Genomic DNA, 72,089 nt, shown 5'->3' with positions numbered 1-72,089 from the left:
TACGGTGAAATCCTTAGAGATTTTTTTATACCGCTTGAAAGAAAAATAGAAAGAGGGTCTACTATGAAATAAGTTGGGGAAGTAAGGTTCTATACGAAATTTTCCCTTATTTTTTGCACGGAGACATAAAATTTCGAGAAGGTTTGTATAAGGTGCCCACCTTATATTGTACAAGCATGACGAATATCTAAATGGGATTGTATACAGTGAAACCATTTTTTTTTTATACAAAGAGGTCACAATTACTTTTCATCATTGCATGTGAAATTCAATAGATTGGAATTATACCACAACATTCAATAAATTTGTTTTGGACTTTGTGCTTAGACCACACACCCTCAACCATCTGATCTCAAATCTAACCGTCGATGATAATTGTGACTTTCTTGAATCAAAAGTAAATTGTCTCATACATTTCCCCTCTAAATTGTGCTATAAGATGGAGCCTAGGTGTCGAAAAAGTGTAGCTCAAGTAGATCTATAAATAGTTGAAAATCTTGAAAATAGACAATCTAAATAACATATTATAAAGTACATTATTTTTAAGATCTAAAATTCTTTTTTCTTAATATCTATACATCTGAAAGTTGAGATGAGCAATTGACAAGTTTTCTCACTTCATAACAATCTTTTCTATAGAAAAAGACGTAAACCGCATCTCTAAAATTATATTTTTAAATAACCCTTTGGTCCTATAAATATCTCATGGATCCCCAAAGTTAAACAAAATGGGCGTTTAACCCCTTCCTTAACTTTTCCATTGTCTAAATTATAGAATTTACCTTCTTTTTTTTTTCTTTTTTTTTTAAATCACACTGCTATCTAAATCCTTGAAAATTACTAATTTTCTCTCTCTTTTTTTTTTGTGGACTTCTTCCTCCCCTTCTCTCTAGCAAATTTATTTGATTACCTCTCTCTCTCTTGAACCTAACAAGTTAAAAAGTGGCATCACAAACTCAATGTTTATGATGAGGTTATTAAAAAAAATGGTAAATTTTGTAATTTAGACAATGAAAAAAAAGATAAAAGAGAGGGTTAAACGTTTTTTTTTTTGTTTAACTGAATTTTGATGGAAGTTCACAAGGGAACCTAAGACCAGCAGGATTTGGTGGCGTTGTTAGAGATTGCAATGGGGTTGTTATTTTCTCCTATGCTAGGCTGTAAGGTTCGGTATCTGCAAATAAGGTGGAGTCCTATGCTATGCTTTAAGGCCTAAAATTGATTCATTAGATGCAATTAGCAAAATGCTTGTATTATTGAAGGAGACTCCAAAAATATGATCAACCATTGCACAAAGGGCCTCCACACCTCTGTGGCAGCTAAAATCCTTTTGGCTGAAGGCCATGGATCTCTATAATTTTTCCCACCTCCAAAATCATATATACCATGAAGCAAATGTCGTAGCTGACAATTTGGAGCATAAGAGAGTGGATTTGAACGATTTTATTGTTAGTGACAATTTAATTGTGTAATTCATTGGTATTACTCCATGATATTAATAAAAGCTCTGTGATATTGTCAAAAAAAAATATTGATGTGAAAATTCATTTAACTCCAAATAATTCAAACCGAACTCATTCTTTAGGAGATCATGTACATCAAGTTTGATATAGAAACAAAGTTCAAGAACTTGGCTTTGGGCTCAGGACTTGGGTCCTGCCCAAGCCAAGCAACTCAAGCCCTGCCTGAACCAAGTTTTAAAAAAAATAGAAATAAAAATTATTATAAACAATATATTTTTTAAAAAAAAAAAACAATATTAAAGAAAAATGATTTATAGGGCGAGACATTTCAGAAAAATGCATAAAAAAAAGGAAAATATAAAGCATGAAACACTCACAATCACCATCTAAAACATTAAAATTATGTAGAACATACTTATACATTTATTTTAAAATTTGACATACTTTTTGTATTTTTTTAATATAACCTTGTGTTTTTCCTGAGTATTTAGGTCCATTAGGGGCCAGGTCCAAGTAACTTGACAAGCTGCAAATAACTCGGTTGAGTCCGAATGTATAGTAATGAAAATCGTACTCAAAGCTTATCGGTAAACACAACCTTAACCATCTCTTTTTGTCATTTCTTAGGGACTTCATTTCATTGAAAATCCGACAACTGATTCTTGTTTTGGAAAGTATTAATTAAGGGACACGGTTTTGGTGAGTCAGCTGACTCAACTATTACCGTGTAGTCCCTTGCCTATCAACATCCATCTCTAAAATGGATGTCAAAAAATGTTACATCCACCAAAAGTCAAAATGAATGGTCAATAAAGGAATTCAATAACATTTATATTTTATGAAAAAAAAATCCAAATTTGGATAATTATCAAGGTTATCGAACCCTAAAATTTTGGATCAAAAATACATCTTTGAGATATATTTTATAGGGATTTTGCCCAAAAATAGTGTGTGTCCGCTGACTCACCATTATAGTTAGCAAGTCGGGGATTATCGATAAATCGGCTCACCATGAAATCGAAAACTAAACTTTTTTATTTTAAAAAGTCATATAAAAAATCGGGTAAAAAATATGGATCGGCAAATATACTTTATGTAAAGAGATCACGAATATATCGGACTAGGCTCAAAAAATTGAAGTAAAAAAATCAAATATATTTAAAATATTAGAAATTTTAAAAATCCATATATATATATCACTTAGTATAGAAAAATTTAATAGTAGTGAGGAGTAATGCTTTCACCCTATAAATATAAATTTCAAATATTCAATGTGATATGTCTCTAAATCATAAGATGATTATCTATTCTATTTGTCAAGATAAGTATTTGGTAGGTGAATTCAATTTTGAGAAGAATAAAAATAGAAATTTCATGAAACAAAAAAAAGACATTGAACTTTCCAAAAAAAAAATCAAAAATATATTAATAGGAAAGTTTTTTTGTTATGATAAGTTTTAAACTTCTTTTTGAAAAGATCACGTTTTTTACCAATCTATTGAGAAAGTCGAAGATTAAATCATTTTGAAAAAGTCGCAATTAATCGGCGACTTGCTAAGGGTGCTCACCATAAACTTTTCCTTGACTAAGAGTGATAATAAATGTACATTACCACATTACATATCACCGGCGGGGATAGCTCAGTTGGGAGAGCGTCAGACTGAAGATCTGAAGGTCGCGTGTTCGATCCACGCTCACCGCATTTTCTTTTTTATGTTTGATTTTCTTGAGAAATATTACAATTTATTGCAATTAAAACAGCAAATCTTATGAAAAATATTTCGATAATCTTATGAAAAATATTTCGAAATATTTCAATTTATTGCATTTAAAACAATTTTTTTCGATATTTGTTGAAATAAAAAGGTATTATTGCATTTTTGTTTTAAGCTTTTGAGAAGTATTTGACTTATTGCTAGTAAAGAGGCATGTTTTATATGGGTGCAATTGGCATACGGATGCATCCGTAGCTGTAGAGATAAAGTGTACCTTCAAATTTGATGATGGTATATAATTTTGATGTAAAATGTTCTTTAGGATTATTTCAAATTCTATTGTTATATCTAATTATAAAATTTAAATTTAACAAATAGTTAGAATCAAGTAGATCTATAAACTTATGAAAATCTTGAAAATGGACGGTGTAGATAATATATTGTAAAATACATTATTTCTGAGATTTAAAATATTTTTATTTTTTATGGTCATACATCTCAATGTCGAGATGATCAATCAAAAGGTTTTTCAACATTAAAACTACCTTTTCCGATGGATTTTTGAGGTGCATCCATAGTTCTACATAAACTTTTTCCTTTTAATATTGAGAAATAATTTGATCGAAAAAGGCACCTTTTTTTTGGGTCTTAATCTTCCTGAGAAATATTGCAATTTATTGCAAGTAAAAAAGCAAATCTATGAGAAGTATTTCGATTTAAAGAAGCCTATTGAAAAAAGAATTTTTTTTCTCTTTTTCTTTTTTGTGGTTTTAGTCCTCCTGAGAAAGATTGCAATTCATTACAAGTAAAAACGAATGTATTTACGAAAGAATTATGGTTTTTTTTTTTTGGCTTTAATCTTCCTGCAAAGTATTGCAATATATTTTAAGTAAAAAGCTAATCTACAAGAAATATATCGATTTAGAAAAAATAATTATGATTTAAAAAAATTTATTGAAAAAAGAACTATGGTTTTTTTTTTTTTTAATCTCCCTAAGAAGTATCAATTTTTTTTTTCTAGATCTCTTTAAGCAGTACTAAAACGGCATTTTTTGGCTTTAATCTTCCTGAGAAATATTTCAATTCATTGCAATTGAAACAACAAATCGTATGAGAAATATTTCAATATTGATTGAAATAAAGATGTATCACTGTGTCTTTTGTTTTTTGTTTTAATCGTGAGAAATATTTCAACATTTTTTAAAAAATAATGTTGAGAAATATTTCGACTGAAAAGGCACTTTCTTTTTTGAGTTAATCTTCCTGAGAAATATTGCAATTTCTTGCAAGTAAACACGTAAATTTATGAGAAATATTTTTATTTTTATTTGTAAGTAAACAAGTAAACACATAATGAAAAAAATTATGCTTTTTTTTTTTTTTTTTTTTGCTTTTTTTTGGCTTTTAGCCCTCGTGAGAAAGATTGCAATTTATTACAAGTAATATTGAAAATAGAATTACGAGTTTTTTTTTTTTTTTGTCGTAATCTTTTTTTGACAAATGTTATCAAATTTTATAACCAATTAAACTATGATTACAACTCTCAGTACTCAGATCACTCAGTATTTGCATCATTCAAAATCGAAAAGGAATCCATCGACACCCCTCTCTTAGCCAATCCATTAGCAATACCATTAGATTCTCTAAACACATGCTGGAAGGATAGCGATAATACGCCTTCTAAGTCCAAAACTTGGCCCCAAATCGATCGCAACATCCAAAAAACACGAAGTTCCTTGTTACACCACTGTATCACATTTAAAGAATCACCTTCCACAACAATAAAATGTTCCAAATTCAAGGCTCTAAGCAACGCTGTGAATTCTGCCATGTTAGCTGTTGCCCACCCAATAGGTCCAGCATAAGAGAGAATAATTGACCCAATCCAATCTCGCACTACACCTCCAACCCTGTATTCCTAGGATTACCTATAGAACTACCATCAAAGTTTAGCTTCAAACAGCCTAGTACAGGGGGTATCCATCTGCCATTCATTCTCGGCCTTGTCCTATCAGAAAAAGCAAGATTGGTTAAATTTAAACGCACATCGATCTCAGTAATCCTTCTCCTATCTTTGGTGACAGATAACCAACTCCATATAGTATGAAGTATATATTGTAGAAGACCATCAACAGAAAGCCATTGTCTTTCAAAAGTACGTCTATTCCGCTCTTTCCAAATTTTCCAACACCCAACACCTCTTGCAATTTGCCAAATCACATACCCCACTTTAGGTAGAGCTGGAAATATTAATTGTGATATGATACCTAAAGCACTTTGAGATAGAGTCATTCTAAAGCCCAGCAAACCAAAGAAATAGTTCCAAATACCTGTGGCAAGGCGACAGTAAAGAAATAGATGTGAAATCGACTCCCAATCCTCTTTACACATTAAGCATACATTGGGCAAGATCTTTTCTCTTTTAATGAGATTATCAATGGTAAGAATTTTATTTTACCCAGCCAACCATATAAAACAATGAACTTTGTGAGGAATAGACCATTTCTATATTTGAAAATTTTGGGGCAGCGATCATCTGTAGCGATCATGAAACAAGAAAGAATTGTAATCTTCTTGCGTGGTATTTTGTGGTTTTAGTCTTCTTGCGAAGTATTGCAAGATACTTCAAGTAAAAAAAGCTAATCTACGAGAAATACTTTGACTTAAATGTGTGCCGTGTAAAAAAAAGAATTATGATAGAAGCATATTGAAAAATGAATTGCAGAATCTTCTATTTTTTTTTTCTTTTTTTCTTTTTTCTGATTTTAATATCTTTGAGGTAATACAATTTATTCAAGTAAAAAAACAAAAGAAGCGTGTTGAAAAAAGGATAGTTTTTTTTTTTTTTTAATCTTCTTGAGAAGTATTGAAATTTATTGCAAATAAAAAACCTAATTCTACGAAAAATATTTCGATGTAAATAAGTGCATGTGAAATAAAAATTTGACGTGGGAAATCGGAGTATGTTGAACCCGACGTGAATCGAACACGCAACCTTCTGATCTGGAGTCAGACGCGCTACCATTGCGCCACGGATCCCCAATGTTCAGGGGATGGCATTTAATTTATTAAAATAAGGATTATTTTACTAAGTAATGGTCCTCTTCCTCTTACCTGAAAACGATTTCAGTTTTGGAGTTAATTTTTAAAGGGTGTGATGGCGATCTTAAACAATCCAATTAAGACGCACCTCCAAATTTTATCATAAGATGTAATTATGTTGTAAATTTTTTTTAAGATTCTTTTAAAATTTATTTTCATATCTAAATAGAAAATTTTAAACTCCTAAAATAGTTAAAACCAAGTAGATCTATAAACATATCAAAATCTTGAAAATGGACGGTCTAAATAATGTGTTGCGAGATGCACTATTTATAAGACTCAATTGTTTTTTTGGCAAAATTTTATATAGAACCCTAATTTCTCATATTATTTCATGGTGGACCCTCTTTCCGTTTTTTTCCAAGCCGCATGAAGAAACCCCTAAAGATTTTACCGCACCCCTCATCTCTTGTCTTTTTCTTTTATTGATTTTTTATCATAAAAATTAGCCCCAACAAATATTTTTATACCATTTCAACTCAAAAACTTTTTTAACCATCCTTTTCTCTTTTCCCCATCAAATTTTTTTTTTTTTTCTTTCTCTCAAGTTTCTGGGTTGAAATGGTATAAAAATATTTTTTGGAGTAAATTTTTATAATCAAAATTCAATAAAAAAAATGAGATAAGAGATGAGGGGGTATGGTGAAATCTTTAAGGGTTTCCTTATGCCGTTTCAAAGAAAAAAGAAAGGAGGGTCAACCAGAAAATAATATGATGAATTAGGGTCCTATACGAATTTTTTTTTTTTTTCATATTCATATGTCTCAATTTCTAGATGATCAATTAGAGGGTTTTCATACGTCTCAATGTCGAGATGATCAATTAAAGGGTTTTCATACATCTCAATGTCGAGATGATCAATTAGAGGGTTTTCATACATCTCAATGTCGATATGATCAATTGGAGGGTTTTTCAACATTCAACCTTTCTGATAGATACTTGAGGTGAATCTATAATTATATATTTTAAGGTTGCAACCTTATATAAACTTTTTCCTTTTTAAAATGTCTTCACAATCTCCTAAGGAAAATTACTTTAACGGGGTTGTAAAAAATATTCTACACCCGCCATAGTAGAATGTCTAGTTATTCCTTCAGGAGAAACCCCACCTAGAATCAATTTTACAACCGCTAATTTTTTGAATTCAGGTTATAGATTAACTTTAATAGAAAAAATTCCTAATTATACACTTTATGCACTTGAAAAAATAATATCTCCAAATTGAATATAGACCATCTAGTTTTTAGATGGTGAGATCTAAGTTTTAGAAAACTCAAATTTCAATTATTTTAATAATAATTATTTACAAATTTTTAAAATGTGTGGTTTCTACAAGGTTGCAACCTTAAATAATCCAATTAATGCGCACCTCGAAATTTTATCATAACATGTAATTTTGGTATAAAAATCATTAGGATTATCTTAAAATCTATTTTCATGTCTAATTCTAAAATTTTAAATTAAAACAATGATTAAAATCAAGTAGATCTATAAGCATATGAAAATCCTGAAAATGGATGGTCTAAATAATGTGTTGCAAGATGCACTATTTTTTGGACGAAAAATCTTTTTTTTTTTTGTTCTCATATTCATACATTTTGATGTCGAGATGGTCAATTAGAAGGTTTTTCAACAATAAAACAACCTTTTTCAATGAAGTTTTGAAGTGCATCTTTAATTCTACATTTTAAAGTTGCAACTTTATATAAACTTTTTCCATTTTTAGACGGTCCAAAAAATTCAGATCGAAAAAAATCTCCCAGATAGATCTTCTTGACAAAGGAGTATAAGTAAAACATGCTCCCAAAGGAGCATAATACATCCTCGAAATGAACTTTCTTCATTACCTTTTTTTGAGGATGAAATTGTTTTGTAAGGCATACACCCATTATTCAAACGTCATCTAGCTAAATATAGTTGTGATGGGTGTTTCAAATCCACATTAGTGTTGTGGCCCGTTCATGCACATATATGTGTTAACACTTTTGCTGTCACTATGTAAATCCCAATTATTTTCTTTTGCTACTATACCCGAGTTTAACCTATGTTTATGTCACCAGCTTTTCTATTTTGTCGTGCTGAACCGAAAAATAAGTCTGGTTTTGCACAAACAATGTGCCGCATCGAGTCAAGTCCGACATAAAAAATGTGCCAGTTTGGCACATTGATTTCACTAGTAATATGCATGTGTGTTGCATGTAATATTTAATATTAATCACTAAACTATATTTATCTTTGAAAAATATTTTGAATAAAATATGATCTTAGATATTGTTGAATTTATCCTCATAATTGAATAATTTGATTAAATATTTATGATTTCTTTAAAATTATGAAAAAGTAAATAATTCGGATATACTATTTGTGATAAAACAATATTACAACATTACAGGGATACTAAAAAATTTTACATGAAGGAATTTATCTTTAAAATTGAATATTGTATTAAATAATTATAAATTTGATGCATTATTTTGAAAATATTTAATTAATTAAATCCATGAATCGTGTCAATGGAATCAATATTTGAAAATAAAAATCCTAATCTCAATGTTAGACATGCAAATGTTATAAAAAAGAATGCAAATATTTAATATATAGTACTAACTAAGCGATATCTATTTTTATAATTATCTAAAACCGCAATTTATTCGAATAGTTTGAAAATATACAATAAAGGCAAAATACACATTTACAAAAAAATTTGTAAAAGCACCTTTATTATTTGAATTAATACAAATGTTATCCGTGTTAATGAAAATATTTAATGTATAGTAGTAACTCAATAATATAAATTTTTTTAATTACCTAATAAATAATACTATAATATTCTTTATTTGTTGAAATTTGATTCAATGATTTCTAAAAAATGGTGTCTTCACGTCCAATGATGAGAAAAAAAAAGATAGAGCTCCAATCAAGAAATACAGTTAAGGTTTCATTAGATCTTAGATTTATCTACAAAATGAGATACATCAAAAGAAATGATTGAGAATAGTTAAAAAATTCACCAATATTACAAATATTACTCAAATCATATCGAGCAACTTAATCTACAAAGCTTCAATCAATAAATCATATTAGGACTTATGGAGATCACTCAAAGATCTACACAAACAAACAAAAATAATTCAACTTCCCATAATATTCTAAAAAAAAACAATTCCACATAGAAACTAAGGATAACATAATGGAAATGACAGAAATGTAAGCAAAAGCAAAAAAAAAAAAGTATAAAAATATAGAGAAAATGAAAGGTTATTTACTTTATAGATCACTAAAAGATTTACAACAATAAAAAAAATAACTCAATTCAACATAATGTTAAAAAAAAAACTCAACTCTACATTGAAACTAAATAGAACATGATAGAAAGGATCGAAAAGTAGGCAAAAGCAATGAAGAAATGCATAAAAATGCAAAGAAAATGGAAGATTACTTACATTGAAAACCTAAAATTATGTCTTTACAGTAGATCCGTTGAGAACATCTCGAATAACTTGATCACAAAGCTTCAACCAACAACTTATGTTCGGGCTTCTATAGATCATTTAAATATCTACAAAAACAAACAAAAATAAAAATCAATTCCATATAGAAACTAAATAGAACATGACGGAAATGACCGAAAATGTAGGCAAAATCAATAAAGAAATGCAAAAATCATAGATACATAACTAAATATTTATACTAAATTGAACACCATTTATCATCAAAAAACATCAGCAACCATAAATTATTTGGGGAGAGAATAAATGAGATGAGAGAGAGAGACGTGTATATTTAACAGAAAACCATTTAGTGAAATATGGCTGCTGCTTTGTAGGCCAAGATCTAAAGGAAAGATCTGACTCGAGCCGGAGCCTAGCATCTCCAGAATTTCGCAAGAAAACTTTTATCTTCAAAATATTTGTCTTTCCAAATTTCCGTGTAAGAAGAGGATGTGGAGAAGCCTGCTATAGTGTCTAGGCTCCAAATCAAGCGATCTTGTTTCCCAAGAAAGAAGTAAAAGAATAAAGGAAATTCATCAGAGCTCCAAACTGACTCTCAACTAAACTATTGACAAGGTAATATTCCAGACCGGTGTGTCATCAATCAAAGAGACAAGATCAGCCAACATGGCTCCTTTACGGGTGGCTTTGAGGTAAAGGTCTGGATACACCAACTTAAAAGGGTATTCACTCAACCATTTAGCCTACTAGAATTTAGTAAGACAACCATCGCCGACGAGCATTCTGGAGTAGGAAAGGAAAAGAGGTCTAACCCCGTGGATGCATTTCCACACAACAGAAAGCTTTGTAGATCTCGAGCACCTCCTCGCATAGGAGCCATTCGGGTCCTTGCCATATTTGCCAATGGCGACTTTTGCTCAAAGTTAATCTTCATGAGCATACAACCTCCACCACCATTTGGTAAGTAGAGATTCATTGACTAGTCTGATACGACGTATGCTAAGGCGCCCTACATTTTTTGGTTGACTGACAGAGTCCCACTTGATGAGATGAAATTTCTGCTTTAATTGGGAACCACTATGTAAGAAATTATGCATGAGTGCTTCAATTTTGGCAATAATAGTTGTTAATTCTTGAAAAAGAGAAAGATAATAAATATAAATATTAACCAAGGTCGCATTAATAATAGTAGTTCTCCCTGTAAATGATAAATAACGAGCTTTCCAACCATCAAGCTTTGATTGAGCCATCTGAATAAAGGGATCCCATAAAGATTTGGGAGCACTCCTATTAAAAAGTGGCAACCGAGATACTTCATAGGAAAATTGTCGGTTTCACATTCAAGCCACAAAGCGCATCTCTGAACATCATTTTCTGAGCAATTAATACCTAGGAGTTTAGATTTATCAAGATTAACCCGGGCTTCGGAGATAAGTTCATAATGCTTGATTCCTAACATTTGAGCCATTTCCTTCCATGAGAAACAAAGTCAGCATACTGGAGATGGCTAATGATTAATCCATTAGGCCAAGTCGGAAGGCCTGTGACCTAAATGGAATCCACTATGCCTTGGAACATCTTGTTAAAGGATTCGCCAACAATCATGAAAAGGAAAGGAGATAAGGGATCATCCTATATCAGACCTCTAGAGGCTCGAAAATAACCATGGGCCTTGTCATTCACAAGGATAGAGAAGTAGGCCGACGAAAGACAACCCATGATCCAAGAGCTCCACTTAAACCCAAAACCCATAAGAGACATAATATTGTCAAAGAAATCTCATTCCACACGATTGTAAGATTTTTCAAAATTAATTTTAAATAACAGCCCCTTAATACCGTGCATATCAGTGGATGAATAATTTCTTGTGCAAGTAAAACGCCATCTATAATAAAATGATCCTTGACGAAAGAGGTTTGGGGGCCATCAATGACCTCATTGATGACGACACAAAGACGATTAGTCAGAACCTTGGCAAGAATCTTATAGAGGCCGGACAATAGAATGATAGGCAGAATGTCTTTGAGAGAGGTGATTGACCACTTATTAGGAATTAAAGAGATAAAAGTAGAATTGATGGCGTAGCAAACAATGCCATCATTATAAAATTGATAAAGCCAACGCCTAACATCAGAGTTCAAAACCTCCCAAAATTCTTGGAAAAAAGCTATAGGGAAACCATTAGGTCTTTATCCCTAGCTAAGCTAAAAACAATAAGTTTGACTTCTTAGATAGTAAAAGGAGATTCTAAACTCATAGCCGAGACTTGAGTCAGAGTCTTGAAAGGCACTTCACTCAAGTCAAAAGGCAACGTTGGTTAAGAAGCAAACACATTATTATAATGATCCACAATAGCATTAAAGGCTTCGAAAGGGTTATCCATATCCACTTCAGGAATGGATAAGCTAGAAAGGCAATTGGATCTGAGGTAAGAGTTAGCAATGACATGAAAGTATTTAGTGTTGTTATCCTCCACTTTAACTCATTTAGAACGCGATCTCTAGAACCAAAAAATATCATGCAAACACAAAAAATTATCAGGTTCAGCTTTTTTTAGCATTCATGTCAGACAATTGATCTTGGCTCAAGCCACCCATCAATTGCTCAATAGAATTGAGATTAGAAATCTCCCATTCCAGTCTGCCAATGTTCCCAGCCAGATTCTCGAATTTAGTTCTACCCCAAACCTTTAAGTTATTTTTCAAAAGCTTTAGTTTGTTAGAAAGAACAAAGCCTGGCCACCGATGGTTCAAAAGAGTGGCCCAAGAGGACTTAACAACCTCAGCCAAGGCCTTGTCCTCCTACCACATTCAGAGGAATCAAGCATTAGAGGAGTGTGGTCATAAGCATATTGGGGTAAAGCCTTAATAAACGCCTTAGGGAACTTGTCAGTCCAATCGACAATGACCAGAAAACAATCAAATTTGGACATTTTCGGGTCATAAGCTAAGTTATTGGACTAAGCGAAGGTGATACCCACAATATCATAATCAACAAGAGCATGAGCAGTAATAAAGTTATCAAACATGGACATAGCCTGGGAAAGCAAGAGACATGATTTCGTAGGATCTCTTGTAATGCATTTTTGGACTGTTAATATTCAAAATTTTCAAGTGTTCATAGATATGCTCGATCTACAGTATTTTTGAATCTTTAAATTTTATAACTAGATATGAAAATAAACTTTTAGGCCATCACAAAGATTTTTAGTATTGAGACAACATCTTTCGATACTATTCGAAGACACATCTTATTTTGATTGTTTAGGGCCTCAGCCTTATACAAACCATACGCAGAGATCTAAATATCTAGATATATTAACCATAGTGAATATTTTTTGGATTTATCTCAAAAAACATATTGAAGAAAGTGAATATGCATGAGTGTCATACATAAAATTACAATATGTAATTATTACGATGATACAATAAAATCATTGAACGATATTGTTATGTTATGACTTGATAGAATTTATGGTCCTAGTTCACAAACTTCTTTTCCAATTTTTCATTAAACACAACAATATCGTATGGTTTCTATGTTATCATGACACAAATCATATAATGATTTTATTGGGTGCATATATGTAAAGAAAGTAACAAATAACTTTCTTGTACCAAGCACTATATATATAAGCAAAACCTAAATATTAGAATCTCACCCTGAAATTCTAGCTTCTTGAATATTAATTGTGGTTGATTCACTCTTTTTTTGTTTTTTTGTTTTTCTCTTGGAAGTGATGTTTTTGTTTAGAGAAAAAGAATATTTTTGTCGGGCTACTCGTCATTTAACTCTAAATTTTTTTGGGAAAATACAATCGTTTTAGAATGATATTTATTTTGGAATATGTTGGTTTTTCTTTTTGTAATAGATTGATTTTAGGGAAGTATACTTTTTGGATACCTTTGTGAAATTTTTGATGGAATTTTTGGTTAAATAAAAATTCTTAATCTAATCCCACTTCTAGTAATTTTATCAAAAGTAACATTCAATGAATTCAAATAGACAAAAAGAAGGCAATTTTAAAAAAAGTTTGAAAAGCGAGGACATTAAAACAAGGATGGAAAATTTTTTAATGTCTGAAAGCAGGTAAAATGCACATTTATATTAATTTCATAAAAAAACTCATGCATATTTTATATGTCTGAAAAAACAATGTCTTAAGATTGAATATAGATTATCGATCATATCTAAATGTTTAAAAACTCAAAAAACTAGCCTTTTTTTATTTCTCAATAATGATTTTGTATTTCAAAGACGATCTCAAAAATTTAGACCCACAAAATATTCCTGAATAAATATTTTGGCAGTACAATGTGCTCCTGCTCCAACAGAAATGTGCTTAAAAAAAAATAAAAAATAAAAAAAAGAAAAAAAGAAAGAAAAACAATTATGACAGTGCAATCAATGAGTTTGCAGCCTAGGCCCAAAGGCAATAACAACAAGCATTATAGACGATGATGTGTGGTGCATTTCCTACCAAGCTCCCCACATTATTAGGTTTGTGGTCATTTGACTTTCAGTTATCTACCATATAAATTATGGGCAAGCTTTCTATGCTTTTCTTACAATATAGAAGTTCTATCCTCCATTTTATCCAACTGTCCATTTTGAATGGAGGGCTAAGATTGAAAAACAAAGACATTAAAACAAGGATGGAGAATTTTTTAATGTCTGAAAATAGGTAAAATGCACATTTATATTAGTTTCATAAAAAAGAAAAAAACCTCATGCATATTCTATATGCCTGAAAAAACAATGTCTTAGGATTGAATATAGATTATCGATCATGTCTAAATGTTTAAAAACTCAAAAAACTAGCCCTTTTTTATTTCTCAATAATGATTTTGTATTTCAAAGAAGATCTCAAAAATTTAGACCCACAAAATATTCCTGAATAAATATTTTGGCAGTACAATGTGCTCCTGCTCCAACAGAAATGTGCTTAAAAAAAAAATAAAAAAGAAAAGAAAAAAAAAATATTATGACAGTGCAATCAATGAGTTTGCAGCCTAGGGCCAAAGGCAATAACAACAAGCATTATCCTAGACAATGATGTGCGGTGAATTTCTTACCAAGCTCCCCACATTATTAGTTTTGTGGTCATTTGACTTTCAGTTATCTACCATATAAATTATGGGCAAGCTTTTTATGCTTTTTCTACAATTAAGGAAGGTTAAATTGATCAATCATTCTCTTCTATGCAAGTGGTGGTGGAGAAGTTTGACTCTTAAAAACCATCTGTGGTATCAAGTGGTTGCCTCAAAGTATGGTACAAACAGATTCGGAATGTGGGTGCGTAATTTGAGAGGAGGTGCATGATTGTCGGTTTGTTGGAAGGCTATACAATCTTGTAGAGGCTTTATTCAAAGGGACATTAGGTGGTGTGTTGATAATGGCAGGAAATTTTCCTTTTGACATCACAAATGGGTTGGGGATTGCCTTCTAAACTTACTTTTCCCACTAGTTTTTCAAAAGATAGCAAATCAGGATGCTACTATATCAGATTATGTGGTGCGCAGGGCTGTTCAAACTATTTAGAATCTCAATTTCCCTTATAATAGGATTTCAGACTTATTGCTCTCTCAGTATTCTGATCTACTTGCACTTTTGGAAGAGGTGTACAGTCCTCAGGATGTCGATGCTATTGATGAGGCGGTTTGAGAAATTGACAAAAATGGTATTTACTCGGTCAAATCCATGTATCACTTGTTGTTCAATGATAGAGTCAGATGGTCCATGCCGGTACTTGCCTGCTTGTGGAAGTGGCCTTTACGTCTAAAAGTACAAGGTTTTTGTGGTTGGCAGCCCAAGATAGAGTGCTTACTATAGACAACCTTATAAAGAAAGGAAAAATTTTAACAAATATATGTTTGATGTGTAAGGAGGATGGAGAATCTGGAGACCATCTTTCCTTCATTGTCCATTTGCTTTACATATTTGGACGTGGTTTTTTGAGAAGCTAGGAGTGGCTTTAGTCATGCCAGCATTAGCGATAGGGATCTTACAAGGCCTTACGGTTGCTCTCCAAAAAATTGGGTTACTGCTTACTTTGAGAAATTGACAAAAATGGGATTTACTCAGTCAAATCCATGTATCACTTGTTGTTTAATGATAGAGTCAGATGGTCCATGCCGGTACTTGCCTGCTTGTGGAAGTGGCCTTTACCTCTAAAAGGATAAGGTTTTTCGTGGTTAGCCACCCAAGATAGAGTGCTTACTATAGACAACCTTATAAGGAGAGGAAAAATTTTAACGAATATATGTTCGATGTGTAAGGAGGATGGCGAATCTGAAGACCATCTTTTCCTTCATTGTTCCTTTGCTTTATGTATTTGGACATGGTTTTTTGAGAAGCTAGAAGTGGCTTTAGTCGTGCCAGCGTCAGTGATAGGGATCTTACAAAGCCTTACGGTTGCTCTCCCAAAAATTGGGTTACTGGTGTGGCATAGTTCAAGAGGTGTCATCCTTTGGAAAATTTGAAAAGAGAGAAACAGGAGAGTTTTTGAGGGTGTTTGTATGCTTTTTGGAAAAGTGCTGGACATAATTCTACATGCTATATGGTTGTATCTTTCTATTACTCCATGTGACAAGGATATCACTGAAGTGGATGTCAGGAGAAACTTGAATACTATCTTCCATTTCAATATTTATAAATGTCGGGCTATAGGCAGATGGATGGCTCCGCCAGTTGGGGTGTCCAAACTTAACTTTGATGGTAGTTCGAAAGGCAACCCAGGACAAGCAGGATTTGGAGGGGTGCTATGAGACTAGCTGGGCAATGTGATTTTTTCATATGTGGGGCCACTTGGGGTTAGGACTGCTAATTATGCTTAGCTATACGCTCTCCTTTTTGGGATACAAATTATTGTGGAGAGGAAGCTAGGGATTGAGTTCATCATTGAGGGTGATTCTCTTAATGTGATTTTGTGGTGCAAAAAGGAACAACTTCTTCCATGGGACTTCAAGACTTTATCGCTGCAAATTTTGGATCTCTCCTCCTCGCTTTCTATTTCTTTTATTCATGTTTACAGGGAGGCTAATGTAGTAGCAGGCCCTCTTGCCAAAGGAGGTTCCTCCCTTCCTTTTGTTTCTATTTCAGACTCTGTAATTACATTTAGTTCAATAAAGTTGTGAAATTTCTATAAAAAAAAAGAAGAATATATGGATAGAATGTTAAATAACTAATCATGGATGTTTGGATATCTTTCCATTTTTTTAAGTATTGTTTTAACCCATTTTCTACTGGCTAGGCCGGTCCACATTGCCGATCTACCGATCTGAAATCGATACAGTGGGTGGGCACTCCCAAACTCGATTTTGGATTTTAAACACTGAATAACATAGACTCATAGTACCTGTTTAGACATGTTAATAGTCCCCACTCTTTTCATCAACGATCCTGAAAAATGTATTTGTACTTTGGGAAAAAATCATTTTGTGGTATTAAGGGTGTTTTGGCAATATGTTTTAGGTAACCAGAGTTTAAAAAAAAAGGTCGTATGCTATGAGACGATTTATTTTTAGTACAAGGAGGTCACAATCACTTTTAGCTATTTAGATGTGAATTTCAAGAGATGAAAGTATGTCACAACATTGGAAAAATTTTATTTTAGGCATTGTGCCTAAACAATGGTACATCCTCAAGCACCCGATTTCAAATCTAATAGTTAATAATGATTGTGACTTCTTTGTGTTAAAAATAAATAGTGTTATTGTATACATTTCTTTAAAATAAAGGACTCCACCATGATTAGTTGTGAACCACAATAGGATACTTATCATTCGCTTTTTGAGAATGCAAAAATTATGCGATTCCAAATGGTCCTATAGAAATATTTTGTGCATCCAAATGAGATCTTACCCGCCTCTTACTTTAAGAATAAATTCATGATTAGATTAGGACCAATGTCATAATTGTTTTTCTTTAAGAATGGGAAATTTATCAATATACATGAAATTTTCAACAATTTAATTGTCTACTTTTTTCAACTATTATTTTGAAATTAAACCAAAAAATATAAAAAAATATTAAATGGTTCTTTTTTTAAATGTATGGTTTTGTTTCCACTCTATGGTGAAAGAGAATGGAATACAAAGTTTGTTTCAATGGTTTGATATTTTCAAGGGTGTTTTAGAAAACCTAAACTAAGGACCTGGTGCTCCCATGGGAGCAAAGTGTACACTTGCTTCAGCGAACAAAGCACCTACTTAGGAGACTTGTCTGGCCCAAAAATTTTGAGATCAGTTTACTCATCCTTGATCATAAAAATGAAAAATGATTTTGTGCCCTAAAATTAATCCAAGTGAATGTGTTGCTCCAATGAATGCAAATCAATATTTTCTTATCGTGGCAATGAATACAAAGCTTCCATTTGATAGTCTCATTTACGTCCTTAAGAGCCAAAATTCATATATTTCCAAAAATGTTTATCTGATGGATCAAAAGATAGCTTGAAAACTTTCACATAAGAAAAACCTTCTTAGTATGAGCTTTGGCATCAGAGTATTAATTTGTTCATGTGAGAGGACACAATATGCACCCTTTTCTTTCTTCATTTATTTATTTTTTAAAGTAAATGGGCCCTTGAAATTTCATAAATTGAAGCATACCTCTTGTTTATACCTATTTTTAGATTTCTGTCCATTGATTTCAATTCATTGTGTATCTTGTTTATAGTCATTTTTCAAGAATCATAAATTTATGTTACAGATATAGAGTTTATAGTCTCATTGAGGGTATGACTTTTAATATAGTAAAATAACGAATCAGGATTCATGTAGTCGATCCCGATTAGTTAGAAAAAAAAGCTCTAATGATGATGACGATGATTCTTAAAAAAAAAAAAAAAAAAAATGTAAACCAAACACATTTGTTTTTTTTGTGGTGCATATTCTTTCTAACATTTAATGTAAACCAGACATGTAATGGTCCACAAGTGCTTGACCTGCAATGCTTTGCCCTTTTTTGTGGTGCATATTCCTTCTAACACTTAATGTGAACCAGACATATAATGGTCCACAAGTGCTTGACCTGGAAGGCTTTGATCTTTTTGTGGTGCATATTCCTTCTAACATTTAATGAGAGACACCCAAAACTGTCTGTCAATAGATGACAAACATTGGAACATGTGATCCTAATTCCCAAGGGCTTGATTTGGCACTTGGGTTTATAGAACCAAGAAAAGTTACTCTCAATGAAAATTGCTCTATATTCATTGCCCCACTAAAAACTTTGGGAAGAAAGCTCCTTTTTGTCTGAACTCTATATGTTAGAAATAATATATTTATGGAACATGTGATCCTAATTCCCAAGGGCTTGATTTGGCACTTGGGTTTATAGAACCAAGAAAAGTTACTCTTAATGAAAATTGCTCTATATTCATTGCCCCACTAAAAACTTTGGGAAGAAAGCTCCTTTTTGTCTGAACTCCATACGTTAGAAATAATATATTTATGACATAAAGTGGGGATCAACCCCCTGACTTTTATCTTCCCCCTGACTTTTATCTTTCATACACCCTAAGGTCTATAGAATTGTGCCAAATGTCTCATCAAAAGTTTTTTCTACATAATTGAGAAAACCCTTTTGCCACCTATCACGCTTTATAATGCTCAACTTTTCTATTGGTATAATACTTTATTTTATAAAATTCACTTGCATCGAATTGCTTTCTTTCCTTCTTGAAGTGGTTCCAAATTTTATCATCAGTTCTTAAACGGTATCTTCATCTCATCTGCCATGGCATTTTGCTACTGGATTATTAACCAATTCTTCAGAACTCTTTTGCCCATGTTCATATGTCTTGCAATATGCAGGCATGTGCATGTTACCTACATACTAATCATCAAGTCCGTTTGGAGGATGTTTTGGCACTCCGGATTTTCTTGATCATTCTCGATTTCGGGAGCTTAAGGAACAATAATCGTCTTCTCTTTTGGTGCTGTGTGAGTGTTCATCTTCAAGAGGGACTTATTTTCTTAAAATGCTGGTGATATGGGTGCTGAAGACTCATCTTCTCCTTCAACTCCTTGTGGTTTTTAATGAATTATATTATCTTACAAAAATTTTTGAGTAAGGGAATAGAGGGTACTTATATAATATTACACTGATCATCACAAAACGATGAAATGATACCCTAGATATTACTAATTGTCCCATAGACGAGATTTTTTCTGAGTTTTGAAGCAGGTATGATATTAGAAAGATGGTCATAGTCATACTAGGCCCTTGAAGGGTGAGATTTTCTTTGCCTTCAACATCAAGAGTGGCATTGTATCTTGTCATGATTCTAGGCATATATGGCAATAGAATTTTAGTGGTGAAGATCTCTTCTCTCAGTTTAATAAGGTTTGACCATGCCAAGTGTATGAACTATCAATCTTTGTTTTTATTGGAAGCCTTAATGACATTAAGGCTATCTTCAAATTTTTCCTCACAAATCTTTCTCTTTTTTTATTTTTTATTTTTTGATTTCCTCTTTTTATTTGTTGTTTTCCTTTAGCAACGTAGTTTCCTTCGTTAATGGCAACAATTCTTGACATAGTGATCTAATTTCCAACATATATCGTAGGAAACTTTCTTTGATCTTTTGACTTTATGAGATTCACTATACGCATCATTGCTATGCGTAAAAGGAAAATATATATTGTATACCTGATTAATATGCGTAATGTGTATATTTAGAAAGGATAGATATAATATCTTGTATTTATGGTAAGTCTGGGTATAGTATAAGAAACTGTGATTTATTTATATATTTTTTCATATATAATTTGTTTATAAAAAACAAGTCTGTATATTCATATGACTAATGGACACTAAGTCTCTTTAGAGAAACTTGAGACTCTTCACATAGTATAAGATCCAGATTCATCTTAGTTGTGTCAATTCCTCGTCCCTGAAGCATTATCATTGATTTTCACGACAAGCATGTTGCTCACGCAATCGGTGCAACTTTTGTCAAGTCGTGTTTCGATTGTTTATTGAGTCGTTTCGATTCTAGGATCTGTCTCTTTGGTGAGTTGTTTTCGACTCTTTGAGCCTACTCGGATATAGTCCTCAGTTCCTGAGGTTGTATGTTCCAGAGGCTTGTTGATCTACCACTGCTTTTTGTACTTGTTGATCAAAAAATCTGAGCCTGAAACCACTGCATTTACTGGTCATGCTACACACTTAAAGATCCAATTGCTCTTTTCTACAATTAGTGTTCAAACTCCAGCTGCTCTCTCTCAGAGCATCTTGAGTTTGAGGGGGAGTGTGAAAGGAAAATATATATTGTATACCTGGTTAATATTGGTAATGTGTATATTTAGGTAGGGTAGATACAATATCTTGTATTTATAGTAAGTTTGGGTATAATATAGGAAACTGTGATTTATTTATATATTTTCTCATCTGTAATTTATTTATTAAAGACAAGTCTGTATATTCATATGATGAATGGACACTTAATCTCTTCAGAGCAACCTAAGACTCTTCACACTATGTTGTCGTATTCTTGTTTATTTAGGAAAGGGGTTGGAGTCATGGTGGTAGCACCCCTACATTCTAGTCACCATGTTGTGGTTTTCATTTCCACTTACACCACCCCACTAACACTTAAAAAATAAAAATAAAAAATCCTAAATTATTTTAAAAAAAATAGGTAAGGCCTATCTTCCCCATTGAATTACCCAAAAGAAAAAAAAAAAAAAACGATTCTTGAGATAGAAATACCCATGGGACGTTAGGAATAAAAATTTTAGATTAAAGAGATATCATCCAAAATTTTTTGTACTTTGATATATTTTCATTGAGATGTGAATACCTATATTTGTCAAACTTACTTAACAGAGTGATATGAAGCCTGCAGAAAGATATTTGTTTCTTTTTTGTGTGTATTTTCAAACAAAAGAGGGTTGAAAAGGAAACTCTTTGTGGGCAGAGAGAAAAGATAATTTTATTAAATAGTGTTTATCTTGGAATTCTACAGCATGATATATTTTGTGACATGAATGTTAATTATTTATTTAACTAAAGAAAAATATTATTTGGAATTTACACCATTGCATTATATTTTGGTTTTGAGCATAGTTTTCAACAGAAAATGTTTGAAGGTGAAATCATTTGTGAATTAAGAGAAACAATTATTTTATTGAGATGTACGCAATCTGATTTTCTACTATGAAAACTTGATTGTGACGTGAAATTCACTAAATCGAAGACTCACTAAATTGTGTGATTTAGGGATGAAATTGAGAACTATTTTGTATTTTCAAGTTTATTTCAAGTTCCAAAAGTTTCAGAGATAAACTCTTTGAGTTGAGAGATGTTATATTTTTCTCATGGGATACCCATCTTTTATTTTACAATAAATTAAAAGATGTGACATATTAAGGTATATATTTGGATTTCTCATAATGGAGACCTTTTTAGAGCTCATGCAAAGGTTTCATAGTGTGCCATGAGTATGATTTATAACAATAAAACTTCAGAGAGAGGTACTAAAAAGTTGGCGAGAAATGATACTTTATGTGAAGATTGCTCAATCTAAAAATTGCAGAATATAAAAAAAACACAATGCATGTAAAAACATATTGGTTTATTTGAAGGGATATATAGAGAGACGTGGTGGTAGTATAGAAACTCTAAAGATCAGTAGGAGAATCAAATTTTTGATATTTGAAATAATGAGATGAAGAAGAGTATTTATTCACGGTATGAGAAAGGGAGAATTCCAAGGGCCGAATAGATGGACACTTCGTGATATGTGAACCAATGACTAATAAATTCTCCATTAGTTGTGTGCACTTTCAAGATCACAGAAAGCTTGTCAACAAGTAAGAACAAAAAATCAAGAAAGCCCAGGTACCACACTACATGGTTTTGATGTATGAAATCTATCCCATATTATATGGTAAGATCGGGAAGAAGATCCAGTAACCTTTTATTTTAGGTTCTATATACTTCATTGATAATATTTTACCTATCCGTTTATGAATATGTATGAAGTGTTTGGACATTAGGTGATAAGTGCTAACAAATTTGAAAGAACCAGTTTTTGAATACCCTGTGTTTTTGTGCATTCATGTGCATAAGTATGAACTACTTAAAGTAGTAATACACATGGAGATGTGGTTTGTTCAATGACAATGAGCCTGAGTATGAAACACGAGAAATGGATGTGGCTCATTCAAATATATAAGTACGAATTGAGTGTTCCAATGAAACTCGAACTTAAGGATCATCCTTCCAATAATGTCTAGTAATATGATGTGTTGCATGTGATGATGATCTCATGTTAAATTCTCCATATTTGCCAAAAAACAGTATTTTGTCAGGATTCGATAATCATTCTTTAATTATGCTTTATTTTGGATAAAATTGTAACATGGACTTTGTGATTTATTTTTGTGCCGGTAAATATGACTTGGTAGGTAATTAAAGGTATGGTAAAATGATTTTTGAAGACTAAACATGTATTTTAAAATTAAATTGGATGATTTGAGAAAAACTTAAGTTTACGAATATGGTTTTGAAAAAACCCCATAGTCTTGCAATGTTCACTAGGTCTTTATGAAAAATCATTATAAACCATCATACTATTATCTAACTATTGCTTGTGACTATATATATATATATATATATATATATATATATATATATATATAAAGCGCCTATAGGTGAAGATGTACAGTACTTCACCTACACCTCATCACTGTCTAAAGTTCATCACACGGTCACAATTGTTCGGAAGTATTTAAATTTTTTTATAATTATTGTATTAATCCAATTTATCCAAAATTTGGGGTGTGTGTACATATAACCAAGTCGCACCAAAATAAAATATTAAAAAAATAATATAGATAAAATAAAATGATAAAATTATCCTTGAAACTTTATAGGGGTATTTTGTATAATTTTTATCACTCAAATTATTTTTTTATATTTTATTCATGTAAATCTCACTAAGTAGTAATACACATGGAGATGTGGTTTGTTCAATGACAATGAGCCTGAGTATGAAACACGAGAGATGGATGTGGCTCATTCAAATATATAAATACGAATTGAGTGTTTCAATAAAACTAGGACTTAAGGATCATCCTTCTAATAATGTCTAGTAATATGATGTGTTGCATGTGATGATGATCTCATGATAAATTCTCCATATTTGCCAAAAAGAAGTATTTTGTCAGGATTCGATAATCATTCTTTAATTATGCTTTATTTTGGATAAAATTGTAACATGGACTTTATGATTTATTTTTGTGCCGGTAAATATGACTTGGTAGGTAATTTAAAGGTATGGTAAAATGATTTTTGGAGACTAAACATGTATTTTAAAATTAAATTGGATGATTTGAGAAAAACCTAAGTTTACGAATATGGTTTTGAGAAAACCCCATAATCTTGCAATGTTCACTAGGTCTTTATGAAAAATCATTATAAACCGTCATACTATTATCTAACTATTGCTTGTGACTATATATATATATATATATATATATATATATATATATATATAGGTGAAGATGTACAGTACTTCAGCTACACTTCATCACTGTCTAAAGTTCATCACATGGTCACAATTGTTTGGAAGTATTTAATTTTTTATAATTATTGCATTAATCCAATTTATCCAAAATTTGGGGTGTGTGTACATATAACCAAGTCGCACCAAAATAAAATATTAAAAAAATAATATAGATAAAATAAAATGATAAAATTATCCTTGAAATTTTATAGGGGTATTTTGTATAATTTTTATCACTCAAATTATTTTTTTACATTTTATTCATGTGAATCTCACTAAGGCGCACACATCTACAAAATTTCAGATTATTATGCTTTGTAAAAACACTATTAAATACTATCAGACATATGTGATCGTGTGATAAACTTTCTATATATATATATATATATATATATATATATATATATTTGGGTGTGGTTTCTACAAAGTTGCAACCTTAAATAATCTAATTAAGGTGCACCTCCAAATTTTATCATAACATATAATTTTGGTGTAAAAAAATCTTAGGATTATCTCCAAATCTATTTCATATCTAATATAGATTTCTAGTAGTGTTTGACTTTTAATTTTTTTGTTACAAATTTAAATCACTTAAAATTTTAGACGTGTGTTCTTCTCATCAAGACTCACCTAATAAAAATATAAAAAATAATTCACAAAAAATAATTGACCAAAATACCCTCAACACATTTCAGGGGTATTTTGATCAATTTATTTCATGTAAAATATTGTTTTGATATTTTTAAAAGATTCATCTATTTTTGATGTACACAGGCTCCAAATTTTTAGTGATTTACATTTTTTTTTATAAAAATAAAATTCATATACTACTAGATATCTGTGATCGTCAAATCAGCCCAGATTCAATCTAGGCCGATGGGCTTATTTTTTCCTTTGAGCTAATGAGCTTACCCTAGCATCTTTTATATGTATATAAACTTGGGAGGAAACTGTCATTTATCAATGCATTGGTTTTTAAATACTTATATGCCTTGACCCATGTTTTTAGTTATTTAGAATCCTCGATTATCTAAGACCTTGAACCATAGGGAATATTGTGCGAAGGTCATCTTGCTAAGCTTCCTTAACACATATTGTGTTGATTAGATAATTTGGTTTGTATAGATTTACTACCAAGAAGACTAGTATGGTTGAACCTTTATGGTTCATCAAGGTTTTACATATTGTGAAACTAACGAGCATTGAATTACTTATTGCATAAGATGTGATATACTACATCATGATATAAGTGTAAGAATACTAAGAATATATATATTATATGTACAATAATTGAGTGGAAGCTGCTGCAGTCCCACGATACTTTATAGTTGCTTGGATATTCAAATATACATGTACTTTATCATGAAAGATCCAGATAAACTAAATATTCCAGTGGGTGCACCTGCTGGTATTTGACAAATCAATTAGAACAACATACTATAATGTTGTTCACCCATAGAACCCGAATGTGTGATACGGGTTGTATGGCTACAGAAAGGAGTAACGTGATTGAAAAAATCCTTTGAGCCCATGAAGATACGACCCTATGCAATGATGGTACGTGATGATCTTTTGTGACAACATGTCCATAATTCGTGATGTAACATGACAGATGGATTATGACCACGTTCGAGATGAGACTGAGCAACAAAGAGAAAGATGTGCTGCCTTCATAAATTATTTTATAAAAAAATTGATGGCGAATGCCATGATTAATGTAATGAGAGAAGAAGTAAAAAATAATTGAGAGAGAGAGAGATGAGATGAGAGAAAGTGAGGAAGAAAGAATGTAGGGCTTCAAATGTCAAGTGGGAGATGTTGGGTATGTGTGACCATTAAAGGCCTTACGAGTGCTTATAATTGAACTTTTGATAAAATGGAACATAAACTCAGTGGGAGTGTAGTCTTGTATGGATCATACTATTAAAATGATGTTTGCTGATATGGATTGAGTTTTACGAGCTAGGCTAGTTTGGTGGAAAAAAACCCATGTTACTTGCGCATGGAAAATAAACCGATAAGGGTTATAGTGAGTCATCCCTTGATGAGGTCGAAATATGCCTAGAAGAGTGAGTCGAAGAACTGTGTAGCCATTGTGTGTGATGGAAGCCTTCGGAGTCAGGGCCAAAGCCTCATCCATGTACCATAATACGACATGCACATATGATAGTCATTTTAGGAAAGAGAACCACCTTTCAGGGCAATACTGGGTCAGTTTGAGACAGCAAGTATTGACCGTAGTCCACAATAGAAGGTGGAGTGCCCGAGTATTTGTTTATTAATTCCTAAACCATATGAATCATTTTCCATCAAATGTATTTAATTATATTTGTTTTGATGTTATATTATTTTTAAAATTGAATTTTTTTGGATCTCTGAGTATTTTATTTATAAAATTTGGATTTATAAAAATAGAGATATTGATTTGAACATTCAAATGGTTTTAATAAATTTTAAAAATATTTTATTTGAATTTAAAATTATTCAAATTGCATGGGGGATCCATTTGTGCACATGGGCCAACCATGGCAAGTTGCTGGGGCCCACGAGTTGTCCTCATGTGTGGCACACCCCACCTCTTGGGATCTTTCCTTTTTAATGTGTTTCAAGGTTGTGGCTTGAGGGTAAAGATAGCTCATATTTTGGAAAGCTTATGCTTTGAGGAAGCTTTGATATTTAAAAAGGAAAGTGTGATGATGCTTATGCATGAATTAAGAAAGCAGATTATTATTGTAGATATTTTTTTATTTTAAAGTAATTGATGGAAAAATAGTTTAGAAAATAGGGGATAAATGCTCTAGCACCTTCTATATAATCTTGATGCCCTATTTATGGAATAAATGACACTTGACAAGTCACCTAAGATCAATGACGCATATTCAATCTCACAAGAAGATGCAACTCATAGAAAACCCTAAAAAACCTGAGCCTTACCTAATATTCTCTACACCATATCTCCTCTTTCTCATGAAAAGCTCTCTCTCTCTTTCATAAGCCCACATAGGAGGCGCACCCTGTATAGTAACTCTCTCTCTCTCCCTCTTATAGAAACTCTCTCTCCCTCTCTCTCTCTTATGGTAAGAAAGAGGAGGCACACCCCAACTCTATAGAATCTCTTCTCTCTCTCTCTCTTATTGAAGAAAAGGGCACGCCCCACTCATTGTAGTTGGATCTCTCTATCCCATCTTGTTGTGATATGGCCTAAAGGGTTAAAGATATAGAAAGGAGATGCTATCTTTATAAACTACATTATCAAGGAGTCTACTTAAGCTTGAGATTTGATTGAAAAATGAGTTTTTGTTTTATTTGAGGGTTTTGGCCTAATTGCTTTAATATGCTTGAGATCGAATGTTGACCATTGATCTTTCGCTATCGGAAGGAGGAGACTCGATGTGCAGTGTAAGAAGCCCAGTTGAGGTAATCTCCGGCATTCTCTTTTTGTTTCTTGTTATATTTACTTATTTTGTGTCTTTTATTATTACCAAGCAAAGTTGTGTCTTTTTTTTGTTATTAAAAGAAAGGTTTATAGTGGCATCAAGTTTTTAAATCCTACATTTATTTTTTTTACTTTATTTAAAGCTGATTTATTGTAAATTGACTACCTGTGTGTGATCTAAGCAGTGAAGAAAAAGAAAAAAAATGAATTAAAAAAAAAAAAAATATATATATATATATATATATATACTCTAACTAGATCACACAAGTCCTTCTTCAGTAGTGTCCACTTTCTCGGGCCCACCATTGAATTCTAATTTTCTTCTTTTAAGTAGTGCCCACCATTGAATTCCATTTTCTTCTTTCAAGTAGTGCTTTGGGAATATTGCTTCCTCCATGGTTTGCTCCGATTTTTTAAAGAACACCCTCATTGCATCAAATTTGGTTCTCAGGTCCTTTAAGAGGTTAGTAACTCGAATGTTCTTCAGAATCTCAACCCAATGCCCTTTAAGTAGTCATATGGGTCTTTAGCCTTGGGGAAAATTCTCATACTGAGTTTAGGGCATTGTTTGCAAAATCACCCAATCTAACCGCTAACCGTCCATTTAGATCGGAACCGGTCACAGTTTTGGGAGGTTAAGGTGATAAGAAATTTGATTTGTAATGTATTTTTAAATAGTCTTTACATTATGATAAAGATTAAAAATTGTTTTGGTTATTAATACTCACTTTTATATTTTCTCATCTTTTTTAGAAAATTTTACAAATACCATTGGAAAATATAAAATAGGATAAAATCCATTTATTTCATTAATTTGAATGTGTTTTGTTTTAATCATTCTTTATATACTTCTCATTTTTTAGTAGATTTTTTTTTGTATTTTTTTTAACAATTTTTTGACCGCCCGAGACTTGCCTAGTTAGAGCGGTTGAATGGGCTGGTTTATCGCTTCCAGGCTCATATTCGGTTAACCGTTCCAGTTCAATTTTGTGAACACTGGTTTAAGGGTGGCAACAGGATGTTGGACCAGATCAGGATCCAAACCCAGACCCGACCAAAAACTAAAAATATTTATATATTTAAATATATTGAGACCTAAAAAATATTATTGGTTATGAATCCAAAACCATATCCAAATAGTTTTCAGGTCCAAAATTTGAACCCGAACCCCACCCACCGGGTCCTATTTTTGGATCCATACCCGGATCGGGTCTATGCCTCGAGTTCCGAGTTGGGTGGGATCCACAGCTACCCCTAACTGAGTTGTTACCTTGCTTGCTAAGAGGATAGTGACACATGGAGAGACTACATACACTAAGGTAAACCCTTTTTTCCAAGCGTACTACTGTGTTTTAACAAATGGGAAACTATTTTTCTGAGTATTGCTTCAAAGAAAATGGGAAACTATTATAATAAAACTAACACATCTATAATCTTAAAAACCTTGATGCCATTAAACCAATTGTATTTAAACAAATCTATAATCTTAAAAACCTTGATGCCATTAAACCAATTGTATTTAAACAAAGAAAATATTCACAATTCTTATGAGAAGATAAACATAATATAATTAAATATGGTAAGAAACAAAAAGAGAGTGCCGGAGATTACTTCAATCGGGCTTAGTACACTCTACACCGAGTCTTCTTCTTCCTATGGTGCTCGGGATCTATGATCGGTCACTTGATTCTCTTACATATGGTAAAACCCTCTCAATGAGATGAAAAGATCTATTAACAAGGGGATCCTCCCATTTGCTACTCAAAAATTAAAGCACCACAAGTTAACCTTAGCTTGAACGTGTAATCTAGAAACAACGAGAGAAAGATGATTTGGCCGTACCCTCCTAGAAAAAACTTGAGAAAGATAGAAGGTAAAACTTGGGACGTGCTTCAAAATTGGGGCATGCCTCCACTTTGGAAATATAGAGAGAGAACTAAATTTTGGTAAAGAGAGAGAATTCTTAAAGAGAGAGGAGATCATATGTATGTTATGAAGGGAGATATCTCCTTTTATAGATTTTCTATGCCTTTGGGGTTTGCCTCAATTCGTAAGGTTAAATCTTGACCGTCGATTTAAGGAGACTTGTGGGGTGAGAGATTTGAGTCATTTATCTGTTTGTTCCACTATCAAGATTCAAAGAGATGAGCTAGAGCCTTGTCCTCCCTTTTGTAGATCTATTTTCATCAAATCTTTAAATAAAAAAATATATATATCTTATTTTCTATTTTAGTATATCCAATTTATATTTATTGGATCAAGCAATCTTGATTCAGTGGACTGTGGGTCACCTTCACCCACAGTCCACTGCAGGGGCTCATGATTGAACCACCAAACTCAGCCGATAGAATAGGGAATGCAATCTCAGTTTATGGATTTCAGGTTCTCCCCTAGAGACAAAAAAATCATAGTCCTCCAGACTATGATGCAACCATGACTCTATGGTGCATAGGGGTAATCACTCGCACATGTACATGCTTCACCCTCATTGGTAAATCTTAAAACGGCTATCTATATATATATCATGTGATGATATAACAATAAGGTTTTAGCCTTGTCTTTAAAGGCTATTCATCACATGTAAGGGCCACGTAGTCCCTTAACTCTCATCTAGGCATACTCCGACCTCATCAAGAACTAACCCACTAAACCTTCCTCGGTAGATCCCTATGCCTAAGTACCTTGGGTTTTTCTAAACTTGACTGGCCTAACACATCGAGCTTAGTCCGAATATCGACAAATCACATTTGCCTAGTATGGTCTACAAGATGACCACACCTCTATTAAGTTTATGTTTCACTATATAAAATACTCATACAAGCTCTCATAAGGCTTTTAAAGGCCACATAAACCCAACAAATAAATGGTAGTGTGAGAAGGGAGGTGAGTGTGAATATAATGAGGGTGTGGCAGGCTAGACTAGTAGTAGTTGACTTGTTATTGTGACCATATGTTCCATATTCCTCTTTAACTTGCTTTAGATAAAAAATTTGGGACCCAAGTAAGATCCCAATTTTCCACATAAACCCAATAAATAAATGATAGTGTGAGAAGGGAGGTGTGTGTGAATGTAATGAGGGTGTGGCAGGCTAGACAAGTAGTAGTTGACTTGTTATTGTGACCATATGTTCCATATTCTTCTTTAACTTGCTCTAGATAAAAAATTTGGGACCCAAGTAAGATCCCAATTTTACTTCATGTTTTACATGAAAAATTGAATCAGTGACCTAGATTACCAATCTAAAAATCCGGGGATCCGTAAGGTGATTCGGTCAATAAATAAAATAAAAAAAATAGACAAATATTTTTTAAAAAAATCTTTTAAAAAAAAATATGGGGCTGGTTTTGGCTAGTTCTCTGACAGAACCGCAAAATCAGCTGGTTCTTTAAGAGAACCGGCCAGTTCTGTGTGAGAATGGATCAAAATCATGTGGTTCATAGTGGGAAAAGGTTGGTTTCCAGTATTTGGTGGGAGCCAGATCGATCCCCCTATTAGTGATCTAGATCAGGCGATTTCAATATGGATCATTGTTTGATTGAACCTTCAGATGAAGAATTTGGGACCAAGGTTTCTCTTTTTGGTAGATCAGTGGGAATTACAAGCCCCTACCTATTTTGGAAAAGCGTCCATTTTTTTAAAGTATTAGTGAGAATAGAAGTATTAGATACCACCACAACCTTAGTCCCATTCTCGAAATAGATGTGCCTTCGGTTCCACCAATCAATCACACCCTTAAACGGTCGGATCTTAAACATAAGGGAAAATTACAAATAAAAAAAAAACCCAAAACTACACTTTCTATGCAATTTACCCCCAACCTAACTTTTTCTCTCACTTTTTTCCTCAAAATATGCTTTCTATGCAAAACTCCGACCAAAAAAATAAAAAGCCTAAACTACCCTCCCTTAGGTTTAGCTTACCCACGTCTCTATCTCCTCTATCCCACCAAAATAAGGGGCTCCAGCACCGTGTAAGTTTAGTCCGGCAGTAGCGCTTCAACACTATGTAAAGTGCGGTACGACAATAGGGCTCTTGCACTATATAAAGTACGGTCCGGCTGTAGGGTTCCGACATTGTGTATAGTGTGGTGCAACAATTGAAAAGGGGGATCCGGTAGTTGCAAAGGGCGGTCCGGCAACTGCAAAGGGCAGTCCAACGCTTATGTACTCTGGCAATGTGATAGTGTACTACAGCAATATGCTACTGGGGTCCAAAAGTCATTGTCAAATCTGCCGAAAATGATTTTGTGTATAGCAAGGGCATTTCTATCTAAAAAAGTGAATTTCTTCCCTTGGGGGGTATTTGTATAAAAAATTCGTTATAGGAAAAAAGGTGGGAGAAAAAGCTTGGTTGGGGGTAAGTTGTATAGAAAGGCTGGTATGGAAGGTTGTTTTTTTCTTGTAATTTTCCCTAAATATAACAACTGAGGTTTAGACAATAAAGACGTCTTGCTTTGCTATGATTGTTACACTTTAGCTATTCCTTACATAACATGAGGACAAAGTAAAAGAAGTCTGTGCAAGATTGGTGGTCCGTGGGTCCAGATGTACGTACATTGGGTCCTTCAAATTATATGTTGGGGCTAAGTCTTAGTTCCAATGGGTTCATAACTAGTATTTAGGAAAAAGAAAAGTATATAATGATACTTTTTATCTATGGTACAAGGTAGTCATAATTAGTTTTAACCATTGGATGTGAAGTTAGGTATAACCATTGAATATGAAGTTCTGTGGGCTGCATTTATTTCATTGACTAAGCTCAAGGTACAAAATGTTTGTTTTTTTGAACTTTGTAACATCTAACCTATCAAATTTTATGTTGGATGGTTGTAAGTAATTGTGACCACCTTATACCAAAAGATAAATGATATCAAAATATACAATCCTGAAAGAAAAATAGTAGTTAGGATTGGGAATTGTTAATCCGAATTGGGACTTGGTCCTTCCAGACATGTTCCTTGTTAGAATTGAGAATTGGTTGACTTGAGCATGTGTAATTTCGTCAATCCCCCTTTTCTCACCTATTATATATATATATGGTGCAGTTGGCATACAGATGCATCTTTAGTTATAGAGGTAAAGTGCCACTTCAAATTCTATCGTGGTATATAATTTTGATGTAAAATGTTATTAGGATTATCTCAAAATCTATTTTTATATCTAATTATAAAATTTTAAATTTCAAAAATGGTTAACATCAAGTAGATCTATAAACATATGAAAATCTTGAAAATGGACAGTGTAGATAATATGTTGTAAAATGCACTATTTCTGAGACTTAAAATCTTTTTATTTTCATAGTCATATATCTCGATGTTGAGATGATCAATTAAAAGGTTTTTCAACATTAAAGCTTCCTTTTCTGATGGATTTTTTAGATGCATCCGTAATTCTACATTATAAGGTTGCATCTTTATATAATTTTTTTCTATATATATATATATATATATTATTTTTATTTATATTTTAGACCAATTGTTACACCTGAGAATCGGTCCGATCTGCCAATCGATTTCAGGGAGGCTGATTCATCCAACCACACTGGTTTCAGATACACTGGTATTATGAATCATTTAAGGAAACAAGTGGTGATAACACAATTGGGTGAAATTATTGATCACTTAAGGAAATAACAATTTGATAGTTCCTAGAAGATGGTCCATGGAGACCAAATTTAGTAACTAAGCCCATTGCTAAACCCCACTTTTACCACAAAAATCCATTATTCATGGGGAACTTTTTGAGGTCAAAATTATTACCATTCGAAGCATAGGGCTCCAATGAATCTCCCCTGACAGGACCAAATGTATAATTTCGTACTAGACCATTTTCCCACTTTAATGCTTCAAATAAAAATATCTTGCAAGATTAAATGATGTGGACCTTAGATGTATCGGGACTTTGATCTCAAAATAATTTTCCTTTTTTGAGACTGATCATGCCCACATACCAAAGATAATTTACGGTCATCATTTTTTTTTATCAAGGATGATATAAGTTGCTCATACTTGGTAGAGCAGTTGAGCTCTTAACGCCCGTTTGGTTCCTTAGAAATGGGTGTCCTAGGAAATATCTGGCTTAGAATTGGTATCTCTTGGAATTGACATCTTCTAGAATATAAGAGTCTGCTGTTCGGATAGCATTTGGTAAGAGACCTAGAAGATGTCTATCCATTATTTGGATTGCTTGAAATATGTGTCTCCTCGAAATTATTTAATATAACATTTTACAATACTATAATATTAAATATGTTAATTATAAGGAAAGGGACCTGTCATAGTGGTAGCATTCCCATACCCAGCTACCATGTGGTATGACTTGTCTTTCCCACCAAATTACCCAAACAAAAATGTTTTTTATATATTTTATTATACAATAATTAGTACAATGTATTAACTATGATATATTAAGTATTAACTATGCTATATTAATTATTATAATTACTACAAGGGTTTGAGCTCCTTTTTTGAATGGACCTCAACCCACCCTAAAAAGATATAACTTACAACAAGTTTTGGGGGCTCATGGAAATATTAATTCCACCTATTTTTGTAAAATTCACTTTTCCACAAAAACGTTTAAAACGTGGCAGTCAGTCTCCACACATAAATACAATTCCCACCCTTAAAAAAAGCATCTGGAATAGACATGTGCCAGCATAACGTCGTTTTACGCGTGGGCCATTTCCATGAAAATGTACTCTCTTGGGTTAGACATGTGCCATATAATGCATGATGTTTTTTTTACGCAGTTGTAGCGAGTATTAGGGGTGACAATGGGTCGGATACGGGTTGGGTCCAAAAGTTAGATTTATACTCGGATATGTTCGGTTCCGAGTCTATCTTATCAGGTCCCATGTTAGGTCAGGTCCATTATTGACTACGAGTTTTCTTTTTTTTGTTTTATGTACAATTTGCTCCTGCGAAGCATACCAATTTGCAAACAAATTGACCCTACTTTATGTTGATGGATTTTTTTTTAATTTCTTTTATTTATTTTTGCTTGGATAGTCTTAAGTGTACCAGCAGGAAGCAGCCATTAGAGCTCTCAATCTGCTTTCTGGTTGCCATTTCAGCCACGTCTCTGCTGTCATAAAACCATACACAACCCTATATTTTTACAGTCATTTTATATCCATACCCTGCTTTTGAAGTCGAGATTTTCCATTTCCCTGCTCCTTTTGTCATCGTCGCCCATACTCAAGCGTCCTATGCATTTGTGTGCGCTCTGCAAGGAAAGGGTTCTCCTCTATTCAACGCATTATCTCCACTGAAATACGATTATACACTCTTTTTAGCAGGTATTTTGGCCATTGCCTTGTTCCTTTTTTTTGAAGATTTTCCGATTCGATTTGATTACTTCGATTTTCCGCTTCTAATTCCTTTTAAGGGAGTTTGCGTCTTCAATTTTTGAAGAAATTGCCAATGTTCGGCGCAATGTTTATGAATATTAAGTTCAAGATCAATGTTTTGAAACTCGGTTCGGGCAGTCCGATTATACATGCCCAAAAGCCTAAAAAAAAATGTAAAAAAGTTTATGAAATAATTAAAAATTAACAAAAGTCATAAACTAAAATAACTAATAGAAATCAAACTATAAAAGATGCACTATTATATAAAAGAAGGGTTATTGAACGTTTGAAACTTTTGATTTTATAGTTCAAATATTCCAGAAAAATAAAAAAAGCAGAAAATAAAAAATGGAGATGTAATAAGAAAAGCCTACAAATCAGCATAAAAATAATAAAAAATATATTTCTGAACCATATATTAGTGAATTTTAAATTTTTTAAAGCTTTTTGGACTCTGTCAGTGAGACTCGCCTCGGCCGAGTCCTTGCACACAGAGTAGACTTGCTTTTACAGTATTATTTGAATTTCTTTATAGTGTTGATTAAATAATGGGAAAAGTTTATATACGGTTGCAACCTTAAAAATGTAAAATTATAGATGCACCTCAAAAATCCGTCTGAAACTGTTGTTTCAATAATGTTGAAACTCGGGTCTCTAATTGATTACCTCAATATCGAGATGTATGAATATATAAAAAAAAAAAAAAAAATTTTGAGTCCCAAAAATCCTGCATCTTACAACACATTATCTAGACCGTCCATTTTCAAGATTTTCATATGTTTATATATCTACTTAATTTTAACCATTTTTGGATTTTTAAATTTTATAAATGGTTATGAAAAATAAATTTTCAAATAATCCTAAAAAAATTTTCCCCCAATAAAATTTAGAAATACACCTTAATGTTTACCTTTGCAACCTTATAGAAACCACACCCAGAAAGTATTGAAACGCTTTATATTGCTTATTTTTTGGGCTTGATATAGGGAAAATCAGCAAGAAAGCATATACTATGCTCCTTAGTGAGGATATTGTGCATCTCCCTCACCCAAAACATCTATTTAGGAAAATAATTTTTTAGTCTAGAAATTTTGGAAACCCATAATAAATACCAAATGATTATTTTAAAATAAAATATTGAATTTTGCTATTAAAATTGGGTAGTGATCTAATGCAACGGTTGTATCAGAGTATAATGCAACCACATTTCTAGAAAACCATGTTTGTGGTATTTGTATGAACCAAAATTTTACACACCCACTCTCTTTATCTCAATAGTCAGTTCCAAAAAAAAAAAAAAAAAGGTTTAACTTTAATCCTAGATATGCTTAAAATGAATCCTCTCCAACAACGAATCTAGACCTTTCATTTTGTGAATCTCTAGATCTTAGCCTTTACAAACTCAAAATCATTTTTTCCTTTTTTAATATTGTTCATCTAATGTTAATAAAGTCATATGAAAAAATTGGACAAGAAAAAATCCTCGTAAGGCCTAGATCTAAGCTTCTTATCAAAATAGACGGTCTATATTAATTGGGCTAAAAAAATACTTTCGAGGTTGTGTTTTCAATTTTTTAGTTTTTGTTATTGTTCATTAGAATGAAAATGGTGTATATTCTAAAATTTGGATCAAATAAATGGCCTTAACATAGTTTTTGAAGATTGTTACATTATATTGCAATACAATTATTGTATGGAATCATCGCCCTTTTAAATTTTGTGACACTTACTTGTAGCTCTTCCAAAATTGGACAATTTAATCTTGAAGCGTAATTTTTTTTTTATTATATAAAGAGTTTTATTTTGGTTTTTTTTTTTTTTTTTAGATTAATTTATGGGTTAAAAAGACTACATCCCCAAAATTTAAATTAAAAAATTTGGCGATCTCTATCTAATCTTGAGGCATAAGTTTCATGATATTTTCCATTTTTGTAAAGTCATATTTGTATATTTATATGGAAGAGCATATATTTATACTATAGAATACATGCAGTCTCTATAGGGGACCTGGATTCATGTAACCAAACCTAAATAATTGAAAAAAAAAGAAAAGAAAAAAGACTAACGACGATGATGATGAATACATGTGGCCTCTAGTTTGAAATTTTCCAGATTTAACCTTAGCACTTGTGAAAAATTGTTATTGAAATGGCTATGTGCGGTAAAAAGGCATAATATCCCAGGTGTTATTTTCGTTTTTTTCTTCTTTTTTGTTTTTCTTTATTTAAATTGTTGTTAATTTCATGTATTTTTCTTTCTCATTTCCATAGAGCGATTTACCAACTACAATTGTTTGTCTCTTTCATGATTAAAGGGAAAATATTTGCGTTAGGAATCAAAATAGAAGCTGAAATGAATCCCTTCGTGTATTTTATCCTCCGTGTAAACTTAATTGGATTTATTTCTTAAACATGGAAAATGTCATGAAAGCTTAGATTACTCAAAATTAAAGGGTGTGGTTTGCATAACGTTGTGATGTAATTTTAGTTTCAAACTCTTAGGATGGTGCGAGAATCTATTTTTATCTCTAATTATAAATTTTAAGTTAAAAAAATAGTTCAAATCAAGTAGATCTATAAATATTTGAAACTCTTAAAAACATACGTTTCAGATACTTTTTTGCAAGTTGTACTATTTTTAAGATTTAAAATCTCTTTTTTTTTTTCTTCATGGGGGTATACATCTTCATATCGAAATGAGAAACTAGATGTTTTTCCAATATTCCACGTACTTTTTCAAAGAATTTTACAGGTACACGTTAATTCTTTAAAGTACCAACCTTATTTAAACTTTTTTCAAAATTAAAATATCCCATTTCTCAATGAACATTTTACTTTTTAAGCTTCATCTAATAAAATTACCTCCTCAAAAGATTTGTTTTAACGTCCCAAATTATCCTTGCCTAGGGTCGGAAATCCAATTTTGAATTCGAACAAATTATGAAAATACCTCTTCTTGAGAATTGAAACATGAAACTACCCAAAGATGAAAATGCCCCCTTGTCTCGAATTGCTAACCCTAAGCAACCATGGGTATTTTTTATTATTTGCCTGTTCGATTTTTTAGTTAAAACTAACATTAGTTTGAAGGCTCTACTATATGCTGAAATTCTACCCTTCAATAGTTGTTTTTTTTTTTTTTTAACTAGAATACATAAAACCATTTTTTAGTAGAGTTACCTCCCTGTGATTTATTTTGCTTGTTCAGTAGTCTCTATTGTGAAAAAATATGGAAATATTTGTGAAAGTAGAATGTGACACTAGAAATGGAGAGAGGACCTGCCCATTGGGTCATGTCATGTTCTGGTTTGTCCTGCTCTTTCTCCATGTCTGTCCATCCATCCATCCGACAGTGATGACATTGATGACTAGATTTGGACATAGCCATCAGTCCAATTAATTGATGGACGGTAACGGAGAGAGAAAATGGGACCTACACATTGAGCCATGTCATCTTTTGGTTTGTCCTGCTCTTGCTCCATCTCCGTCCATCCATCTATTCAACAGTGTTGACACTCATGACTAAAGCTTTTACAGTCACGTGGATCACAATATACTTTCTCAATGTTTTTATCTGGAATTCGTGTTTGCTACTAAGGATAGAAGGAGTTTTTTTTAAAGTAAGAAGTTTATATAAGGTTGAGATGGATGAGTGGCAAGAGAAGAAGGAATAAAATTTGAAATAAATACATTTGGGAGAATTTAGTTATGATTCCAAGAGACGACAAGATAAGAGAAAATAAACTGAAGTGGATTGATCATGCGTTGCATAGACGTAGTATAGCAGCTGTTAGGAGGTGCAAATTAGTTCAAGTAGAGGGCTAACAAATGATAAGGGGTTGAAAATAATGTAACAAACGATATAGAGACTTATAGCCTCACTGTGGTTATGACCCTTAATAGAGCAAAATGGCAAGCGATAATTTGTGTAGCCGATCCCAAATTGACAATGATGATGATAATGTTGCAACCTTATTTGTAGAAAATAGGTTGTAGTAATCAACACCATTCATTTTATTTGGCAATGCAGGTTGATACTATCTTAAAAGACATGCCATGTATTGACACTTTCTTAAAAGATGGGTCAAAGGGTGAGGTTTGCATAACGTTGCAACCTTAAACCATCATATTAAGGTGCACCTCCAAACTTTGTCATAAGATGCAATTTTGGTATCAACAATTTTTAGGATGGCTTGAGAATCTATTTTCATCTCTAATTACAAAATTTTAATCCTCCAAAAATAGCTCAAATTAATCATATCTATAAACACATGATAATCTTGAAAATGGAATTGTCTAGCTAATATGTTGTAAGATCATTTTTTTGAGACTTGAAATCTTTTTTATTTTTTCATATCCATAAATCTCAATGTCCAGATGATCAATTTGATAGTTTTCCAATATCAAAATTACCTGTTCCAATGGAGTTTTGGTGTGTAATTTAATTCTCCAATTTAAGGTGTCAACCTTATATAAACTTTTACCATCTTTAAATACAATGAAAAATACAAACATATTTTCCTTCCAAATGAGAATTTTCTTTGGTGCTTAGTCAAAACCATTTGTATTAAACTTTAAATGACTGAAAAATACTTACTATCAAATATGTTTCTTGATTCATGCTTTGTTGATTTGAAGAGTCAGGTTCAACAATGGCTGAAAATGAAGAAGCTCTGTTGAAGACTAAGGACTATTATGAGAACTGTCCAGGATGTAAGGTGGACCAGATGAAGGAAATCAATCGGGGTTTTCCCTTAAAAGAATGCTTTTTCATTGCAATTGTTGTCCTCTGTAATGGTAAGCCTTGTCATTGCATATCTAATGAGGTAGCAGTTTATACGCTGCTTAATTGCTTATAAAAAGAAAACATACTATGGCGTATATGACTTGGAGAGTAGTATAGGCATGGGGCACCATCACCGTTTCATCTTCCTTTTGAATGGTGACAGTTGGGGAGTGTGTTTCACAAAACATATCATTAATTCAAAGTTTATGGGCTAATTGCATCCCATCACCGTCTAGCTTGCAGAGGGAATGGTGGTAACCTTATAATCTTACTGTTTCTGTGATGTATGTGTCGTAGCATAAGGATCCTCTGCTAAATGACACTAAAACATGATGAATAATATTTCCCATTTGAATTAATCTAGTTGTTTGCTGATCTATTGATTAATGGCCTTCCTTTTTACAGCTCTTCCAATATCATCATTATTTCCATACTTATACTTCATGGTATGTATGCTACCCAAGCTTTAGTGAACGTCATGCTATGCTTCTGCTTATTAGTATGTTTTATATATTTGGCCCTATTCTTTCAAATAGTATGTAAAAACATATCGCAAGGGTCTCCAGCCCGTGTGTGTCAGTCATGTCTGACAGACTTGACCGAGTCTATAAGAGACTCGGCCTAGTCTAACAAAACGAACAGTAAAACAATGTGAAATGGCCATAGTTGTCCAGTTCTGCTGAGCCCGAGCGACTTGGGTGAGTCCGAGTGAATTTGCCTGGGTTTTTTAATGCTGCTTTCGAATCATTTGATCATTGCGTGTTTCTCTATGTGCATGCATGCATTTGATCTCCTGATATCTGCATGCATCTTGAAGTTTCCTTGCACTCTACCTGCATGCATTTAAAATTTGCATTTCCTTGAATAAGTCATAAATAAATCACTGGAAATCATTGTAAACATTCTATGACATGTATAAAAAGTTCATTGAAGACATATGTGTACTAATTTGTTCAGTTAAATAATAAAAATGAATCAATCTTGGCACTTGCAAGAGTCATGTTTATGGCTCAGCAGTACACTTGCAAGTCCCTAGATATTGAAGAGTGATTTTCTGAAATAAATTTTCTTATGGCACCTAAATCTCTTAACAAATTTGCTCAGCTAAAGATTCGCTTCTTTCTTTTATGGAAGAATAAGAATCCATGGGTCAATTATTTGTGCAGATAGAATACTTCGATGTTGCAAAAACTGAGGAAGATATTGGATTCTATGCTGGCTTTGTGGGTAGGTCTACTCTATGACATGGGCATCGGTTCCCTTTTTTCTTTTTTATCTTTTCCTTTAGAATGTTGATGAGCATTCAATGACCTCTTATAGGGAATGGAAGCGTATTTCAGTACTAATTCTATGCTTGTGATTCTCTTGTTGTTATTGTTTTCACCAGGTGCATCATTTATGTTTGGAAGATTTTTGACTTCATTCATTTGGGGAATGGTGTCCGATCGATATGGACGAAAACGTGTAATCCTATTGGGGTCCTTTTCAATGTTAGTAATAATCGATATTTTATTTTCCTATATGGTTTTAACCGTGTTCAAAAATTTTTGGGCTGACTTTGGACTCCCCCAAGTCGGCCCCTCGAGCCAAAAAAACCTAGGAACAGCCTGAGTCTCCTGATATCTTCATAATATTTGACTTTTTCTCTTTAAAACTTGCACAGTCGGATCTACTTGAACAGGAGGAACTATGGCTTGGCACCTGGTTAGTCAGACCTGTGTCTGATTTTTTAAACATTGGTTCTAATTGTACATTTCAAACCAATGCACATAGCTCTAGGTGGTACATCATTATGATGAGTTTCCATCCAATCTTCATTAGTGACCTGGGGTTAATCTTTGTTACAGAATCATATTCAACACTCTCTTTGGGCTTAGTGTGAACTATTGGATGGCTCTTGGAGCGAGGTTTCTTCTTGGTTGTTTCAATGGTTTGCTTGGCCCAGTAAAGGTCCAAAGCTTCATCCTCTTAGTATTGATTATGAGCAGGAGTCTACTTTAAAATAGTTTGTTTTCATTGCTACAATTTCCTTTTACTTAAGATGTTTATAGTATTGAAATGTATGAATTGGTGAACGACTTGCAGGCCTATGCTATCGAAATTCTTCGCAAAGAATATCAAGCTCTGGGATTATCCATTGTATGAGCGTTGCTTCTTGCACTATTCACATTGTTCTGTTATGTTTGAATTAATTTACGAACTGCTTTTTTAAGCAATATTTTATTTTCAGGTGGGCACATTTTGGGGAGTAGGTCTAATTATTGGTCCAGCAATAGGAGGATACTTGGCACTGGTACTTGTTACATTTATACATTTGTGAAAATTGCCATTGAATCAAGAGTAGTTATCATGTCTGGTCTAAAGTATTTTGAGTTATGAACCACAAAACATGTTTCAAGGTGACTAGATAAGTTGGTTATGATGTCTTTGAGGAATGTCAAACCCATTCTTGGATTAACAAGGGTGTCAGATTCCATTGACACAAGCACACGTGTACACGCGCGTATGCGCACCAACATATGGCAAAAAGATTTGGGAAGCTGTGAGCTCATTTCTACCATTTTGGTTCATGGCCAAATGCCTAGTTAGGGGATGTGTTTGATTTGAAAACTTGCACAACAATTTTGATGCCCCTTCTGAAAAAAAAAAATGGGATTTTGAAATCTAAGCCAGAGATCCGACCATCCATCAAGTTAGCTCAATGACCAAGCACTCCAGCTAGGGACATGCATGACCTAATATTTTCTTAACAGCTTTGATTCACTAGGTGCAGAATTTTCTTTTTGTAAAAAAATAAGTTCTTGAAAATCCCCATCTGATCAATATGTCAAATGGACAGTTCGCAGTCACTTTGGTGCATGATTTGGTGGACAATTTATTGGGCTTTCTGTTTATTTTTATTTAAATGAATATAGGATTAAGTTGTTGTAGCTTGTACTTCCACTAACGTATCATTTCTTTCCCTGTTTTGTCTTGCTTCTAATGTTGGTCCAGTTAAATTAATCCCTTGATTTCATATTTACATCTTAGCCTGCAGAAAAATATCCAACTCTATTTTCTGAAAGCTCATTATTCGGGAGGTAAGTACTGTGCTTTGATTTATATTTATTCCTAATTTCTTCTTTTTCTTTTTTAATATTAAACTGCTTCAATGCTTACACATGCTTCCTGTTACAGGTTCCCATTCTTCTTGCCATGTCTTGTTATATCGATCTTTACAGTTGTGGTCTTTATTTCTTCATTTTGGATTCAAGTGAGTTTTATATCTCATCCCTACATAATTTTATTTTAGTATGAAATTTCAATTCATATGAAATTTCAATTCATATGAAATCACTTGGTTTAAGAAGGGTAAGGATCTTAAATTTTTTCTTAACTCGTCCCAAGGGTAGTTGTTTAGATAAGCAACCAACATAAAATTTACCAGAACTTTACATGAATCCGGAATCTATGATAGGTGCTTCCCTTAATAAAGAATGACAGACCAGGATTCATGTAGCCCACATCAATTAGTTGGAAAAATGCTCTAATGATGAATATGATGAATTCCTATAAAATCACTCCTTCCTTGGATTTTTGTAGTTTTTTTTTTTTTCTCTTGGCCCCTCAAGCGCTAATAGTTTTGTATGAGATGTATATTTATAGCTGCATGCTAGCAACAAGGAGATATCCTAATACTCTAAATATCAAGTCAACTTTGCATCAATAACATTCAACAGTTTCATAAAAAAAAAAGAAAAACATTTAACTTAGTGTGAACATTTCCCTTATTTAGAACTCTCCCTTGTTTGAACCATTGTTCAAAGCCCGGACTTACTCTAGGACTCACCAATGGAAGCGAGATGGCGGTTCTTGAGTGGGTATGAGTTGGGCAAGTTGCCTACCAGAAGGCTCAACAGATTGGCAAAATTCATGAAAAAGGAATAATAATTGATTTAGTGATTTTTTCTAGAAACTAAGCCCTACCTTCTTTAGATTACATAAGAATATGTAAAACACTATTTTCAGATGAATATTATTCAAGTGTCCAAAATTTCCAAATCCCATACTTTAGTGGTTGTTTGTGTAGAAAATAAGTATGATTTAATAGAAGAGCCAAAAGTAGGCTTACGAGATAAAATTAACCAAAATCAAGTTAAGGTTGGAGCAGTGTTTAAGAACTCGCTTTGGCCGTTTGCCGAGGTGAGTTGGTTGAAGCTGTACAAGGTCAAAAGCCCTAGATAAACTAAAAAAATTAATCAAAAAATAAAATAATAGTAGTAAAAGTAGCGTTTTGTAAGTTCAAATAAGCTTAAAAAAGTAAAAAAAATTAGATTTTAAAAAAAATGATTTATAGTTGGGGACATTTTAAAAATCCAAAAAACAAATATATTAAAATAGGTATTATGGCAAAAAAAAACACTCCCCAATCTTTGCCAAAAATCCAAATCATATGCAAAAAATCTATAGGCCAGTCCACTTTTTTACAATTTTTTGGAATTTTTTGAAATTTATTTTATGTATCCGAGTTGTACACAACTCTTGCCGGAACCCGAGTGGACTTGGGCAAGCTCCTTAACGGTGTGATAGAGAGAAGACCGGGCTGTTGGGCCTTTTACAATGTAGACTTCCTAACTAATTATCATAGTTCTTAGAATCATTTTTGTTGTATGACACTATTACAGGTATTAGAAATTGAAATCTATTGTGTTGTAAGACCACTGGACAATTTTTTCTCAAGACTGAGCTTTTCTTGTTTGGAGTATTACAGTTAAAGAGTATCTTCATGTCTGATTATCTTTTAATTGAGAGATAGTAAGATAGTGATGATGACTTTTTATATTTATATTACATACACTAGGTAGTCATATATCTACAACTGTGAAAATCCTAATATGGTGTGGGTTTATGACTACTAGGTTACAATAATTTACATATAGTTATTACTGTTAATTGTTGATGCAGGAAACACTACATATGCATCCCTCAGAGAAAGGGGAAGGGTTAGAGAAGTTGGAAGAAAATAAAAGCACTGCCTCACCTGCTAAGAAATCCCTTTGGAGAAACTGGCCCTTGATGTCTAATATAATTGTATATTGTATTGATGCCCTTCATGACATGGCATACACAGAGGCAGGTCTTCTCATATACTTTGATATGTTGGGCTTTTCCAAAAATAAATTTTTAGGGAAATTTATCAAAATACACCTAAAATATCAAATATTGAGCATTTCAACTATTTATCTAAGTAAACCTAAAATATCAACTATTCTATCTCATATGTCCTTTGATGGGCTTTTTGAAATTAAATGAAAAGAAATAGGTAGGATATTAAATCACCTTCCTCATTTGAAGGAGACTTACATTTTCATGTGCTCTTTCATGCATATGCTTTTTTCTGTTTGTCAACATTTGCACATTTTGGGAAAGGAGTTAGGGTTGTGGTGGTAGCACCCTCCATACCTTTGTCGCACGTTGTGCTCTCCAATCCCATTGATAGTTTAAAAAATCCAACCATTTAAAAAACAGGATGGGACACCTATATTCCCCACTGAAATACCCAAAAAAAAAAAAAAAGCATTTGCACATTTCCAAATTTCAAATTACATACTTCATGGATTAATTGTGAACTTTTGCTATAGATATTTTCTCTTTGGGCTGTCAGCCCAAGAAGGCTTGGTGGGATGGGATTTTCATCTGCGGATGTGGGTGAGGTTCTTGCAATCTCAGGTATGAGTGGCACATGTGTTTTTTAGAACATATGACGTTTACCCTCTTTGCACTGTTAGACAAATGAATAGATTCCCCTTGCTATCCTTTACATTAGATAGTGTTCCTGTTGTGATTATAAATGTGCCTTGTGGGACAAGTGGAAACTAAAATTCCAAACGGCTAATCATGATTCTCTTCTCATTGTTATACATCATTTTTTACGTACTTGTATCCCCGGGGCAAATAAAGAGAGAGCCGGTAGTAACCTGGTACTGTCGGTGCCCAAGAAGCTGTCAAACAAAGGGAACACTGTCGCAATAAGTCTAAAAGTGGGCAACCGTTGAAGAAGTGTCAGAATGGCCTCAAATTAGATGAGAGTGTAGTTTTGGATACCCTAAGGACACCCGTAAATTTTCGTCACGTTCTGACGAGTTTTGATATAATCAGGACGAAACTTGGTTTTCAAATCCAGTTCCTATCATGTTGAAAATTGACCCTATAACTATAGCCCTATTTTCTAGGTCTCAAAACAATATCAAACCTGCATGAGCGGGTAGTTTTGGATACCCTAAGGGCACCCGTAAAGTTTCGTTGTGTTCTGACGAGTTTTGGTATGATCAAGACGAAATTTGGTTTTCAAATCCAGTTCCTATCATGTTGAAAATTGACCCTATAACTATAATCCCATTTTTTACGTTGAAAAACCCAGGTACCAAATTTCGGCTCAATCGAATCATTCTAGGTCTAACTTACCATAAAATGGTGGGTTTTACGCTGTTGCGGTGCAACCTCGGTAAACCAATGGAAATTGTGTTTTCTCATTTCGAGATGATTCTCAAATGCTCATAACTCACTTGTTTTGAGTCTGATTAAGCTCAAATTCAAACTTGAGCTAGATCTCGACGACCTGATCATTTTGACATATGGCATGTGTCATGGCCTGGCCCGAAACGAGAGAATATTTAGAGAGAATATGAGCTCAAAACATGAAAATTCAGATTTTATAAAGAAGAACATCCAATTCTTTGAGATGTCATAGCTCAAGATCCCGATGTCGGATCATTGCAAGTATGGGTCCTTTGCGACCGTACTTCGAAGAGCTACAATTTGATATGATTTTAATATATGATTGGAGATTGGATGACACGAATTTTAAGGTCGAAAATGGCATAATTTTTTCGATCGCCAAAATCCCATTTTCCGGTGACTTTCGAAAATTGGAACGTTCTCGGGCGAAGATAAAAAATGGACGAAAGTTATTGCAAAATGATCATGATAGTATTATCTTCAATTTGTGATAAAAATAAAGGCTTGGAACATCAACGATCGTGCTAGATTGGTGGTCGAAGAATCACAAAGTTTATGGACTTGACCGAATTTTGGGTTCTTCCTTAAAATCCGTTTCAAGACGATCAAATGGTATCAAAACGTGTGCAATAGTTCAAGCATTGATTTTATGACGATTGATCACCTGAATTACCTCCGTAAGCGTTTAAAAAAACTCCCGAGGCCTAGCAATGGGAAGAAGGCCCAATGGATGGATGGTTTTGTCATTTGTTAAACATGCCTAGGGGTATTTTTGTCATTTGGTCAAAAAATAGGATTAATTTTTTAATTCATAAAATGTACTTTTTTTTTTTTGACAATTTTGGGTGTTTTTGAGCATTCCACCATTGTTTAGTGGTTGCTCTATATAAGGGAACCCAAGTCATTTGTAATACAATTTGATCATTTGCAGTAAAATTCTTGAATACTTGAGCATTTTAGAGTGAGATTCTTGAGTTCTTAGCTTCTTGTTTTCACTTTGCTTTCAAGTTCAAGACCAAGTGGAGAGGAGAGAACATTTTTTAGAGAGAGAAAATACCCCTAGAACCCGACACTTCTTAGAACTCAAAGTTCCAACTCCTTTAGGATTCCCAACTCCCAATCCCATACACCCTAGAACTCATAGTTTTCATACACCTTAGAACCCCTAGCTTCCAATCCTATTCCATACACCCTACACCCTACCTTAGTTAGCCTTCCATACACCATAATATTCCATACACCATAGGATCCTATACACCTTAGTTATTTTATACCTTACCCAATCCCATACACCCTAGCTTCTACACACCGTACCTCAATCCAATCAACCAAAGCTAGACACCTAAGACCCTAAACCTTAATCTTAACCCAAAACTTATACCTCTTTCTCTCTTATGTGCACGAAAAGGGATCAACGAATGTGCACTTAGGCTCAAGCCCATTTTAGGTCCACACTCTCTCCTCTCTCTTCTCTCTGTTTTCTTTCTTCCACTCTCTTCCTCTTTCTTCCCTCTCTTCGTTCTCTCTTTCTTTCTTCTCTCTCTCCTCTCTTCTCTCACTTCTTCTTTCTTCTTTCTCTCTTTCTCTCTCTCCTTGCTCGGACTCAGGATGGGTCTGAGCCCTCACCTAGACCTCACCTTCTCTCTCTCTCTTTCCCTCTCTTTCCCTCTCTCTCTCATGCTCAAACTCCCAGACCAGCACCTAAGGCGGGCCCGACTACCCTCTCTCTCTCTCTCTCTCTCTATTTCTCCTTACACCCTCTCATCTCCAATATCTCCCTACACTCTCATCTTCCCTATCTGCCCTACCCTCTCATCTACCCTATATGCCCTACCCTCTCATCTCCCCTATCCACCCTACCCTCTCATCTTCCCTATCCGCCCTACCCTCTCATCTTCCCTATCTACGCTCTCCCTTCATCTCCCTTATCCGCCCTACCCTCTCATCTCCCCTATCTGCCCTACCCTCTCATCTCTCCTATTTGCTCTACCCTCACGCACTCCTATCTGCTCTACCCTCACACACCCATATCTGCTATATTTTCTACCCTATCCATCCTAACTTCACATACTCCCCTATCTGCTCCACCCTCACACACCCCTATGTGCCCTACTTTCATACTTCCCTATCTGCCCCAAGCTCTGTACACTAGTCTATCTCCCCCACATTCTCATACTCGCCTCATCTGTTCTCCATTTTCTCACCTACTCTATCTCTCATCTCCCCTTTAGAGTCCGGACCCATACCATAGGTGGGCCCATCATTCATGGACCCCATTCATCTCATTTTCTCTCACCTTAAACACTCTCTTCTCTCTCTAAATCATACTTGAACTTCCCATTTATTTTACTTTGCTTTCATTTCATTACTCCTTTATTTCTCTCTTTACTCATTTCTTTCGCTTCTCGAGCACTCGATTCGGAGTCGTCCTGAGATAGTGGTCTAGGGTTTTAACTCTCGAATTGCTACTCTAACTATCAGCTTGTACAGTGAAGTCGGGTCATAAGAGGTATTGATTCTCTTACACTCGGTCACTCGAGTTGGGGTCATCCTGAGTTTCTTAAGAGTTCTAACCCTTTCACTACTCTAACCACTGAGTCACACAATGTTTGGGTTGTGAGAGACTTTCAGCTCTCTCTCTCTCTCTCTCTCTCTCTCTCATTTTCTTCTCTCCTTTGATCACATTTAGGGGGCTCTTTGGTTTAGTGACATATTTATAGGCTCAGTCTTGTAACTCTACTTTCCGAATCCTTCGGGTACCAAGGCTTTGTGCATGATACTTTTCTTTATCTCCAGTAATACCTCTTAGGAGAGGTTACGCCGGGAGGTTGCCCAATTTCCTACCACTCTACCCAAAACTAGAGCCATTAATCCATAAAACACATCAAAGAAGAGTACATTATATTTGAATTTCTTTAGCAGTTTTTAAGTGAGAGTTGAGGTGAGGTGTTGAGTTTAGAGGGGGGGCCGCATCCAAACCATGCTACTGGACAACTGGAGGGTTTTCGTTCATTGATCTAAGAGGGCAATAGCCCAAGTTTATCCCACGAACTCAAACTGTGGTGAGATAGGTGCTCAAGTCCTTCCATACATCGTTTTAAAATCCTCTTATAGTTGGACATACCTATTTGCACGTGATACATGAGCCACACACGTGTTCGTGATGTCAGGCAGTTCTTTGAGAGGGGGTCAATCGAGCCCGGGTCCCCGAGGGAGCCCGAGCAACGTAGATCCAGGCCCGACCACTCATACTTGGTTTCTCAGCTTATGTTAATTGGTGCATTACTTGATATGTTTACATGCTGATTTTAAATATCTATTACTGGCATAAAGAGAATGAAAGAATAGTCAGGACCTTACACGACTCAAATGATGTACCTGGAGATACATCTTAAACAATAATGGATAAAGCAGACATAAATGGCATATACAATTACATGAAATACATATATGCATGAAAATTTCTCGCACTAAATCAGCTATAAGCTCAGTAGGAAGTAGTACATATGTATTCAACTGTTATTTACTTAAGTCAAGTCCATATGGACCACCTGCATCGTCCTACCATAGTTGTTATGCTTGGTGAGTTGTTGTTTGAATGGGATCATAATAGCTTTTCTAATTCTTTTGTCCTTTATTATTATTCTTGGGGTTCATATTGGTAATTGTGTTGTGCTTTGTACCTGTAAAGATTTTTTGTGAAGAGTTAATGCCATCATTCTTTGTTATTTGCAAGGGTTTTCCTATGTTAAAGATCTGTAATGCCGTTAGGGAACTGTTTGCTTATTTCCCTTATGTTTCTTCTCATGATCGTGTACTTGGTAGAATTTCATCTTTTCCAAAGAGCTTTTATTGAAGGTGTAATCGTCAATTTTTTCCATTTGATATTATTTAACATCGTTTATTGAATCCTGATTCTTACTATTTCATCAGGTTTTGGTCTGCTATTCACACAACTTTATATATTTCCAAAGGTTGAGAAGATTACTGGGCCATTGCCACTGGTCCGCTATGGATCGGTACGTCTTCAAGCAACTTGTGTGGGCTTTTCTTTGATAGGTGACTGAACTTGTTTTAGGTGACCGAACTTATGTCCTGGAGATCTTTCTACTTGCAGTTTATAAGTATACCACTGCTCGCAAGCTACCCAGCGATAGCCAAGCTTACCGGTTTATCTCTGAAGGTCACAATTAATTGTGCATCCTTGTTGAAAAATTGTTTTTCTGTAAGTGAACATACACGCTGTCTGATTGTTAGCATATTAAATAGCTTCACAGCTGTTTCTAATTGTATTATGTGCTCTGATTTAACCTTCAGTTATAAGAGGAGATGAAGGAATTTAATGGACTTTCTACATGATGTTAAAGATAAAAAAGGAAAATTTGGTTGTGAATCTAGACTAAGGCCCGCAGGCCCAGCACAGAATTAAAATATCAGTTAATGAATTACCAGCTTTTAAAACTGCTAAGTTTACTCATTTCAAATAAAATAACTCTGATATGTTTGAAACCTTCTTAGCAGAAGGTTGTTTTCCTTTTGCACTCAATCTGGCACATTTCTGGCACCATGAATTGCCATCGTTGGGGATTCTATAATCCTGGCATGTGCATTACTGCCTGTTGCTCCTTACTTTATTATTCTCCCCAAATCCTGAATTCAATATGAAAGGCAATAAAGTCGAGATGTATGTATGATGGATTTTTGGTAACTTGAAGTACCTGAAAGGAAATACTTATGGATGCCTCCTTAATTGGATGGATTGGAGAAGCCTCATTATCGTGTAGCTTTTGACATGAATAAAAGCTTGATAATAATCTTTGAGATCAATGATAAATTTGCCTTATGAAAATAGTTTTTCAGTTGTCGTATTTGTTCATATATTTCTGTATGACTTATTTCCGTGCCAATCCTTGCCTAATTGTTTCTCTCACACGTACCAATTTGTCATGTTTGAGTTGCTACTTTTTGCAGGCGACGATTGTCACCGCAATATTAATTATGCAGAACAACTCTGTGGTAATTATCTTTCAAACGTTAACCTCCATGATTTCCTTGATTTTCTATTGGTTCATTCTCAAAGTTCGATACTCTACATGGGTTAGTTCTAGTCATCTTATTTGGCCTTTTGTATTCTATGCATTTTACTTGATTTACAGCCTCAAGACCAAAGAGGTGCTGCAAATGGGCTTGCAATGACTGCAATGTCCCTATTCAAAGCAATTGGTCCAGCAGGAGCTGGTGTTTTGTGAGTACATCACAAACTTCCTTTCTTCTACAGTTTCGTTTATGCAAACATAATTGTAAAGTTTTCATGATATGATAATGTCTTGTCTCTTTGTATCAGAAGCCTGATTTCTTTGAGGCTACCATCTACCATTAATTTTCTCCTCTCTAAAGCCATTGACGTTCGAGCTATCCATTATACTCATTGACTAGGGCTCTTAATCTCACCCTCTAGATTCATCAGATGATTAGGAACTAAGGAAAAACAATGCAAAAGAAAAGAAATGAAATAAAATTAGAATGCTGTGGAGATGGTTATTACCTTGCCTGTTAGTTTTGTATACCATGGATGGACTAAAATTACATGCTTTGTTCTTGTATTCGTGAGTTATGTACTCCAATACACTCTTTCTTTGGGTAGGTTATTTCATTTCATTATACTTTTGTAAAGGGGTTATGTCATTTTGTCCCTCCTCTAGTTGTGTTTATGTAGAATATATGTGGATGTGATTGACATTTGTATGCCTAATCAAGCAGCTTTCTTCTTCTTCTTTTTTTGGATTGATTTGTAATAAAGACAAGTTCACAAAAGTATGCCAATTCTTGTGCCAATCTTGGCTCAAATTACAACAGTTTTGAGTTCTTTATGACTACTTCGAAGGCACAAGATGCTGGCTACTTCCTTTAAAAGAAAAAAGCCTGGGATTCACATACATTGAGCACTGTTTTCTGGTTTCTGTTTTGAGGATTGGAGAAAGCAAAATTCTAAACTAAAGCATGCAACATTTAGTTAAAAGCGAAAAAGTTAAAAAAATCATACGACTATTTATGCATCATGGAACAAACTTTCTTGTAGGCATTTACCATATAAAATAATGTCACATTCTTTTTTATATCGATCTTTTCCTGCCAAAAGACTGTATCCTAATGTGATTTCCACACTACAGGTTTTCATGGGCTGAAACCCGTCAAGATGCTTTCTTCTTCACAGGTATTACTCGCAAACTTTGAATATGAAAATGATCAGGTAGGACATATGCCCACATTAATGATGTCGGTATATGCCGATATCAAAAATGCATGCATAGTTTTACTTGGCCATTCCCCATTTCGAATCAAGGCACGTAAACTCCCATTTATAGAGGACTGTTATGGGCTTTGGAAACTGTCCATTCTATTTCAGAAAAGGGTATATATAATGAGTGCAGAGAACTTTCTAACCTAGCCATTGGTATCAACAGAGATGGTTGGGGTGTGTGATTTCTCCAATTGAAGTTCGAAAAAATTTGAGTCGAGGAACGACACACCTCAACCTTCCCTTGACATCTGAAGGCTCAGGTAATGTGGAGTTTGCTAGAAGAACTTCAATGCACTCATTAAATATATTTCCTTTATAGAAATAACTTACTGGTAGTTGACGGTGAAGTCCATTTCCCCTCTTCGAGGTGGGTTAAGAAAAAGGAGTTGAGGTTATATTTAAGAAGGATGACCATGACAGTTATTAGCAGCGTTTTGAAACTCAGCCAAAGGTAACTCCGACTCGACCGAGTAACTCAGACTCCGCCAAGTAACTCAGACTTGGCTGAGTAACTCGGCCTCGCGAAACGAGTTTTGTCCGAGTTACTTGTACATCATTTTTTTTTTGTTTAATTATATCGAAACCTCCAACTTAAATCAGATATGTAAAAACGTTTTGCTGGTTGTTACTTACACGTAAAGTCGAACCGTCATGGGTTCCAATCAACCTTTTTTACATTATAGTTTTAAAATGTCCTCCTTTTATCCTACTAACATTTGTTAAGAGATTAATTTATAACGGAAACAATAACTAACACACCCATATGTGGCTTAGTGATAAAATGTGGCATTTTTAATATACATATATATATATATATATATATATATATATATATATATATATATATATATATATATATATATATATATATGACTTAATTCAAACTTCATTTTTTTTTTAAAATAAGAGCTGGACTCGGGCGAGTTAACAGGGACAATAACCAACACGCAAATATATGGCTTAGTGATAAAATGTGGCACTATCTTCAGTTTCTTTATAAACAAATAAGAGCTAGACTCGGGTAGGTTACTCGGACTCGCCCGAGTAAATTGCCTCAGCTTAGGCTCAAGTACCTTGGCCGAATCGATTTTATTAACTGTGGTTATTAGTGGTGCTTTTCTTTTGTTCTTTTTTTTTTTAAAATCAATGGTTGGCTGTGAAAACAGCCCCTACAGATAACAATCAGTTGTTATTTTTTGTAAAACACCTGGCATGCTTACACCCATGATATTGGGCATCAGTTTTATTAAGAAAATAGTGCTTGAATTCTGAAAATAATGGCTGTCATATCTGAAAAAGGTGTTCAATTAAAAAAAAAATCATTTTGCAAATATTTTCATGTTTTTCACCATTTTTTCCTTTTACATTCTTTCTCATTTTTTTTTTCACTATGACAGCCATTACGGTTACAAAACCGAATGGCCTTGCCACGATCAATTTAAGTGTCTATATATATATATATATATATATATATATATATATATATATATATATATATATATATATATATATATATATATATATATATATATATATATATATATATATATATATATATATATATATATTAATAGGAAAAGTTTAATATAGGGTTGCAACTTTAAAATGTAGAATGAAGATGCACCTTAAAAATCTATCACAAAAGGCTGTTTTGATGTTGAAAAACTCTCTAATTGATCATCTTGACATCGATATATATATATATATATGTATAATTAAATCCAAAAAATTATGCATCTTGCAATGTATTATCTGGACTGTGCATTTTTTAGATTTTTATGTGTTTATAAATCTACTTGGTTTGAACCATTTTTTAGAGTTTCAAATTTTATAATCAGAGACGAAAACGAATTGTCAGGCCATTATAAATATTTTACAACCCCCAAAGCAAAACTACTCAGAATCACTCAGCCAAGTTTTCAAATACATATAAAAAGTAAAATATAAATTTTGATGAGACAAGCCGCTTTAAAAACGTTGGTTAGTGCTCAAGCCTAACCGATACACAGTGTTCTTAAAATAAAGAGTGTGCTTTGTATAGGGCCGACGATCTAAACAATCAAAGTAAAGCACACCTTCAAATAGTTTCGAGAAATGTGGCTTTAATTCTGAAAATCTTTGTATTAGCCTTAAAATATATTTTTATATTTAATTATAAAATTTAAAGCTTAAAAAATAATGTAGATCGCTCGGATCTATGAAAACTTGAAAATTTTGAAAATTGACGATCCAAAAATACGTTACAAGATGCATTATTTCCAAAACTGGAAATATATTTTTTTTCTTATGTCTATGCATCTTGATGATCAATTTGAGGATATTTGGGTATCAAAACAACTCTTGAAATTTTTGTGGTGGGCTCTAATTTGATTGTTTAAAGCCTCGGCTCTATATAAACTTTTTCCTAAAATAAAATACCTTTTTATTTTTTTAAACTTATCATAACGAAATTTTCTTGCTTTTTTTTATCTACTTTAGCTTAAAAACATCCTGGGGACCTCCGAATTCTATCTAGGGGTGACAACAGGTCGGGCCGGACCCGGACCCGGACCCAAAAATATAATGTGGGACCTAGACCCGACCTACAAATTAAAATGGTTATGTATTTAACTATATCTAAATATATTTCATATGTTTGAACCCGAAAAATATTACCGGACCCGAATCCAACCCGCCTGGTCCAATTTTTGAACCCATACCCGGACTCATATTAGGTCTACCCTTGGGTCAAGCATCAGGTCTAGGTCCATTGCCACCCCTAATTCTATCATGACAAAATATTTCATATTCTAGCAGGATCATATTTTCCGTCGTGTGAAACCCAATCTCGGAGCCCAATTTTGGGGATGCAACCTTCTCAGCCAAGTGACTAAGCTCAATGAATTGTTTTTTCCCCAAATGCACTGTCAATGCACTTAAAAAAAAAGTGTGATTTATGTATGGATCCTAAAGTTTTAGGTAAAATAAAAATCGGAAATTACAAATAAGATCAATCAACCCACAATTATTTTTTTAAAATTGCCCTACGGTCAACTTGAATTTTGATTATCCTTTTTAGTTTTTTTTTGGTTTTTTTATTTGTAGGGCAGTGCTCCAAGCTTTAAAGCACTGCCTTACTAACGAAAAAACTAAAAAAAAAAAAAAAATCAAATTTTTTGTTGATTGAGGGGTAATTTTAAAAAAAATAATAAAAAGGGTTGACCGATCTTCTTTATAATTTCCACATATGCATTTCATATTTTACCTAAAATTTTAAAGTCCGTACATAAATCACTCTAAAAAAATAGTATCTCAAGACCAAACAGAGGCCATTAAATTTTTGTGGGATGAGATCAGAGAACTCAAACTTCAGAAAAAAAAAAAAAAAAAAAAAAATCTGATTGTTTTTAAAACGATCATCAAGTGATGTTTAGGTGGTACCCCAATTTTCAGACTGAAAAAATCCTCCCAAATAAGTCTCCTGACCAATATATGGTCCCAGGAATGTAGTGGCTCTTGGACCTTAACCACTTGAAAGAGCATGAATCTTACAAATCTTACCTGTACAAAAACATATCTTCTAGACTAAAGCAGGGAAAATAATTATATTTCAAGTCCCAATATTGCCTTGAATAACAATGTACAAGCCAATATGACAAACTAGTAAACCATATTTTCCAATTAATTTTGGTAATATATTGTGCAAATGTTCTTCCTTTGTTTGTGCAGGCGATTCAATGGTTTTCTTCATATTTAATATACTCCTGCTTATGATGGGGATCATGACATTCGAACCGTTTATGCCCAAAAACGCTTCTAAACCATATAAAGAAGTAATCACAGAGAGGGTGGAACCTGAGGAGTGAGTGAATCACCCCTTTGTCTGCATGGGAATCACGTGTCGACACTTGTTACACTTTAACCCATGTCAACACTAGAGGACAGGGTGGATTCCCTCTTAGACTAAGAGAGAGGGTAAATTCTCTCACGGTGTTTAGGGGAGGGAGTTAGATTGTTATGTTATCAGAGAACTTTTGGTGAATAAACTTTGGGAAGTGGATTTCTCATGGTTTTGTGATTTTTTTTTTTTTTTTGTACTCTTATTCTCTTCTTTTTTTTATAGAGATCACTCCGCTGTGGTAGTAAAAAATGTGATTAGAGACAGAACCCAAAAAAATACCCAAAAAAATAAATGTTGGATAAGATAGAGCTACCACGTTAGGCAGAAACCAAAAAATAAATCTTGGATAAGATAGAGTACCACGTTTTAGTTGAAGATTTTTTTATTGTGGTTTATTAAAAGGTGAATCTTGGGATTTTTGGGAAGCTAAAATAGATAGGCGATCAAAAGATTTCCTAAAATTTCACCCTTCACGACACGTAATAGATTTCTTTATTTTTTTGGAAATATCTGGTAATCTTTCTCCATTTTCCTTACCATTAAATATACCCAAGTTGTCCGTATAATTTATTTTCATGTAATAGATACCACCCCTTAAAGACAGGTGAGGTTTACACAAGGTGTCAGAATATTGAATATTAAAACCAAGGCTTACTTATGAACTCCACGATAACATGGTATTGGAAATCCTTATAAAAGCGTGAAAAAATATTGTCACTCTTAATTATAAAATTTAAAGCTGAAAAATAGTGTGGATCAAGCATAACTATAAATATTTAACAATTTTAAAAATAGACAGCCCATATAATATGTTACAATTTTATTTTAGTTTTTATTTTTTATTTTTTATTTTTTTTAAGTTTTGAGATTCTTATGTTTTTTCATATCCATACATATCAAGATCGAGATGATTAATTTGAGGCTTCTCAACATCTATAGTAGGTAAGATTTTGAGATGCACCTTACTTTGTAGTACTGACTGTCGTGGGATTTGATGTATAATGTGTTTAATTATTCACAAGGATTATGTATTATCTACGCCTGATCTAAAAGAGCCATCAGATCATGAAGATTAATAGAATTCCTCAATGAATCCCAAACACAACAGAAACACAAAATTAAAGGATAAAATAGATGTCACATACCTTTTTTGGATCTAGTTGCTCTTTTGCAATTGGTGTGCCAATCCTTCTATTCCTTTTGAGTGTGGTTCTTTTGATTCAAAAGTTTCATTCCCACATCCTCAGGCCAACTTTTAATAACTAGAATTGGAAGTATAATAAATGCAACTCATATTCCCAAGCCCTTTGATGGAAAGTGAGAGAAGAATTCTCACAAAGGGAAGCAAGGAACACTTATATATATATATATATATATATATATATATATATATATATATATATATATATATATATATATATATATATATATATATAATATTTGGGTCAGTCAAAGAAACAGAAAAATTTCGAAAACAATTAAAATATATGGGACCACTACAGAGGCTTGATTCAACCATGCAAAGTAGCGAGTTTGTGAAAATATTGTGTCTTGTATCTCTTAGGCATATAAGCACAGAGGTGTTCAACCCTAATCGGGTCAAAGGTTTCACTGCTATTTGAATTAAACCGATATAGTAGCTTACTTAGCCGCTAAATTAGAAAGAAAAAAGAAAAAGATTGATCATAATTATATTAAACAAGATTTCATGTCAGAAGAAAATAAACATATCAGACAATGGTATCTTACAAAAGTACCATTACAATTAAGAGAAATATTACAGGCTAAATATAATAAATTCCTTAAAAAGGAAAAAGAATCAGAAGGATATTTTCTATGGTTAATAAGCAATTATCAACATAAACTCCATATCCCCTCATTTGATAATATCCAAACAATAGAGGAAAAGACTTATATAAGTACAGATGGTGAATAATGTTATCTTTTTGGCTGAAACCACTAATCCAGCATTCTGGACTGCATGTATAAATGTGTTAATGTGTTTGATATGTTGATCTATCGATTTCGAGAATATTAGCACATCATCAATATATATATATATATATATATATATATATATATATATATATATATATATATATATATATATATATATATATATATATATATAGGGATAATCTAAACTTTACAACCCTTTTCAAGATAGAGAGAGTTGTGAATGGTGGATTTATTAATTTTGTAGTTTTTTTTAAAAAAAGTTACTTTTGTAGGGCGATTTTGTAAATCTTACTACAAGATCCATAAGGGGTAAAGTTGAAATTTTAACTAAAAGACAAGGGCACTCTACAAACAAAGTTTCAGGACACTAACTTTCAAAATGCCATTGTATTTTTATGAAAATTTCAAATTTGCCCTTGTTTAATGGTAAAGTTATATTTTTAAATAATTTTTTAATAAAAAAAGTAATGATTGTTTTGATAAATACACCCATCACAACCTTTTTTAACTTGAACCTTTGTATTTTGAGGGGTTGTTAACTTTAAACAAACCCATTTATATATATATATATATATATATATATATAAACTATAAAAACGCCTATAGGCGAAGTGCAATAGTGTTTCACCACCGCCATGGACTTGCTATGCCTATGGTGGTTTATTGATTGGACCCGATCGTCCGTTGCTGTTCCGTGTGATGTTTTGACCATCACAGATCTAGTATGTTTGAAAAAATGGAAGGTTAATAATAAATGGAAGATAAAACACTTAAATGGAAGATAACACACTTACATGGAAGATAACACAAATAAAGTATGGATAGAAGATCAAAATATACAAACACAAAAGACAAAAATGGAAGATAAATAACAAATGGAAGATGAAACACTTAAATAGAAGATAACACACTTAAATAGAAGATACCACAAATAAAGTATGGATAGAAAATCAGAATATACAAACACCAAAGGATTCATATTTTATAAACTTCATAAAATAATCACACGCATCATACATAAGCAAATACAAGCTTAAAACATACTTATATAGCACAAGCTCCTACTGGAGGTGGATTGTAGAGAAAATGACTTACGCACCACCAGAGAGAAAGAGGAGAGAGAGAGAGAGAGCACTCTGAAAGACTCAAGTTCTTATGTCTAAGCTAAACTCGAAGTGCCCCCTTCAAAGGTGAGACCCTACCTTTTATAGACTGAGATGGCGGACTGCAAGATGTCTTAAGTCCAGTGCATTATTGAACTGGCAGACTTTAACGAGTTTTAAGTCCGGTCCATTATTGGAGAATCTTCAATAGTGGTTTAAAAGTGTAAGTGATTGGATTATTGTAGTCTTTTTCCTATCGCCATTATCTTTTGTCGAGACACATGACCTGAATAGTGTGGAGTCGGTCTGTCCTTTTCTTTTTAAAGCAGATTCCTTTTAACTGGATAATGGGGTTAGGATCCCAAGTAGCCATCTTCGTCTTGATTCACCATATCCTCCTCTCCGTTTGCTTTTTCTGATACAGACATATTATCTTCTTCTTCTTCCAGTGCCATCAGTAGTTTTTTCTTGAGCTATTTTTTGGATAACTTTAGGGTTTTGTTGTTTCATCATATCCATATAATCCATAAGCTTAATCTGGGAATTTTCATGATTTTGAAGGAATCGAACTATTTTAAGTTAGAGATTCTCTGGTTTTAAAAAAATGTTTTTATAATTATCCCAATATTTTACCGAAATTTGTCTCTGAAGTTCAGGGATATAATATCATCTATCATAGTTATCCTCGGTTATTTTGTATGACCATTTTAGGATCCAAGGGATTTGATATAAAGCCATAAAATAGATGTGATAATTCCTTTTAGGAAAATACTTATTAAAGTCGGCGAATTTTCTTTGAAATATTAGTACCTCATTGGGGGGGATTTCTATACATGACCCCCATAGAAAAAACTAGTTTTTGAACCAATTTGGGAATTCAGTAAATGTTTTAAGTTTAAATTGGATATACCAGCTATGAGTAATCTTAAGATTTTGATAAGCAAAGATTTCATCCCACGCTTTGATATATTCAAAGTAATGATAAGTTTTAATTTTAAAACCCTTTGTATTTAGAATCATTGGTTTCAAATGATCAAGTCCCCAATCTCTATAAGAGATAATCTTATGTATTAGAAGCTTTGAGAATCATTATTCCTATAGTTATGAACTATAGTTACTGATCCTGTTTCCATTAAGATGGCTTCATAATATTCCCCCCATCTTTCCCCTTCATTTGGATGCAAATGAATTAATAGATATTTTGCTACTATTTCAATAGGGGGTTTTACTCTATGATCATTCTCTATAACCATTAGAGGTATATATGATGTATCCACAAAAGGTGTCCTATTAGGACTTTGAATTGGACTATAAGTCTTAAGGGGGCATTGTTGATAAGACATTTTAATCTCTTTATTTTGCCTTCCTACTAAGGCATTTGGTGATCTTGATGAAGTTGCCAAGTCTTTACTTGGGCTTGGGACTATCTCCATTGGTTGTTTTTGTTACTTCATGCCAGCCCTGTAAAATTCTCTGGTAAAAAAGTCAGACAAATAATTTGAATCTCCATTAATATGCTCGATTGTAAATTCGAAAGCTGAAAGTATTCTTTGCCATCGGACGAAAATTTGTTTTGAGACAAGATTTTTAATATCTTTTTTTATAATATCTTTTGTTACCTTAAAATAAGTTTTTATAAGAAAACTTTGATTAATCAAGTCCCTTTGGAATTTTGTAACACCGTGGATAAGAGAGAATTTCATTTTTTACTGTGGAATATTTTTATTGAGCTGGGTTCCAGACTTTGGATGTAAATCTAACCACTTGTTCTTTGCCATGAATCCTTTGTTTAAGAACTTCCCCTAACCCTTATTCAGAAGTGTCGTCCTCAATTATTTTGAAGGCTTCATGATTAGATAATGTTAAACAAAGTAATTTTTTAGCTTTTAGTTTGATCTTTCTAACGGCTTTAGTATGCTCATCTGTCTAGTCCATATGATTTTTTTTAGCCTTTGAAATAATGGTTTTGCATCAAGAGCAAGATCTTTGTAAAAATAGGAGATGTAGTTTAAACATCCTAAAAAATTTTGTAACTCTTTTTTATCTTTTATTACGTCAGAAAATTTATTAGCAAATTGAATTACTCTATCAATAGGAATAATCCTCCCAAGGTAGATATTATGACTAAGGAATCTAATTTTTGTTTGAAACAGAGTAATTTTCTTTGCAAAAACTACTAGACCTGCATTTTTTACAGCATTTAAAATTATATTTAGGTGTTTCCAATATTAATCTACATAATTTGAAAAAATTAGTACATCATCAATATAAACAATCATAAATTTGGTATAAGGATTAAAAAATATCGTTCATGCTATTTTAAAATTTAAATAGAGTATTTTTTAACCCGAATGGCATTACATTCCATTCGTAATGTCCAAAGAGAACATTAAATGTTGTTTTACGTCGATATTTTTCAACAATCTGGATCTGCCAATATCCAGATTTTAAATTAAAATTTGAAAATATACAGGCATAAACCAATCTATTAATAAGATCTATTTTGTTTGGGATGGTATATCTAATCCATCTTAGAGCCTTGTTTAAAGGCTTATAATTAATAACTAATCTGGGAGCTCCTTTTTCTATTTTAGAAGCTTTCTCAATATAAAAAGCTGAGCAGCTCCAAGGACATGAGTTTTTCCTAATAAGCTTCTTTTTAAGCAAATCATGTATCTCTTTGCCTTGCAAATTTCTAAAACTGCTATTCATTTGAATAGATCTTGATTTAGTAGGGATCATTTGTTCATCAAAATCACATTAAGAAGGAAGTTCTATTATATGTTGTTTTCTATTCTAGAAAGCATTAGAAATATCTTAACAGACTTCCCTTTAGAGGGTAGTCCTGAAAATATTAATCTCTTGTTGGGCTTCAAGAGATAATATCTTTTCTTCAATTATTTTATATTTAATTTATTCCTTTAAAGAAAATAGAATCTTTTCTTCAATTATTTTATATTTAATTTCCTCTTTTTCTTTAGTAGAAATCTTGCTTTTTATATTGTTGATTTCATGCAACCTAGGTTTCTTAATAAAACCAACTTTGGCATGATGTCCTTCAATTTGACCATCAATTCCAGTATCATCAATATTTACTAGGTATAACATATTCAGGAATGGGATTCCCAAAATAGCATGCTGGCTTAAACCTTTAACCATAATAAATGGGGAATTAAAACATGAGCTGAATGAAGTTTGCAATTAACTTATTACTCTTAAAACTAGAGTCCAAGTATTATAGTTAGCTACTACAACTTCTCTTAAGGGAAAAGAACAACTGGATCAGATACAGATTTATAAACTTCATAAAACAATCACAAGCATCACACATATCGTCTTCCATTTTTGTGTTATCTTTCATTTAAGTGTGTTATCTTCCATTTAAGTGTGTTATCTTCCATCTGTTATTTATCTTCCATTATTGGTATCAGAGTCGGTGATAAACAGTGGCTAACTGTCGAAAATTGTCTGGAGAATTAATATCACAGTAACGTTCCAAAGTCACAGTGACCCGATAATCCCTGTAAAGCCAAGAAGGCATGATAAGGGGTAGAGACTGTTTCCTGTTGACTCGGAACTAAGTTGCGATATAAATTCAAATGACAAATTTTCTCATAACCTTATCAAATAGATCGGCTACTAACAACTCTAGTCTTAGTAGTAATGTTTTATGTGTAAATAATAAAGAAGAAATAATTATCGTTATCATAAAAAAACAAATACAAATCTGGAATAACCCTAAGGGCCCAGTTCATGATGTTTACAAAAAAGGAAATTTTGATTTCAAAAGCAATTTTTCAATTAAAACAATTGAAAAAACAATTTCTGTTATGGAAACCCAAGATATTTTCCAGGTCCTATCAAATAGGATGATAGATGAACATGAAAGAAAGAATTTCAATTAGCTGCATATTGGGTTGGTCCAAGTGGCAATAAAACCATTGACCATAACTGGCCTAAATAACTTTGTTTTACTTTTCTTCAGAGATAATTGCCTTAGAGATAACAGACATAAGTGGTTCATTGATTCTTTGCTAGAAATTGTAGAATCAAAGTTATACAATGGCCCGATGTACTTTAGCTGTTTTTCAAACTTTTTATTGGCTCTTATAGACCCAAACCTTTTAAAGGTGTTAACTTTAAATCTGAAAACCCAAAGGGTTTGATATGGATCCAGGATCCCAAAACCTTGCATTTGTTTATAGAATCTATTACAAGGTTATGAATACCTTATGCCGTAACGTCAGACAGATGGATACTAAAGGTCAAACTGTAATTTGGTCAATTTATATTTTTCGAATTATTTTTCTAATAATTTTATTAGATTCTACTATTTCTTAATAATAGACACTCAAAATTTCAAAAAAGTTGGATTTATATAAAAAAAATTAAAATTCAAATATGAAATGAAGTTGTGACCATTGGATTGGATCAGATTCAATCTGGACCGTTGGTTGATACTATAGCTGTCAGCACGTGGGCTGACAGGATCGTTTCCCATGTGTGTGAGTGTGATTTTCATACCCCTCTAAATATCCCTTATTATAGGTAACCCCAAACTTGGTATTTAATGTCCATACCCATTTTTAAGATCTGAAGTAGGAAGTGGTAAAACTTCAGAATATCAAATATCAAAATTAAGTCAAAAGTATTGACTTCGGATCTTCAGAATATCAAAGATCAAAGTTAAGTCAAAAGTATTGACTTCGGATCTTGAAAGTTGGAAGTCAAAATTTCAAGCCTTGACTTCAGATCTCGAAGTTTAAAACTCTTGTTTTAACTTAACTTCGAATCTTGAAAGTTGGAAGTCAAAATCCCAAGCCTTGACTTCAGATCTCGAAGTTTAAAACTCTTGTTGTGACTTAACTTTGAATCTTGAAAGTTACTCTTGAGTTCATATCTTCAAAGCCCAAAAACATCGAAAAAATATTCTTCATATTTACGATTTGAAGTTGTTGTTACTTTGTACCTTCAAGCTCTGAAGTAGAAAAACAAAAAAAAAAAAATATTGTATGAATGTAAATGCATAATTTTGGAGGGAAAACGGTAATAAAAGATATTTAGGGGGTTATGAGTGTAAATTTCTCCAAAATATGGAATGCCTCATATGTAGGGCTATTTACAGACCCATTCCAACTCATGGGCTTGTAGGTTTAACTCAGTTTTGGGTCTAGAATGGGCTAACTCGAGGCATGGACTAGCATTAGCCCAGAACGAAAATTTCTAGAGTATGTAATACATATATTACATATAATTTTTTATATTTATATAGGAGCCGACTATTTTCTTGGATCAGGCCGAACCCGGTACTTATTATTATAATTTTGGCCAGGGCTGTCCCGGCCCGAAGAGAGGACACCAAGACAGAATGCAGAAAGGACTGAGAGAAGACATAGATTACTCCGAAGTCCGAAGGTCTGCTAATTTCATTTTTCAAAGTGAATTTACTGCCTCACTTCATCTGACCCAACAGGCCAAAGGTGACAGTGACTTATCATTAATTTTACAGGATACTAAGAGGCCCAAATCAAGGAATTCTATGGTTCTTGGATTAACCATGAGTGGGAAGATAATATATTATAGAATCATAGAAAATGATAATTTGAAGTAGATATTATTTGGGCAGAATTTCAGTACAAAGGAAAGAAATAGCCAATAAAAAGGAAATGATGAACTCTTTTTCAATAGAAAGAAAATAAATCTCTCTCTCTCTTTTGTGATCAAAGACGGTAGTTCCATCCTTGTTTCGAAAACTCTTGGACAAAACTCTAGTCCTCAAGAGCATGAAATGGTAGATTATTCTACAACAAGGTAAGATGTTGAGCTCTAAGCTGATATAGAACATATATTAACAAAAGAAGATTATCCTTTTCACCAATAATAGAAAGAAATAAAAAAAGGATAATCCTTTCCGGTAGAGATTTTGCTTTCTCCAAAATTACTCCAGTCTCAATCACATTACCCATCCAAACAAGGATTAGGGGTGGCAATGAACCTGGACTTGACCTAGGATCCGATGAATAGACCCGATCCAAGTCTAGGTATGGGTCCAAGAATTTGACCTAGCAGGTTAGGTCTGGGTCCGGGTCCGGGTCCGGGTCCGGGTCCGGGTCCGCGTCCAGTCAGGTCCCAGTCCCATAAAAATATCAAGTATAGTTAAAATACATAGGTATTTTAATTTTTGGGTCAGGTCCCATCAGGTCTAGGTCCCATAATATTTTGTTTTTGGCTTGGACCCGGCTTCGGCCGACCCTAATGTTAAGGATTAGGGAAAATTACAAAAAAAACCCGAGACCACACTATACAATTTATCCCCAACCTAAGTTTTTCTCCCACTTTTTTCCAAAAAACACACCGTCTATGCAAATACCCCCTCAAGGGAAAAAGTATATATTTTTTAGACGGAAATGCCCTTCCCATATACAAAAATCAATTTGGCCAGATTTGACGTTGACTTTCGGAGCTCATAGCTGAAACGAACCACCGCAGTGCTAGAGCGCATAATCCATTGCCGAAGCGCACATACACAGTGCTGGAGCACTGTGACTCCTGCTTACACAGCTGGAGTGCACTTACAGAGTGCCGGAGTATATGATCCATTGCCAGATCGCACATAGACAGTGTCAGAGTGCTGTGACTCCAGAGTGATGCATTGCCGGAGTGCACTTACACAGTGTTGGAGCGCATCATCTACTGCAGGAGTGCACATACACAATGTCAGAATGTTGTGACGCCAAATTCCATTACCGGAGTGTACTTACACAGTGCCGGAACGCACATAGACAGTGCTGAAGCGCTGTGACTCAAGAGTGTTGCACTGCTGGAGAGCACATAGATAGTACCGGAGCGTTGTGACTCCAGATTACACTGCCGGAGCACACTTATATAGTGTAGTTTAGATAGTTTAGAAACGCACTTACATAGTGCCAGAGCGCATGATCCACTATCGAAGCGTATATACACGGTGCCGGAGCATTGTGACTCTAAATTCCACTGTCGGAGCACCTGATACACTGCCGGAGTGCACATAGACTGTGCCGGAGCGCTATGACCCAAAAGTGTTGCACTGTCAGAGCGCACTTACATAGTGTTGAAGCTCAGTTATATAGACGAGAGAGAGGCATGGGTAGTGTAAAAGTAAGAGAGGGTAGTTTAGATTTTTTTTTTTTTTATTTGGTTAGGGGTACTTACATAGAAAATGTTGAGGGTAAGTTGCATAAAAAGTATAGTCTTGGTTTTTTTTTGTAATTTTGCCCCTTAAGTTGGGGGTAAGTTGCATAGAAAATGTACTCGTAGAAAGTGACGACACATCAAATAAGTATATAATTCTCTGTCAACTATACCATGAAATAAAGATTATAATGCCTGCCATGCCCCCATATACACACATGGGTGGCAGGGGGGAGAGAGAGTTCTGTAAGAGCTCTATGATACTTTAAAAGTTGGGTTCTTTATTATTCAAATATAAATCAGGTCGCGCTGCTCATGGATATGAAATGCAGAACCACTTGTATTACTATTTTCAGGTCCTATTGTACAAGTAGCCATTTATTTTGTTTTTACCTTTTAATGTTGCATGGATAGAACTGATGGGACCAAGCCATTTTAATTTGTTGTTTTGATTGTTCTATAGATATATGAATTGGGACCTGATGTACACTTTAAGATTCCATGACCATGAAAACAAGAAAATATACCCTCTGTCAGGCTCTGAGAGGGAATCCACCCCGAACAATCTCTTCACAAGATCTCTTCTTCACATATCCCCTCTCCTGGAGAGAACTCCTCCCTTAAAATAACTTAAAACCCTAAAAAGCTCCTACGTAATCCTAGCAGTCCATTCCATTTGATCATAACCATCCGTTATTAACTTAAAATAAATGACTAACTCTACCCCTAGTATTTCAAAAAGCGCTAGGCGGGTCCTAGGCAGTCTGGCTTAGGGTCCAGGTCGCCCTGTGCCGCTATTATTTATTGATAAATTCGAAATGTTTGAGTTCAATCACAAAGAATCATCAAATCAGTGTACTTGAATTGTTATTATTTTTAAAAATTAATTTACCTCTTCAATCTCCTCCAATGACCCAACATAATTTCTCCTCCAATATATCTCATTAGTCATAAAACCTGCAAGTTACTAGCTAAATTTCTCCAAAGTTTTTTTTTTTCTTTTGAATTTGCCAATGGAAGTTTTCTGGAAATAGATGATCGAAAGGCTTTAGTACAAGAAAAGAAAATATAAAAAATATGATGGCTTATCATAATAAAAGATGTTATTCCAAAGTGTTAACATCTTGAAAACATGTGATTCCAAGTCAAGATGCAAAGGCATACAAAAGGTGTGGCTAAATCTTATGCCTGATGCAATTATAAAGTTTAAGCTACAACTAATAGGGATATTACGCTCAACCATTTTGGGTATAAAGCCAAAAAAAAAAAAAAACAATGTTGATGGCGCATTTCCCATATTTCTTCTGGACATAGCCAAACAGTAACAATGTATTTCCCACGTTGCATCTAAATACTACCCAAACAGTGATAATTCATTTACAGGTAATGTATTACGCAGTAATGTATTACGCCAGTAATATATTTCACAGACAATATATTTTCAGGTATCCAAACGGCCCCAAAAAGGAAATGTATTGAAAGGGCTGCAACCCTTTCAAAATAAGTATAGCCTCACAACAAACCTCACCCAAATGGTAGTTTTGGTATCGAAAAATCTTCAAATTGATGATCCCAGCATTGACCATTATGGTTGCAAAAACTAAAACTAGGATTTGAAGACCTACAAATACTGTATATTTTAACACATTATCTGGGTCATCCATTTCGCACAAAAAATAGGTGTTCATGGATCAGCAAGATCTGTACTATTATTTGAGCTTTAAATTTTATAATCGATGTTGGAAATTGATTTTAGATCCATCATAAAAAATTTGGATGTCTGAAGTGCTTTTCGGATAAGGATTCGAGATGAGGCTTCGCTTTATTTCCAAAATGTTAAGCCTTGTAGAAACTACATTCTTCAAAGCCCCTCTTCAACCAGTTTCCAAACAGTATAATGATCTTGAGTACCAGGCGAGATTTCCTCCCACCTACTAAGTTTCAATGTGCTTGGTTTCATACTGAGCCAATTTCCACAAGTACTATAATCTTCTGTACAATATGGTTTCCATTCTACCAGCCAAGTTTTAATACGCTTGATTGTTGGGATTACACATAAATCTTGTCTTCCTTTTTTTTTCCTTTTTTTTCCCTTAAACTAGTTTTCATTTTTATCATTTTGAGAAGAGAAGGCTCTCTAATGCCACTAGGCATAGGGAATTTATACATGTCCACGCTCTCCCAGCAATCAGATTTGATGACTGGATGGGATATCTTCAGCGACAATGTCAAAAGTTAGCCTTGTTTAATCTAGATCTAAGGGTTCATAGTATTTTATTTATTTTTTTTTTTTTTACTTGAATATGAAATTTAGTGTGTGTAATCATCTTAATGGGGCGCACCTAAAAAAATATTTTTATAAAAACAAAATATCCAAACTACCTCTAAAATTTTAGTGGTATTCTGGTCATTTTATTTTTTATAAATATTTTTTAATACTTTTTGTAAGTACAAGCCCACGAAGACATTGTGATTAGGGCCATCTCACCCATCCATTCAAATCGGACATCTGGAAGATGAGTGACATATATAAATTCCCTATAACTAGTGACATATATATAAAAAGCTTTCCCTTTTGAAAAATATACGTCTAGATACTGACGATCCTACCAGCTTGAATGGCCCAACACCTACATGTTGAAGAGGCACATTTTAAAATGCGAGGACATTGTCTACAATGTGGCACAAATTGTAGCACACTCATTCTCCTCTTCTACCTCTTTCACTCGAGTAACACAGAGTAATTTGTAGGTCCCTTTGTCTCTCATGCCTTTGGTTTGATGATAATTGGTCATTTTTATTGACAATGAAAGTGGGGGATGTTAAGATATGGATATATCAGGTTCATATTGATATACATCATTATGGACATATGAGTATATATCTCTTGATAAGATTAAGTATCTAGAAGATAGAAACCCAGTTATTTGGTCATTAAGTTATCATGCCATATTTATCTCAGTTACTTGGTCATCAAGTTATCATACCATATTTATCTCAGTTACTTGGTCATCAAGTTATCATACCATATTTATCTCATGTAATTGTGTGATTGTCCTTTATATATAGAGGAACTTATTGATGTAAACATTCATCTTTATATGATTGTCCTTTATATATAGAGGAACTTATTGATGTAAATATTCATCTTTATATGATTGTCTTCTATTTATAGAGAAACTTATTGATGTAAACATTCATCACAGAGGAACTTATTGATATAAACATTCATCAAAAAATAGTGAAGATGTAACCGGTTGGGCCTTTGGATCCGTGGACGTAAGGCTTCGGCATGAATCACGCGTAAATATTGCGTTCTCTTCTCTTCTCCCACCATTCTCCATCACCACTCTCCATTCAATGTTTGTGCATGTATGCTCCCACAAATTCTAACGTGGTATCAAAGCAAGGTTTCTCAATCCCATATCTGAAGCGGTATGAGCTCAGATATGAGGTTGCCGTAGGCCATGAGGTTGCCGGTTGCCGAACTTTTAACGTCTGTGTTGCAGGCCCCCTCATCCGTAGAGTGAGAAACACCCTCGGTCCTTTTTCTCCCTACTACTTTTGTCATCAAAAGCACACTTATTGAGATGGTATGCTTGACGTTCTTTTGTCAAAACTTCAGAATCGATATATGAAATGATCCTCCATTGTTACATTCTATGTAACCTCTGTCTAGTAGGAAAACTCTCTAAAACCAGAGAGGGCCTTCTCTCCCCATGATTTCAAGAAGAACCCAGATTTCCAAGCACCTGCTGATTACGGGCCACCAAAGCTTCAAAAGAAGCTTTACATACCCATGAAAGAGTATCCAAGCTACAATTTTATTAGGTTGTACAATATGAGCGCAGTGATTGTTTTCATGGAGGTGTTTGTGGTGTTCAAGAGCTGTCCAGGCAACGTCTGCAAACTCAAGAATCGCCCCCACTACCTCGATCCCACCACCCTCCATCTTCCCAACAATACTCTACGATTTTTCCCCTTCCCCTTACACAAGCCCTAGTCTCTCGCTCAAGACAGAACCCCTAACAATTGCCCCCTCCTACAATTCGAAGCATAGACTATCAACAATCCTTCAGGAGACTAAGACTACTAAACCTTAACTTTGCGATGTTGGTTCTCTACCCTAAAATTGACAATAGGAGGAAGGGGGGGGGAAGGAAGAAGACGGCAGAGGAACAGGGGCTGCACCTCCAGTTTCTCTCTCTATATGGAACCCACCTTTAATTTGCCCCTCATACAGAACCAGAAAACGATAGAGAGAGCGAAAGAGTCTCAATCCCTGACAGTCCTTCCACCAAATCTTCTTAAGAATTTGATTACAAAATTAGAATTTCGATCTCTTATCTCTACATGATAAAAGCTTCTTGAGAAGTGGTGGTCCATAGGGACCACATTAAATCATCCTTTTTTACTTTCTCCCTTCTCTCTCCAGAAGCTCCTTTAGCCGAAAAGAAAAGAAAAGAAAAAAAAAAAAGAAGGCAGTGTTTGGTGGTGGTGAGAAAAAAAAAAAAACTGTATTTGGCAATGGTGAAAATATATATATATATATATATATATATATTGCAAGTTAGGTGTTTCTTTGCATCAACACCCAACTTGAAGGGGAGAATATAGGAGATATGGAGATGAGCTAAGTAGAGATAAAGATGAGTAGAGATGAAGTCAACATCTCTAATGTAACCGCTATATGAACAAGAAAAATCAGATTTTGGCTCAATCCAACTACTTAGCAAAGGAAAGTTATGGCCATATTGATTAAAGAGTTTCTCTCTTCAGATGAAGAGATGAAGATGATCGAATTTCTTGATCCACAAGAGTTCCCTCTTCAGATGAGAGGATGAAGATGATCGAATTTCTCAATCCTGGTTGATGATCAAGAGTTTTGTCTCTAGATGAGAAGATGACGATGATCGAATTTTTCGATCCTGGTTGAAGATCAAGGTTTTTGTTACTTGATCATATTTGATGATGGATTTTTTCATTGCTCCATCCTGTGTGATGTTCGTCGAGTTTTTTATTACTCGATCTCAAATGTTCCGAAGAAAAGAGAAATAAAAATCATTTTCTTTTAGAGAGAGAAAGCCTCTAAAAAGAAAAGAAACCTCTAAGGGAAGATCTTTAGAGAAAAAAACTCTAGAGAGAAAAAGTCTCTAGAAGAAAGTAGAGAGCTCAAAAAAGGTTGTTTCTTGGAAGACCCTAGAAAGAAAAAGTCTCTAAAGAAAGTAGAGAGCCCAAAAAAGATTGTTTCTTGGAAGATCATGATAACCTGTAAAATTTATTATGGATTTGATCACTACTCATTTTTTTGGCAACATAATATTGTTCAAACTCCAACTGCTTTATGTCAGAGCAT

At 33.5% G+C, this 72,089-nt stretch overlaps 1 protein-coding gene and 2 non-coding genes across 12 annotated transcripts; 2 read left to right on the top strand and 1 right to left on the bottom strand.

The window, feature by feature from the left end:
* Positions 1 to 3,092: 3,092 nt before the first annotated feature.
* Positions 3,093 to 3,165, top strand: TRNAF-GAA (transfer RNA phenylalanine (anticodon GAA)). The gene has a single exon. It is a non-coding gene; the product is annotated as a tRNA-Phe (tRNA).
* A 2,980-nt stretch (positions 3,166 to 6,145) lies between these two features.
* On the bottom strand, positions 6,146 to 6,217 carry TRNAW-CCA (transfer RNA tryptophan (anticodon CCA)). The gene has a single exon. It is a non-coding gene; the product is annotated as a tRNA-Trp (tRNA).
* A 28,590-nt stretch (positions 6,218 to 34,807) lies between these two features.
* On the top strand, positions 34,808 to 56,667 carry LOC18426164 (protein ZINC INDUCED FACILITATOR-LIKE 1). Of its 10 annotated transcripts, none has more exons than XM_020662367.2 (19): positions 34,808 to 34,986; positions 39,067 to 39,170; positions 39,681 to 39,833; positions 40,228 to 40,268; positions 40,989 to 41,049; positions 41,210 to 41,312; positions 41,670 to 41,772; positions 41,908 to 41,961; positions 42,053 to 42,115; positions 42,853 to 42,902; positions 43,000 to 43,075; positions 44,767 to 44,934; positions 45,444 to 45,531; positions 50,254 to 50,339; positions 50,438 to 50,545; positions 51,292 to 51,336; positions 51,477 to 51,565; positions 52,491 to 52,534; positions 56,330 to 56,667. In XM_020662367.2, exons 3-19 carry the CDS (start codon positions 39,689 to 39,691, stop codon positions 56,464 to 56,466), a joined length of 1,461 nt encoding a protein of 486 aa, XP_020518026.1. In that variant the 5' UTR covers positions 34,808 to 34,986; positions 39,067 to 39,170; positions 39,681 to 39,688; the 3' UTR covers positions 56,467 to 56,667. The 10 variants fall into 10 exon arrangements, with proteins under 10 accessions (XP_020518026.1, XP_011620401.1, XP_011620402.1 ...); XM_011622099.3 differs by having other exon boundaries at positions 39,675 to 39,833; XM_011622100.3 differs by lacking the exon at positions 39,067 to 39,170.
* Positions 56,668 to 72,089: the final 15,422 nt, after the last annotated feature.

Source organism: Amborella trichopoda, chromosome 1 (genome assembly GCF_054954075.1).
Source record: "Amborella trichopoda isolate Santa Cruz 75 chromosome 1, AtrichopodaSantaCruz75HAP2 v2.0, whole genome shotgun sequence".
In the NCBI taxonomy this organism is placed as follows: Eukaryota; Viridiplantae; Streptophyta; class Magnoliopsida; order Amborellales; family Amborellaceae; genus Amborella; species Amborella trichopoda.
The sequence above is the reverse complement of the archived record's forward strand: the minus strand, read 5'-3'. Positions and strand labels throughout refer to the sequence as shown.

Excerpts from the sequence above, each read along its gene's own strand:
- LOC18426164 (XM_011622100.3), top strand. The coding sequence starts at position 39,689 with ATGGCTGAAAATGAAGAAGCTCTGTTGAAGACTAAGGACTATTATGAG. Across the intron at positions 41,313-41,669 it reads CTATTGGGGTCCTTTTCAAT|AATCATATTCAACACTCTCT; the intron begins GTTAGTAATAAT and ends TCTTTGTTACAG. Across the intron at positions 41,962-42,052 it reads AAGCTCTGGGATTATCCATT|GTGGGCACATTTTGGGGAGT; the intron begins GTATGAGCGTTG and ends TTTTATTTTCAG.